The sequence below is a fragment of the Malania oleifera genome, chromosome 5, assembly GCF_029873635.1.
Source record: "Malania oleifera isolate guangnan ecotype guangnan chromosome 5, ASM2987363v1, whole genome shotgun sequence".
NCBI classification, from domain to species: domain Eukaryota; kingdom Viridiplantae; phylum Streptophyta; class Magnoliopsida; order Santalales; family Ximeniaceae; genus Malania; species Malania oleifera.
The window spans coordinates 10825862-10897950 of NC_080421.1; the positions used below are offsets into that span (position 1 = coordinate 10825862).

At 36.4% G+C, this 72089-nt stretch overlaps 3 protein-coding genes across 4 annotated transcripts in view; 1 reads left to right on the forward strand and 2 right to left on the reverse strand.

Annotated features, from left to right (window-relative positions):
- Positions 1-4945, reverse strand: part of LOC131155833 (proline-rich receptor-like protein kinase PERK4) — a 14695-nt gene extending 9750 nt beyond the window's left edge. The window contains exon 1 of the mRNA XM_058109279.1: positions 4823-4945. Coding sequence (XP_057965262.1) covers positions 4823-4945 — 123 coding nt within the window. The remainder of the gene's footprint in view (positions 1-4822) is intronic.
- A 17354-nt stretch (positions 4946-22299) lies between these two features.
- LOC131156751 (ras-related protein Rab7) lies at positions 22300-38342 on the forward strand. 2 transcript variants are annotated; one of them, XM_058110674.1, is made up of 7 exons: positions 22300-22627; positions 22956-22977; positions 24956-25055; positions 36083-36229; positions 36518-36598; positions 36717-36862; positions 38060-38342. In XM_058110674.1, the coding sequence occupies exons 2-7, from the start codon at positions 22970-22972 to the stop codon at positions 38124-38126; spliced, it is 549 nt and encodes a 182-aa protein (XP_057966657.1). In that variant the 5' UTR covers positions 22300-22627; positions 22956-22969; the 3' UTR covers positions 38127-38342. The 2 variants fall into 2 exon arrangements, with proteins under 2 accessions (XP_057966657.1, XP_057966655.1); XM_058110672.1 differs by having other exon boundaries at positions 22300-22623; positions 22951-22977.
- Positions 38343-39782: 1440 nt separating this feature from the next.
- LOC131156750 (SWI/SNF complex subunit SWI3D) lies at positions 39783-46885 on the reverse strand. The gene is made up of 7 exons (XM_058110671.1): positions 46222-46885; positions 45265-45788; positions 43468-44070; positions 42156-42322; positions 41489-42078; positions 40786-40973; positions 39783-40535 (listed from the first exon to the last, which is right to left on the reverse strand). The coding sequence occupies exons 1-7, from the start codon at positions 46730-46732 to the stop codon at positions 40158-40160; spliced, it is 2961 nt and encodes a 986-aa protein (XP_057966654.1). The 5' UTR covers positions 46733-46885; the 3' UTR covers positions 39783-40157.
- Between the last annotated feature and the right edge of the window lie 25204 nt (positions 46886-72089).

Below are 72089 nucleotides of genomic sequence, written 5' to 3' on the forward strand. Positions count from 1 at the left end.
ATTTTAACATTTCAAGAAATCCAGAGAGACGAGCTTAGAGAGCTCTGGGCAGGATTAGTGGTTTTGGGGATTGAAGTTAGTGCCAGTGAGACACTGTTGCTTTATTTGTGTATAGATATGTTTATGTTCCTTGGGTTATATAAGTGGTTTTGGGAGAGAGATACTTTTGTATTATGATGGTATTAGTACTCTGGTATATATTGTATATGGGATGTATGTATATTATGCTTCCGTTGTATTGTAATATAGCTTATGGAAAGTCGTACCCGATAACCCACTTGGGGTCAGGTGGTTTATATATGGTATCCGAATTTCATGCAAAAAATAAAAAGAACTAAATAATAAAATAGTAAAATTTTTAGGTCATCAAAATTTTGGTATCAGAGCCTAGGTTGTTAGGTTTTGCAGACTTCAATGGATAACAATAGGGCATGGGTAGATTAGGAAACTAGCATGTCATGATTGGAAGCTAGATAGAATCTTGGGTTTTGGTTTCGAAGCCTGGGAGTAGAAATCCATCGAAGATCTTCTGTAATTTTCCTGCGACGATGATTTTAGGAAAATTATGGCAAACCATTGATGATTTTTGTTTCTAAGCAGAGAGACCGAAACTTGAGACATTAGTTGGTTGGATAGGTTGGAATTTTGTGGTTTAGAGGTTTGGCCCTTAAGATGGATAAGTATATATCTATATATAAGAAGAGGATAGGTGAGGGATTTGGGGCCAAACCGTCGATGGTTTTGTGTGGCAGGTAAAAACCATCGACGGTTTTGCGTCTGAGTTGTGTATTGATGCTTACAATGAAGAGGTGAAATGCTTAATTGTTTTCTTAGTTATATAATAGTAACCTTCACAATAAGATAATGAAATCCTAAGATTGTTCTATTCTATTTTCATGATGGACCCTGGGAATAATAACGCGGGAGGTAGTGGTCATGTGGGGGCTTCCAGCTCAGGTGCCAGTGATTCAGATCAAGTCCTACGTAGCGTGGCTCAGCAGGTGATGACAGAGATAACACGAAGTTCTAGGGAGCAAGGTTGCCGCCAGTAGACCAGGGATGCACCATAGAGCAGTTCACTCGGATGAATCCTCCGACTTTTTCGGGGAGTGCCGATTCGATTATGATAGAAAATTGGATGCAAGAGATTGAAAAGATTCTGACAGTACTGCATTGCACTGATGAATAGAAAGTTCAGTATGTGACATTTAAACTAACAGGAGAGGCTGAGCGATGGTGGTCAGTAGTGAAAAACCTAGAGGAGCAGAGGCTATAAAAACCCCAAAAAGAGATATAAAAGATTAGTGGATTGATTTTCAAAAAAAAATAAAACATTAAAAAATTAAAAAATTAAAAAAAAATTAATTAATTAATCGAATTTAAAAGAAAAAGAAAAAAAATTAATTAAAATTTATTTTTATTTTATTAATAAAATATATTATTATTAATATTAATTAAATATATTATTATTATTATTATTATTATTATTATTATTATTATTATCCTCCTGAAGCTTTAGCAAGCTTCAGGAGATTCAAAGTTACTTTTTCTTCTTCTTCTTCTTCTTCTTTACTTTCTATTTTCTTTATTTTATTTCCTACAACCTGCAACCTGCAATCTCTCTCTCTCCCTCTCTCTTCGATTTCTTGACGGATTGTCGCCCGATCGAAAATCCAAAAACACCACTGGACTCCATTCGCCGCTGCCGTCATTTCTACCGGAGCGGATCGGTGGTAGGAGCGGCGTAAGCGTATTCCCTGGGGTAAGCCATTTTTCCCTTTTTCTTTAATTTCTTGCAAAATATAAGCCCAATTGACGAACGGACACCACCACGAGAATCTAGGGATGATTCTCTACAAGTCTAGTGGGATGGAATTCTCGTGGGGGTGTCGGGCCAAAACTCCAAATTTGGGGTGCGGCGATTATTAAGGGGTTTATTTTTAATTAATTAGCATTAATTTAGAAATGCTAAAATATTAAGCATCTAGGACTGAAGTAAGATTTCTGAAATTTAGGGCTCGGGTGAGTGCCGCGGGTGTAATTTTGGGATCCGTAGGCAAAATTTGAAAAATTAAGTAGGGATATTAAATAATAGTTTAAATATTAATTTGAGGTATATGGAGCCTAAGGAAGGCTAGATGGGTATTATTTTTAAGAAATAGATTAATTAATATGGAAAAAATGTAAATTGCAGGAATTAGATTTCGGGCGCCAAGGGCGTGAAATTTTGGGTCCTAAGGAATTTCTCAATAGTCAGGTAAGGGAATAAACTAAAGCAGTAATTTTCCATACAAATTATTATTGATTATGAGTAAATTTATTTTCAGAAAAGCATATGTTATATTGTGTATTACGAATGAAATGTACGATTGGGAAAATACTGCTATGATGATTAAAATGTATATGTATGTATGAGATGTAAGGAATTCACGATTTTAGAATATGAAGTATGACTTTTAACAGCATATGTGTGGCATGAGTATTATTTTATGTGAAATGTATTATGATGTGAAAGATTTTATGAACAAAGCATGATTTTAGGTATTATGAAAATATGAGTTATGTTGTGATGGTTTTGACGATTATGTGATAAATGATGTATTTTCAGTATATATATACCTGAAACAATTTTGGCGCGAGGCCATATATTTATGTTATTGGCACGAGACCGTATTTATGTTTTTGGCGCAAAGCCATATATTTATGTTATCGGCACGAGGCCGTATTTATGTTATTGGCGCGAGGCCATGTATTTATGTTATGGGCATGAGGCCGTATTTATGCTATCGACACGAGGCCGTATTTATATTATTGGCGCGAGACCATATTTACTATGATTTTGGCGCGAGGCCATATGTATGATTTCAGCACGAGACCGTATCTATGTTTTCGGCACGAGGCCGTAATGATGTTACGTATGATCATGTATTATATGTTTTCACAACCAGGATGTTAGTTTAGTTCAGACCAGGAGCTCGGTACCGTTGCTATGGGTTAATTTTGGCACGAGGCCTTATTAGTGCTACCGTCCCACGAGGGGATGGGAGATGGATAGTCGATGTGGCTTTCAGTAGAGTGTGGACGTCCACCTGGCAGTCCGGACCAGGGTGTGGCGAGCTCATTGTACTTATAGACATATTTGATTCGACAGTGGTCGGCCAGCCATTGTCGGGTCCCGCTTTCGGGCTGCACAACCCATCATGGGGGGTAATACATGACACCAGCTAACTAGTCATCCTGGGTTTGTTTTTAGTACTATAGTTATAATAGATGATTTTATGTATGTTATGATTTATTAACAGTTGTGAAAATATATGTTTACCCAGTACGATATGATGATGTTTATAGAATTATGAAATGTACTGTGTACGTATAAATGCATTAAATATTCATGTTGCCACACAGCTGTACTTAATTTATTTTCCCTTACTGAGAAGTGTCTCACCCCCAAAATTAATTAATTTTTCAGGAGCCCCTGAGAGACCGACGGGTTAGGGCCGCCGTTAAGCTAGTGAGATTACCCTGTGAGAAGGGTATGATTTTGTAATAGGGTCAGAGTTATTTTGTGTTTAACCCTAGAGATATTTTGATGTATGTGAGAATGTATAGAATGCTCTGGTATTATGTTTTATGATTGGATGTTTGAGATTTGATTTTTACTGCTGCTAGGTTTTCCGCTGTATTTGACAGGTGTCCCCGCTAACCACGGGTTCGGGTTGACCATTTTATTTATTATGTGATATTTTATGTTAAGAAATTGAGGGACGTTACATTTGGTATCAGAGCCTAGGATACTAGGTTCTGTAGAATCTAGAGTGCAGCAGTAATAATACCAGAGTATAGGATAAAAGGATTTGAGGTCTGGTTTTGTAGTCTAGATGCAGGACTTTCGTGGTGGTTTGTATGATTTTCCTAGGGTGACTATTTCAGGAAATTCATTGTAAACTATCGTCGGGTTGGGTATCTAGGTTGCAGGATTGAATCTTGAATTAAGATCAAGAGTGACGAGTTAATTAGGAAAATATACCATATGAGTTGAGTGATATATATAGAGAATGAGGTTTTGAGTTAAGTTACATGTTTTTCAGGATGGACCTTGGTGGCAATAGTGCCCATGCTAGTGGGAGCGAGGGTGCTGGACCCTCAGGCACTGCGGGTAGTGTTTCAGATGCAGTCTTATACAGTGTAGCACAGCAGGTTATGGTAGAAATTGCCAGGAGTTCGAGGGAGCAGGGTGGTCCGTCTGTAGGCCACGGTTGTACGATCGAGAAGTTCATAAAGATGAATCCTCCAGCTTTCTCAGGGGGAACGGATCCTGCAGTCGCTGAGAATTGGGTGTAGGAGATGGAGAAAATATTTGCAGTGCTGCAGTGTTCAGAGGAGCAGAAGGTGCTGTTTGCCACCTATAGACTGATTGGAGAGGCCGAGAGGTGGTGGTCGGCGATGAGAGTATTAGAGCAGCAGAGGACTATACCTGTAGAGATGACTTGGGAGCGATTTAGAGAGATATTCTTCGACAGGTATTTTCCAGCCTCTTCTAGGGAGGCTAAGATTACGGAGTTCCTGAATCTGAAGTAAGGACAGCTGTCAGTAAAGCAGTACGCAGCGAGGTTCATCGAGCTATCTCGCTTCGCCTCGTACATTATTCCAGATGAGGCAAAGAAGGTACGACAGTTTGAAAGAGGCTTGAGGAGAGAAATTTATGAGCAGGTATCGATTCTGAAGTTGTAGGATTTTACTGAACTAGTGGATAGAGCCACTATAGCAGAGATTAGAGAGCAATTGGAGGCTGAGGAGCAGAGGCAGAAGAAGAGATCCATACCTTCTGGTTTCCAGCAGGGAGTTGGCCGTGCCGCGTGGAAGAGAGGTGGCTATTATAAGAACCAGAGACAGAAGACCGGGAATCATGGTTTCCAGGGTATGCAGCCATCTCCAGCTTGCCCATATTGCGGGAAGAGACACCTGGGAGAGTGTCGTGCTGGGCGAGGTGTCTGCTATAGGTGCGAGGAGTCAGGACATATGATGAGGGAGTGTCCGACACAGAGACCTGCACCAGGAGGTTACCAGGCACCACGAGGAGGCCAGCAGAGGAATACGGCCCCAGCCAGAGTTTTCGCTTTGACGCCGGGAGATGCTGAGACAGCAGGAGATGTGGTGACAGGTACTGTTCCAATACTGTCATTTAAAGCTACTGTATTGTTTGATTCTGGGGCGACGCAATCATTTATCGTTGGGATTATGTTAAATTGTGTGGGTTTGAGCCTCAGCAGTTAGAAATTAGTTTGTCTGTTGCTACGCCAACTGGGACCATAGGGGTATGTAGGAAGGTACTCGTGTCTAGTGGATATTCAAGGGAGGTATTTGTTAGCTAATCTGGTGGTTTTAGACATGCATGGGTTTGAGGTAATATTGGGCATGGATTGGCTAGCTGCTCACTATGCTAGCATTGATTGCCATCAGAGATTGGTAGTGTTTAGACCTCCAGAGGGATAGGAGTACAGATTCGTGGGATCTCGTGTGCGCACCCCACCTCAGTTATTATTTGCTATTCAGGCGTGTAGATTGCTACCAGAAGGTTGTCAGGGATATTTAGCCTATGTGAAGGCTGTATCAGAAGGGGAACTGAGGGTGGAGGATATTCCAGTGGCGAGGGATTTTCCTGATGTATTTCCCGATGATTTGCCGAGACTACCTCCTGATCGTGAGGTAGAGTTTGTTATTGATCTGGTTCCGGGGATAGCGCCGATTTCGAAGGCGCTATATAAAATGGCACCGACAGAGCTGAAAGAATTGAAAGAGCAGTTGCAGGAGCTATTAGATAAGGGGTTCATTCGGCCCAGTATGTCACCCTGGGGAGCACCGGTTTTGTTTGTGAGGAAGAAGGATGGCTCGATGAGATTGTGCATCGACTATCGAGAAATAAATAAAGTAACTATCAAGAATAAATACCCGCTCCCGCGTATTGATGATTTGTTTGACCAATTACAAGGGACACAGATCTTTTCAAAGATAGATTTACGCTCCGGGTACCATCAGGTGAAAGTCAAGGCAGAAGATGTTCCGAAGACGGCATTCAGAACACGGTATGGTCACTATGAATTTCTAGTTATGCCGTTTGGGTTGACGAATGCTCCTGCAGTGTTTATGGATCGGTTTGTGGTAGTATTTATTGATGATATACTGGTGTATTCGAAGAGTCCAGAGGAGCATGAGGAGCATCTGAGTATAGTGTTGCAGGTGTTGCGAGAGAAGAAGCTATATGCGAAGCTCAAGAAGTGTGAGTTTTGGCTGGAACAGGTTACCTTCCTTGGACACGTTATATCCAAGGGTGGTATTTCTGTTGATCCGAGTAAAATTGAGGCAATAGTTGACTGGGTACAACCAAAGAACGTGTATGAGATCAGGAGTTTCCTGGGATTGGATGGTACTACTGCAGGTTTGTTGAGGGCTTTTCTCGATTGTCAGGCCCGTTGACTAGATTGACCAGGAAAGGAGCGAAGTTTGAGTGGTCTGATGAATGTGAACAGAGCTTTCAGGAGTTAAAGCAGCGACTCATCACTGTGCCTGTGTTGACGATTCCTTCAGGAGAAGAGGGGTTCGTAATTTACAGTGATGCGTCCCATAAAAGGCTCGGATACGTGTTGATGCAGCGGGGGAGAGTGATAGCCTATGCCTCACGACAGTTGAAAGAATATGAGAAGAACTACCCTACCCACTATCTGGAGTTGGCGGCGGTTATTTACGCGCTGAAGATTTGGAGGCACTATCTATATGGGGGTAGGTGTGAGATATTTACTGACCATAAGAGTTTAAAGTATTTCTTCACGCAGAAGGAATTGAATATGAGGCAGAGGAGATGGTTGGAGCTAATAAAGGATTACGACTGCACTATTAGCTACCACCCGGGAAAGGCTAATGTGGTTGCTGATGCTTTGAGTCGGAAATCAGTGGAATCATCTGTATCTGTAGTGGAGATTCAGCATCCGATTCAGATGGATCTGGAGAGGCTCGGTGTGGAGCTGGTAGAGGGCGATCACCAGGCGTTCATTGCTGACTTGGTTTTGCAGCCGACTCTACAGGAGAGGATTAAAGCAGCTCAGAGGAATGATGCAGAACTAGTAGAGCTTATGGGAAAGGCACAGGATTGTTAGGAACCAGAGTTCAGCATTTCAGATGATGGAGCCCTGAGGTTCCATACCAGGTTATATGTTCCTGCCGATCCTGAGATCAAGAAAGTCATTCTGGAGGAGGCACATCGATCCCTATATACTGTACATCCGGGTAGCACTAAAATGTACAGGGATCTCCGAAAGTCCTTCTGGTGGAGCAACATGAAGAGGGAGATAGCTCAGTTTGTGGGTCAGTGTTTGACGTGCCAGCAAGTGAAGGCTGAGCATCAGAGACCAGCGGGATCGTTGCAGCACTCCACATTCCTGAGTGGAAGTGGGAGCATATAGCGATGGATTTCGTCTCAGGATTACCGCCAGCATTACATGGACAGGACGCTATTTGGGTAGTGGTGGATCGATTGACGAAGACTGCCCACTTTTTGCCGATTAGAGTTAGCTACTCCATGGATAGATTGGCTGAGTTATACATCCAGGAGATAGTTAGACTCCACGACGTCCCAATGTCCATAGTTTCAGATAGAGACCCACGGTTTACATCTCGTTTTTAGAAGAGTCTGCAAGGGGCCATGGGTTCTCAGTTGTCGTTCAACACAGCTTTTCATCCTCAGACAGATGGACAAACAGAGAGGACGATACAGATTTTGGAGGATATGCTGCGAGCATGTGTGCTGGATTTTAGAGGTCGTTGGATGCAGTATTTGCCACTGGTTGAGTTTGCGTATAATAACAGCTACCAGGCCAGCATTGGGATGGCACCGTATGAGGCACTGTATGGCAGGAGGTGCCAATCCCCATTGTACTGGGATAAGGTTGGTGAGAGACAGGTATTGGGGCCAGAGCTGATACAGCAGACTTAGGATAAAGTCAGACTTATCAGAGACAGGATCAGGACAGCGCAGAGCCGGCAAAAAAGTTATACTGATACTCGTCGACGAGAATTGGAGTTTGACATAGGAGATCACGTGTTCCTGAAGGTGGCACCGCTGAAGGGCGTTATGAGGTTTGGGAGGAAGGGTAAGCTGAGCCCTAGGTATATTGGACCATTCGAGATTCTTGAGAGGGTAGGTCCAGTTGCCTATCGTTTGGCATTACCACCGGTCCTATCTAGGATCCATGACGTATTCCACGTTTCTATGCTGAGGAAATACGTCCCAGACCCCTCCCATGTGATTAGATATGAAGCACTGGAGTTGGGCGATACTTTAGCTTATGAGGAAGTGTCAGTGTAGATTCTTGACTGGAAGGAACAGGAGTTACGAACGAAGAAGATTCCACTGGTAAAAGTTATGTGGCGCAACCATGCCATTGAGGAGGCATCTTGGGAACTAGAGGATCAGATGCGCCAGAGATATCCACACTTATTTAGTGGAGTTTAGAGTTGAGCCAGTCATGTGAATGGAATAGTATTGTAGTTTTTATTTATATAGTGTAACGTAAGATAGATAGAGTTTTTAGTTTTGAAATGTAAATGGTTTTGGGAAAATTTTGAATAGTTGTGATCTCCCAGAGCCCTCGTTGTAACCACGGTATTCCTCAGCCATAAGTGAGAGTAATCAATAAAAATTGAAAGTATTTCACTAAGGAAAATAGGGGAATGACAAATTTTGAAAACGAAATTTTTATAAGGAGGGGAGAATGTAAAAACCCCAAAAAATAGAGATATAAAAAAAAAATAGTGAATTGATTTCCAAAAAATAAAAAATAAAAAAAAAATTAATTAATTAACTAATTAATTAATCGGATTTAAAAGAAAAGGAAAAAAAATTAATTAATTTTTTTATTTTTTTAATAAAATATATTATTATTAATATTAATTAAATATATATTTATTATTATTATTATTATTATTAACATTATTACATCCTGAAGCTAGAAGCTTCAGGATTACTTCTTCTTCTTCTTCTTCTTCTTTACTTTTCTTCTCTTTTCTTTTTGCTGCAGCGCAGCTCCCTCTGCAATCTCTCTCTCTCTCTCCTCACGTTCTCTCTCCCTCTCTCCTCGATTTCGTGACAGATTTGCGCTCGATCGAAAATCCGAAGATACCATTAGACTCCATTCGCCGCTGCCGTCATTTCTACCAGAGCGGATCGGTGGTAGGAGCGGCGTAAGCGTATTCCCTGGGGTAAGCCATTTCCCCCTTTTTCTTTAATTTCTTGCAAAATATAAGCCCAATTGATGAACGGACACTACCACAAGAATTTAGGGATAATTCTCTACAAGTCTAGTGGGACGGAATTCTCGTGGGGGTGTCGGGCCAAAACCCCAAATTTGGGGTGCAGCGATTATTAAGGGGCTTATTTTTAATTAATTAGCATTAATTTAGAAATATTAAAATATTAAGCATCTAGGACTGAAGTAAGATTTCTGAAATTTAGGGCCCGGGTGAGTGCCGCGGGTCTAATTTTGGGACCCGCGGGAAAAACTTAGAAAATTAAGTGGGGATGTTAAATAATAGTTTAAATATTAATTTGAGGTATATGGAGCCTAGGGAAAGCTAGATGAGTATTATTTTGGAGAAATAAATTAATTAATCTAGGGAAAATGTAAATTGCAGGAATTAAATTTCGAGCGCCAAGGGCGTGAAATTTTGGGTCCTAAGGAATTTCTCAGTAGTCAGGTAAGGGAATAAACTAAAGCAGTAATTTTCCATACAAATTATTATTAATTATGAGTAAATTTATTTTCAGAAAAGCATATGTTATATTGTGTATTACGAATGAAATGTACGATTGGGAAAATACTGCTATGATGATTAAAATGTATATGTATATATGAGATGCAAGTAATTCACGATTTTAGAATATGAAGTATGACTTTTCACAGCATATGTGTGGCATGAATATTATTTTGTGTGAAATGTATTATGATGTGAAAGATTTTATGAACAAAGCATGATTTCAGGTATTATGAAAATATGAGTTATGTTGTGATGGTTTTGACGATTATGTGATAAATGATGTATTTTCAGTATATATATACTTGAAACAATTTTGGCGCGAGGCCATATATTTATGTTATCGGCACGAGGCTGTAGTTATGTTTTTGGCGCGAGGCCATATATTTATGTTATCGGCACGAGGTCGTATTTATGTTATTGGCGCAAGGCCATGTATTTATGTTATCGGCACGAGGCCGTATTTATGTTATTGGCGCGAGGCCACGTATTTATGTTTTCGGCACGAGGCCGTAATTACTATATTTTCGGCACGAGGCCGTAATGATGTTATATATATGATCATGTATTATATGTTTTCACAATCAGGATGTTAGTTTAGTTCAGACCAGGAGCTCGGTACCGTAGCTATGGGTTAATTTTGGCACGAGGCCTTATTAGTGCTACTGTCCCACGAGGGGATGGGAGATGGATAGTCGATGTGGCTTTCAGTAGAGTGTGGACGTCCACCTGGCAGTCCGGACCAGGGTGTGGTGGGCTCATCGTACTTGCAGACATATTTGATTCGGCAGTGGTCGGCCAACCATTGTCAGGTCCCGCCTTCAGGCTGCATAACCCGTCATGGGGGGTAATACATGACACCAACTAGCTAGTCATCCTGTGTTTGTTTTCAGTACTACAGTTATAACAAATGATTTTATGTATGATATGAATTATTGACAGATGTGAAAATATATGTTTACCCAGTACGATATGATGATGTTTATGGAATTATGAAATGTACTATATACGTATAAATGCATTAAATATTCATGTTGCCATACAGCTGTATTTAGTTTATTTTCCCTTACTGAGAAGTGTCTCACCTCCGAACATTAACTGATTTTCAGGAAATCTAGTGAGACCGGCGGCCTAGAGCCGCCGTTAAGTGATTGGAGCTTCCCTATTAGAATGGTAAGTATTGAACTAGGATCGAGAGTTTTTGTTATTTAATCCTAGTGTTATTTTGACTTTTGGAGGTTGTATATCATAACAGTATTTTGATGTTATAGAAAGCTCTGGTATTATGTTTTATGATTGGATGTTTGAGATTTTATGTTTACTGCTGCTAGGTTTTCTGCTGTATTTGACAGGTGTCTCCGCTACCCACGGGTTCGGGTTGACCATTTTTATTTATTATATGACATTTTATGTTAAGAAATTGAGGGACGTTACAACGTGGGCTTGAAGTGTTACTTTAGTGACGTCTGTGTACCTAATACCTTCTTAACGAATCCTCAGTTAATGAATCAGCAAGATTCTCATAAGATTTTATATAACTCATATTAATAATGCCACTACTCAAACATGATCTCACATTACCATGTTTTCTTTTTATATATCTAGATTTACTATTATAATAACAGTTATTTACTCTACCAATTGCAGCAGTACTAACACAGTTAATTAGGATAGGTGACATTGGTTTTTCTCAAAGTGGAATTTCATACAACACATTTCTCAACCTATTTGCTTCCTCACTAGTTGATGGTAAAGCAACAAGCTTAGATTCCATAGTTTAGTTAGCAATTTTCATTTGTTTTTTAGATTTCCAGCAAATTATACCACCACCTAAAGTAAAAATATAACCAGTGCTAGAGAGAAAATCACCTGACAAAGTATTTCAATCGGAATCACAAAAACCTTCAAGTACCAGGATACTTAGTAAAAAACAAGTCATACTTTTTGGTACCAACTATATATTTCATTACATGTTCAAGAACATTCCAATGTCTGCTATGGCTTGCTTGAAAATCTAGTAAGTATTCTACTGCATATGCAGTGTTAGGTCTAGTTATATCAGTTGCATATCTCAGACTACCAATAATGCTATTATATTTATTTTGATTAACCACTTCATTTTCATTCTCAAAAGAAAACAAGTGATTACAAAAATTAAAAGGAAAAGAAACATGCTTGCGCTTATCATAGCCATATTTATTCATAATTTTTTTAATGTAATCCAATTGATCAAGAAATATACTATCACAAGTTCTTGTAATTTTCATGCCTAAAATAACATTAGCGTCTCTTAAATCTCTCATCTCAAAATATTTTTTTTTAGCATAGTTTTGGGTTCATTAAAAGGAGTATACACCTTGAACCAAGATTTATTATAACAGACATGCCTGAAATTTGCAAATTTGAGCAATATGCCCACTTTTGCCACAAACAAAACAAACATTGTTGTTTTGCTTGTTTTGATTATAAGGGGGTCCTCGGTTCCAATTCTTTTGATTAAGGTTGCTCTTATTCATTTTGTGATGTCTACCATTAATTTTCATATTTATCCTCTTAGGCCTTAATTGAATGTTTTTAGGAAAAAAACCAGCAGGCAAAGTAATATATTCAGAAGCAATTAAATTTACCTTTGTGGTATCACCATTGTTGGTATTACCATTTTCTTGCAGAATTGCATCTTCCTCTCATGCCTCCTTGGTATTATACTTATCCTGCAAAACCTTCGATCCATTTTTCCTTTGCGGAGGTGTAAGTAGTATCATAATAATAAGAAAAATGAGCTCTAGATAATTTAGAATGTAATATCGGCATTTATACTCATTTTTTCGTATTGTTACAATTTTATGTGGTGATCGACCAACTCATCTTCATTTATGTTTTTGGTATCAATTTTTCCGAATCCTTCTCGGTGAGAACATTAGCAACTTTGAGGAGACTAAAGTAAAAGAGTACCTTGCCTTTTCATCTCTTAAAATGGGCTCCTTTAAATCGAAAAAAGATTTTTGAGATCTCCAACATTTTCATTTAGTTTCTTAACTGTAGGCTCCATATTTTAATTCTCCTTAAAAATTGTTAGGAAATTTAATCTTAAAAAATAAATAAATAAACTTAAACATAAATAAAAATACAAAAATAAACACGATTCACAAATAAACTGAGGCATGGATGTCTCGCTCTCTTTAAGGAGAGTCAAGCCCTCTGCGGTTTATGGCTTAGCACACAAACCAGTGTAGCAAAACTCTTCTAGACTTGATTTCTCCATAATATAATAGTCTGATTTGAATCGTATGACTCTCTCCAATTATGCACGAACGGAAGAGTCCAAAGCTTCATAAAAAAAAATACCTTTCTTTGCTTGTCAAACTTTATTAGACTTGAAAGAAGGATGACATGATGAGAATGATGTGAAGAAATTGGTGTATGGTGTCAATGCCTAAAAAAAAAGATTATTTATTCGAGATGTGGCTCATATTTGAGTGGAACTCATGTACCGGGGAAAGCATAGTGATGCAAAGAACAAGAAGGCTAGTTGCAAGATCAAACCATTGATATATTGCTCTCGACATCAAATCATCAATGGTTTCAGTCTGTAGTGGGAACACTCTTGGCATCAAACCGTCAGCAGTTTGCTGAAATCGTCGACGATTTCATTTGGTGTAAGTCACAAATTTGAATCGAAGATCAATAAATTGGGACATTTTGGAGGATTTTCCTCCAGGGGATCGCTACATAAGTGTTTTAGTTATAGTATATGTCTTCTGCACGCATATAGTTAATACTAAATCAATATTTGTAACCGTTGTTTGATGAGTTTGGTGACAAGCTTCACAAGCGATAGTGAAAAATAGCCACTTGCTCTCATGGACATAGGCAAATTGCCAAACGACATAAAATTTTGTGTTGTGTTTGATTTATTACTTTCCTTTTATTGTGGTTGATTGTTAATTTCAGTATTGTTCAACGTTAAGTGATTGCATTACTTGTTTCAGATTGTTTCGAGTTTGCGTGTGTTTTCCACATTCCAGCCTGAAAAACAATTACGAGAATCCATTAGAAAGGTAATAGCCTAAGCATCGACTAGTACTATCATATTATAACTCAATTCCTTAACTTCATATCCCCAATATTAACATACTCCATTAATTTGACATTATCATTCAAACTCGAATTCCGCCCTTCTACTAGGAAACAAAACCGTCAATGGATTATCGTGATTTTCTGAACCTTTCGACTGATCCAGAAAAACACAGAAGTCTATCAATGAATTTCCGTCTCCAGATATACAAAGTAAAATCCAAGGTCTTATCCGTGTCCTATACTCTAGTATATTCTAGACTACAGAACTAGCAACTCCTAAGTCCTGAACATATCCATAACCAAACAGCATGCATCAACTGTAATGACCCGATTCTTTATACAGACCAGTACCCTTAACTCAAATACAAAATACCTGTACCTGTTCAAGATATATAGACAACCCGCCTTAACAGGGACATACGGGTGTAAACCATACATAATTACAATGTAAATGTTGCGGAAAAACATATACATTCAATGAGATTTCTGCTAGACTTATACCAGAGCTTACTATTACATCCTCAAGTACATAAATCTAGACATAGAATATAACCTGTTATTACAACCCTCCAAGAAGGAACTTCATCTAAGTTTAATACATGATTTGAAAGCTAATGCTTACGTAAGCTAAACCAAAAACAATCCCCCAAGTCCCTCTAGCTACGAGGACTGATGACCTGATGGACCTGAAAACAAATGTTGTATAATGGGGTGAGACACTTCTCAGTAAGGAAGAAAGTGTTACAATAGTGTGTGACTGCATATATACATATTTTCATAAAAAAATTCAATATGTATGGAACATTTCTTATAATACTGTAAGATATAGGCTTTTTCTGCACATTCAAGTATTTAAATCATGCAAATGAATATTAGAACAACTACCAGCTTGGTATGACAAGTTTGCCTGTTTACCCTCGTGGCACAGGTTGTGCACCGATACCTCTGACAATGTCCTGTTCGTATAGACAATGCCGAGCATCTACTATAGTCCGACCACCCCTTGGTTTATTTTTTTACTAGCAATTACAAACTCCTCGTAGTCCGACTATCTTAAGTACCCACATTGATCCCTCATGTGTGGTTGCACTATACTGCTAGCATTGGAACCGTGCTTATAATAGTTTAGAGTATTTTTAAACCCCATCACTGAAGTTTTATTTAACTTATTTTGGTGGCAAGTTGTGGTTCCAGTATTATATATACAATTTATAACAGAATATAGTAACCTGTGCAATTCCAGTATTTTCACAAATTCAGATAATCACATCGGTATAAACCGGCACATATCCTCTCAGTTTACCCTTTTCACATATACAGCTCAGTGTATAACTGGCCTCTGTTTTCCATATTTTCAGTATAATAAGTTGGAATTCCGTTCCCATAATCCATATCAATAATATCAAATGTTCCCAAGTTCATTTTCGTCCATAGGTCACACTAATTTAAACAAAAATCCGCTATATTGTACATAATATAATAAACACCATTGAAATGAAAATAAGGGATTCAGGCATCTCCTACATACATAATAATACAAATAAAGAAGTTTTGAAACATTTGGAGACCATATGCCAAAATCCATATTTTTACCAAAAACCGAAAAATCATAAAAACCGACATTCCTACTCGGTGAAATTTAGTAAATAAACAATTAAATCATACATATAAGCATAAACTAACTTTTTAGCGGCTTAATTTTCCAAAAATGCCGTTGTAATCAAATTCCCCTTACCTTAAACTTGAAACGAAATTACGTACGAAAACGATCCAAACCGACAACCCGGGATCCTCAAAACCTAAAAACCACAGAACATAACCTTACTATAATTTCGACTACTATCCAAATATTCAATTGAAATTGAAATTATATCCTTAGCTCAATTTTTGGGAAAATTCGAACATCTTCAAAACAACGATCTGATCCGTTAAAGTTGTAGAACTTCCTCCTCTGATCCACGCAGGAACCTCCGTTTTTAGAAACGGACGTCGAACGACGAAGAATCTTAGAAAGAGAGAGAAGATTTTTGCTGGTTTAGAGAGAGAGAGAGAGAGCTTTGGGAGAAACTTAACTTCTAAGCAACCAAAATGGATATTTATAGGGTCTTTAACCGAGTCAAACTCGTCGACGAGGAGGCATCTTCGTTGATGAATCCGCCACAGAGCTCGTCGAAGAAGTCATTCCCTCATCGCCGAGCCCAATTCTGGATATTTCTCTGACCCACTCGATATCTGCTCGTCGACGAGGCTCTAAATTTTATCGATGAGGCTCTGAAGGACTTCGTCGACGAACGTGACCCCTTCATCGACGAACCCAGCTTATACGAGTTTGGGTCTCTACAGTAATACATGACATCAGCTAGCTATCCATCCTGAGTATACTTCAGTATTATCAGTTATAGCAGATGATTTTATAATAACAGAAAATCAGTATGATTTAATATGTTTATGATCATGTATCTATTGTTCAGTTATTACATTATACCAAATTTTACCAAGCTTGTATCATGTACTGTTTATTTATTATAATACGAAAATATTCATGTTGCCACACAACTATAATTAGTTTATTTCCCTTACTAAGAGATGTCTCACCCAAGCTTAAAATATTTTAGGAAACCCAGACAGACAAGCAGACGAAGCTCTGCTCCATTAGAGGCAGTATTTACTACCCTACTAAGAGGGTGAGTTTTGGAACTGGGATCAACTGGTTTTTGGTGTATGATTCTAATTTTGTCTTCTGGGGTTGTGAGGATTGTATATATACATTACATACATAGTAAGGTTTTTATAAACTCTGGTACTGTATATTATGAATGGAATTTATTTTTACTGCTGCTTAGGCGTCCGCTATGTATGGCAGGTGTGTCCCCGTTACCCAAGGGTGCTGGTTGACTTCACTATGTCTTTAGTTAATGGTATCAGAGTATTTAATGTGATTAATTATGTAGTGAATTAAGCAGGTCGTTACAAAAGGGATAAAAGTTAGCAAGGAATCTCTATGCATTGCTGGGTAATACAGTTGTAGGTAGAGCTGCAGTTGAAAGTTCAGAGTCATATAATACCATTTTGTGTAAAACAACCACACACAAATGGAGGGTATTTTTAACTACATTGTTTTGGATGTTTGAGGACTAGTGAGGGTAGCATCACGGGTTGGACATGGATACTTTATGAGTTTATTATGAAAGGTCTGGGCGTGCCTCATGCGACACAAGTTGGAGATGTTTACTAGGTTTAACTTGTGGCTGGGGTGAAATACCAGACTGGGAGAGAGAGTTCCTTAAGTCAGACATTGGAGCTGAGTATGCTAGTGTTCAAGGAGTTTTGTGAGCATGGCATATTGTATGCAGGACTTGCAAGGAACTTCTTGGTAAAATCAACGAGTATGACATGTTTCTCGATTAATCGATTGCCAAGGGTATTACTAGATGGGAGAGTTACAAGAGAGGCTTGGACAAGTTGTGCAGTAGACTTCTCTAGCTTGAGAGAGGTTGGAGGTCCAGCCATGCACGTTTCTAGTGAGGTGAGATTTAAACTTAGTGCAATGTCCGGACGGTACATCTTTCTGTGGTATAAAAAAGATAAGTTCAAGCTGTGTGATCCAATGGCAAACAAGGTGGCGATCGGTGGAGACATTGTTTTTTATATTAAAGCCATGATGCAGCGTACTCAGGTAAATGAAGAGAAACAGGTGTCAAAATGCTACCGCAACAACGAGCATGTTATGCAAGTGGAGTTGGAGACTCGAGGCAGAAGTGTAGGGAGCTCTAACTTAGAAAACCTGTACTATCACAGTATAAACTGGAGCAGAAATGAGATTATGATACAGGTGGAGCTGCAGACTTAGGGCAGAGATGACATTGTTCATATTGCAGAGAGTTCTAGCTCGGGAGACTAGCAGGATCACAATGGGTCTAGATGCACTATTAGGCCACCGCTCAGGTATGAGTTTAATGACCTAATGTCTTATTTATTCATCACTACCAGCAAGGTTCCTAGTATTTTTCAAGATACGGTGCACAGTAAAGGGAAAAATAGATGGACGAGTGCTACGGTAGAGGAGATGGAGTTACTATATAAGAATCAGGTGTGGGAGTTGGTGGAGCTTCTAGAGGGGAAGAGGGTGATAAGAAGCAAGGGGGTAATTATTTTGTTGTTTTATGTGAATGACATGCAAATTGTTGGGAAGATTCCAACTGAGGTTAGTTAGTTGGAGACTCTGTTGAGAAAGGAATTTGACATAAAGGTTTTGGGTGCGGCCAAAAGGATTCTTGGGTTGGAGATTCGCAAGTATAAAGCTACAGGGAGATTAGGGTTATCTTAGTGTAGCTTTGTGATCATAACCATAGGGAGATGGTGGGTATCTCAGGGTGTGTGACACCCCAAACCTGGTGAGGTCCAAGGTGCGATTTTCCATAAATAATTTAATGTAACCAGCGGTAGTAATTTAAAATCTCAAATATTATACACTAGAGCACTAAACAACCGTATTTACATGGGTATCTCCAATACAATATTTACATAATGTGAAATATAAAAACATCTTTAACTAGTATTATATAAACATTTATTCAAAACTACATTCTCTAATCCCACCCAGATGTTTGCTAAGCCTGATTTCCAGTATGTCCTAAAATATGAAATAATTATTGGGGTGAGACAACACTTAGTAAGTAAAGACTATATTATTACCAGTGTGTGGTTAAGATGAGCTTTATAGTGTACAAATTAATTTAATAATTTACCTATTAAAAACTGCATTTGAATAACTGTAAATCATTTTTATCTAAATAGATGTATGCATATAACTATATATACTTTCCTTTATATCTTTCTTTCACATCATCATTTAGCCCTACTAATTGAGACTTTGTTCACATATACTCGTATACTTTCCTTTACTGAAAATCATCATGTAGGACTTTTAAATATGACCATGTATAAATATATAAATATATCTATACTTTTCCTTTAAATCATTATTTAGGTCTAATAAACGACTCTGATCACATAAATATATAAATATATATAAAAAACTCATTTTGACCTATGTATGTCATGTTTACTCCTATGACTGGGTTGTGCATTCCGAAGACTAGACTTAGTTGGTTGGCCGACCAGACAAAATCAAATATCATGTCTGTAAGTGTGATTTTCCTATCACATACTGATCCGTAACTAAGTGTGCGCTTAGGACAAATCCACTGTCGTCCACCAACACTTACACAACAGTGTGATTGCACTCATATTCATCTGTAGCTACAGTACCGAACATCCATAACATTCGAGCCATCAGGGTTCTTTACATACAATTATAATTTATACAATAAAAACAGTGTCATAGAAATCCCAATATTTCTAAATATAAAATCTCATTATTATTCATTATAAATCATATAATAATCATAACATCGTAAAAATCTCATAATTGCTCATTTATGCAATAAGATAAGCCAATCCCACATGATTTGCGTACTAATCATTATTATAATTTAATAAATTACCTAAGAAAATTCATAATATTTCGTAACAAAAATATTCTTAGGTATATTTAAATAAAAAACAGGTATGATCATATCGACGTATTTTGATTAACTTAGATATATTTAAATAAAAAGCGGATATAATCAAATTCACGTAGTTTAATTTAATTCAAGTACATATTTAAATAAAACATATATAATTAAATTCATGTACTTAATTTGAAATAAGTATTTTATGAAAAATCTGACATAATCTAACCCACTTACCTTGATCCGTTCCTCTAACGCGAATAAATAATGAATTCCTCAAATGAGTTTGGAAATAGTGGGGGAGTAAGAATTTTAAGTATACCAAAAATTCTTCGTTTACCATTAAATCTTTTTCCTCACTTTTTCCTTCAATTTTTTCCTTGAAATTTCTTATGATAATGAAATTAAGATCTGATCCTATTTATAAGGAAATTGGAAAAAGGGTAAAATTGTAATTGAGATTACTTAAGGAGTAAAATACGTGTGTGCATGCATGTGAGGGTGGGACAGAATGCTTTGTTGTGCATGAAGAAAAGAAGAAGTTGAGAATTGAATTTGAATTCAATTGTGTGTTAGAAGCATATATATATACTTCTTTTCTTCATGCACGACAAATTATTTAATTAATATTATTATTTATTTATTAATATTAATATTAATATTAATATTATATTATTATTTATTTTAATTAATTAATTAATATTTTATATTTTCCTTGAATTATCACAGGGTGGTTAACTAGTGGCGAATCAATGTAAATTATCTACCGCTTAGTACCTAAGGACAAACAGTGATGTTCAGGACATGTCAAAGATTTCCTATGCCAGTGCAATGGGGGTGCTTTGGTGGGTAATAGAGTGATCCGTCAGTTGTGAGATTCGTGGATGCAGACTAAACAGGGGACTTGGATGACAGGAAGCCTACAACAAGGTATGTTGTGGGAATGCCTAATTGTTGGAAGTCTAGGGTTTAGTCTCAAGTTGCATTTTCAACAATTGAGTTGAAGTTCTTAACAGTGGTTGAGGCTGCCAAGGTAGTATTGTGGTTTAAAAGATCATTCAAGGAACTGAGTATTTAGTTAGGTGGAGTTCTTGTTACCATGAACAAGTTCAAGTATTGCTTGGACTTAGTTTACATCTTCAGGTGTTAGATGAGAGGTGGTCCCAATCTACTGGTCCGGGTGGAGCAGCGGGGTTATGCTTTTGGATTTCTTCTTAGTGGTAAATATTCGCCAAGATGGAGATTGTTGGATATGTGACTCATATTTGAGTGGAACGCATGTATTGGGAAAAGCATAGTGATGCAAAGAGTAAGGAGGCTAGTTGTAGGATCAAATCGTCGACGGATTCGTTCGGCGCAAGTCACAGAATTTGAATTTGAGATCAATAGATTAAGAGATTTTGGAGGATTTTCCTCCGGAGAATCGCTACATAAGTGTTTTAGTTATAGTATATGTCTTCTGTACGCATAGGGTTAGTATTTAATCAATATTTGTAACCCTTGTTTGATAAGCTTGGTGACAAGCTTCACAAGTGATAGTGAAAAACAACCGCTTGCTCCCATGAACATAGGCAAATTGTTGAATCACGTAAATTCTTGTATTGTGTTTGATTTATTACTTTCCTTTATTCATTGTGGTTGATTGTTAATTTCCATAGTGTTTATCGTTGAGTGCTTGCATTACTTGTTTCAGATTATTTCGAGTTTGCGTGTGTTTTCTGCTGTGCATTTGCATCAACAATTGGTATCAAAGCTCCAATCACACAAGACTATTTATAAGCACAAAATGATTATTGAGTGCCATTCAAACGTTTTTGTGATTTAGCTCATATTTTAAGCCAAATTAAACGGTTAGTAATTTGACTATTCTACTCAAATTAAGAAAGCATTCCACTCCTATCCACCTTATTTATGTAAGATGAAGAAAGAGAATTCTCCAAATTCATTTTGATTTAAAAAAAAATAAATCTAAAACAAACGTAATACCAAATCTCATAATTAAGTTAAAACCTTTTAACATCAACTATTTTTTTAGTACAATTATTTTTAAAATAAGAATAAAACTATGAACAATCCCATGACATGAACCAATGAGTTTCCTTGGCTAGTAAATTGTAAAGTATTATATTATGAATTGTGATAATAAGTTTAGAGTGACTTTATTTTTTATACTTTTAGAAAAATTTAAAATGATAATAGAGTTATACTATCATGTTAATGTCAATTAGTTAATTCAAACAAACTAATGAATCTGTCGACCAGGGATTAAGTTGTTTGGTACGCTTACTGGTCTATTTTTCAAACATATTTTACTTAATTCTTTGATTTTTTAATAAATTGATGTCATTCTTCTAAGTTCTAATTGAACTTAACGCAATTGAATAAAAAAGACAAAATTGTCATTTTATTAAGGGTAATTTTTTTTTTTTTCGTGTATTTGGTTGTTCGACTAATGGTTAACTAATAGAATATTCAATAAAATTAAATGCCAGAGACGTTTTTGGGTAGTTTTAAAAATTCAAGGAATAAAGTGTCATCTCTGAAATTATAGAGGGATCCTCCCTTTCATATATTTTGTCTAAATATCAAATTTATTCTTTTTTATTTATCTTTATTTTTTTAAAATGTCCCTATAATTATATATAACTATCCCAAGACGCCCTTATGATTATGTAATATTTATGCTTATAATTACACAAATTATCTCAAGATACCTGTAATTATTTATAATAATCTTAAAATATACTTATATATTTTTTAAAAAATATTTATAATAAATATAAAATTAGAAATTAAATATTCTAAACTGTTAATTATTTTATTTTTATTTTTAAAAATAAAGCGTCGTCGAGCACGTACAGTGCGTGCTCACGAGATTTTACCTTATTTTTAAAATTAAAAAGATATTACTGTTGAAGGGATTCAAGTGAAACAAAAAGTTAGAACTACGAATTCAGCGTAGACGACAGGTCACCACAGCTTTCCAATTCACTGGAAAAAGTTGGGACTCGAGACACAAACAAAACGGAAGACGAAACAAGACTACAACTCTCCCAACACTGCGAAATTGCTTCGACTACCAAACACAACCACCTCTCTCTCTCTCTCTCTCTCTCTCTCTCTCTCTCTCTCTCTGCAAATCGGAGTCGAGATTCGAACACAGCATCCGTGCGATGCCTTCCCGAAGAAGAACGCTTCTGAAAGTCATAATCCTCGGCGACAGCGGGTTAGTATGCCATCTCCCTATCTTCGGAGCTTCAATTCAGATGAATCTAGGGTTTTAAGCACTGTAGACGGGTTTTTCTAGGTCTCTCTGCGTGCAGGTGATTCATCTGAAACCCTAAAAGTTGATAATGTGCCGGTTGGTGTGTTTTTTTCTAGATTTCTTTATTTATTGGTGATCATTGATCAAATTGCGGAGTAGTTATATACGCATGGTTATGTTTATGTCGATCTTATTAATTTTTCCCTGCTTCGAGTTCAGCGCTTTGGTTTGCGTAGCAATTTGAATTCTTGAATATATGCGTTTTTATTGGTTTATTTTTGGTTGCAGGGTAGGGAAGACTTCTTTAATGAATCAGTATCCTTTAGTGCTTGTATATCATGTTTAGTTGCAAGCAAAATTGTGAAATGGAACATCGTGTTGGTCATTATATAACTTTAATTAGCAATAATTGAAGAATGTGCTGAAGCTCTTACTTCTCTCTTTGGTGGTTGTTGGGGTGTGGGGCCGTGCTGTTTCCACTGTTATTATGAATCGAAATATCGAAGAAATTTCTATTAGGCTGCCAGGCTGGTGTTCTTAGCTATTTACGAGATGTTTTTTAAGAGCTTGTTTAGTTGTGGAAAATAATCTAAAATTTTTATTTCAAATTTTAAAGAATTTTATAAATGACAAATGTGATGATGTTTCCTAGTTTTATAACATTCCCATGTGAAACTGGGAAGGGTAGAAATTTTAAAAACAATTTAACACAATTTTTAAAAAAGAAAAGGAAAAAATGTCCTGAAGGTCTGTTTAGTTGCAGAACACAATTTTCATCTTCCATTTTAACAAGTTCTCCATTGAATTATAACAATTTTTCAACGTTTGTGTTGAAGACTTGAAAAATTGGAAAACAATGTGACATTTTTATAATTATTTGGAACACTGAAAATGGAAAATAAAAATGATTTTTCACTGCTAAACAGATCCTTAATTTTCCTGAAGCTAGATGGAGTCATACCTGCATTTAATGGTAAAGAGTTTCCAGTGGAAATGAGAATTTTTTTAGAAGTTATCTATTATTACTTTCAAAGTCTTTCTTTTTCAATCTCATAAAATCCACTAATCCTAGTTCATTCCTCTTATATAAAGCTGTTTGGAAAGCAAAGATTCCTTTTAAAGTCCTAGTCTTCATTTGGACCTTAGGGATCGTTTGGAATCACTTATAGAAAACTAATGTTCTGTAAAGAGTATTTATCTTAAAAGTACTTGTCTAAACGTAGTTGAGATTATTATAAGTACTTTTTCATAAAAATACTTTTTAAATTTTTTAAAATATCTTATTTTTCTTAAAAAAAAATTTAATTTTTGGGAAGCACTTTTTAAGATAAGTACTTATTTAAGTGTAAACTAAACACTATTGTTGACACAAGTACTTATAGAAAGTACTTTTCTCAAAAAGTACTTATCTTTTAAGACGTTCTAGACGAGGGCAATTCTTAACAAGATCAACACAAATGACATGCTACAAAAAGGGAGGCCTTACAAAGCCCTTAGTCCAGATATTTGTGTGTTGTGCAATGAGTCTATTGACTTATTGAGATTATTGGTCATTTGTTCGTTCATTGTAAGGTGGCAAGATGCATGTGGAACAATTTGTTTTCATACTTTGGTGAGTATTGGATGGCTCCAGCTACAATTCAGGATTTTGTGGAAGTTTAAGGATTCTGAGAAGGAGAGACAGGATATTTTGGGACTCTGCTGTTTGTACAATCTTGTGGTCACTTTGGTTGGAAAGGGGAATGCTAGATTGCTTTGGGAGGAGGTTGTTTTTCTTGTTTCTTTTTAGGCTCATTCTTTTGGGGTTTTTGAGGGTCTTCTGTTCTCTGACATACAAAGGGTTTGGAAAGTAGTTTTGATGTAATTTCTTAGTTTTTTCTCCTTTTTTTTTTTTGGTTTTTTTCCTTTCGCCCTTTTTTTTTTTTTTTTGGGGGGGGGGAGTGGGGATTTCTTATCCTCATTTTAATGTAGTTTTGTTTTATTTTTCATAGATTTGTTTTATTATCAATTTTTTTTTTTTATCGCCTTCAAAAAATGAAGGAAGGTCAAATCTACATTTAAACAAAATACTTCATTGTGCTTTGAATATAGTACTCCTGGAACTGATGACAAGTATGGGCCGCAAAGCTTAGTTTTTACCTGTGGTTTTCCAGCATCTAATGGAGCATTCAGGAAATTTATGTTTATTGTTATTAATGAAAGTATGACCAGTAATACTGCAGATGATGCAATTAGGCTATGAAAAACCACTTCTCTGTGCTTGGTTTTGTTTGCCTTGATATGATGCTTTTAGATATGTGAATAAAAAGTTCAGCAACCAGTACAAAGCAACTATTGGAGCTGATTTTTTGACAAAGGAAGTACAATTCGAAGATAGGCTCTTCACTTTACAGGTTAGTGATAAGATTGAATTTCTTGATTTGACTTCGGCAATCTTGCAATTATTTGAGAATCTTGCGCACTCAGATGTATGCATGTCAGCATGCATGTGCGCGCAAGCCCATGTTTTGAAATAAATCGTGCTTGGATCGGTTTTTATTTTTTATTTTTTATAATTTTTTCATTTGTCTTGTCTCTGGGCTAGAAGTATTTATCGATGCTCTCTTGGTTTGATGTTCCACCTTAGTTGTCTTTTTCCTTATGGTGTTGAAAATTGCAACTGTATTGGCAAAGATTGAGGGATTTAGTTGATCCACCTACCACATTTTTTGCTAGTCTTAATTGTTAAGTATTAGATGCCAACTCTGATGGCTATCTTGATTTGATGGTGAGCCCATATGATCAATTGACTTCAATTGATTTCCAACTACTGACATCCCTATTTCAATGAAATTTTATAAACATTGATTGGATAAAACCTGGAAACTATATCTACAATTTGTCACTGATCATCACTAGTATAATTATTTAAGTTTTGAGTATAAAATATATAATCTTGTGAAGTCTTAGGAAATGAATATGTGAATTTTTACACAATTTCTTTGGGTTTTGTGTGGTTTCTTATGTCATAGTTGTAAACTTGAGAATCGTAGTCTCGATTTTTTTCTATTCCTTTTTCTGCGTATGTGTCATATCTTGTACTGTAAGAAACATATCAGCATATTAATTAAAAAAGAAAAGCTAGTAGCATATTGAGAACACCCCTATGGCCCTATGTGACAATGATGAAGTTAAAACTAAAATATGACAACTTCTCATTCATAATAAGAATTGACGATTCACATTGCTGCATACATGTACGGGGAAAAAATCATCCCTCACTTTATATGTACCAAATGGCAATTAGCATGTACAAGACATACTTTTGCGTGCTATGGATAGGGCTGCAAACAAGCTAAGCCAAGCTGAGCTTTACCATGCTCAAGCTTGTTCATTATGTTTTAATTGAGCTTGAGCTCGAGTCGAGCTTAGATTGAGCTTTAATATACTTGCTTAAGTTTGTTTATTATGTAAATGAATGAGCTCATGAGTCAAGCAACCGAGATACCTACTAAGGGGGCGGTTAGTAAAATTAAGTGTTAAGTGCTAAACATTGAATTCAAATTTGATTTTGTGAATTAGTTCTGAATAAAATTTGAATCAATCACTGAATCTAAATATGAACTATCGTAATGTTTGATATCTAATATCTGAATATGTGTTGTTTTTCAACACATAAACTAAAGTTTTTAATTTTTAACATAAATAATATTTTCTTGCCATATATTTAATTAATAATTATAAATAAAAATAATAAAATTTATTGTTGTACAAAAATAAAATTTAATATTTTAAATGTAATCACTTGGGTATTGAGTTTTTTTTATTTTCATTTTTTATGAGGAATACAAATGGAAAAGAGACCTCTAAATCTGAGTCAAGAGTTGCCCCCAAACGCTCTGATGTCTGATTCATTCACGTATTTAGTGAATCGGTTGAGATGTAACCTTTATTCAGAGGTTCATTAGATTAAAAAAATGCCCCCTAACTGCTTGGTTCTTTTAGAGCCTCTCATTTTGAAAGACGAGGTTTTGTTAGGCAAAAACATGAAAAGTGGCTCTTACTAATACTGCCTTAGAGTTTTCCCCCCCACCAAGGTAGTCTATTGGCCTTGTACATTAGTTTTATCACTAAGTTCAAGTTATGGAGTTTGAGCTAAACAATCTTATGCACAAACAGCCCCGACATTTAAGCCGACTATGTTCTATCAAGCCTAATTCAACCTTATTGAACTAGCTCATAAATAATTCTGATTCAAGCCTATTAAATGATCCCAAACCGAGTTTATAATCGAGCTGCTCATGAGTTGAAACGAGTAAAGCCCATTCTTATTCAAGCTTGGCTTGTTTATTAAATAAGCCGCAAAATTGGGCTTGGGAATAGCCTGTTTATATAATGAACGAGCTTGAACAAGATCTTATGGAGCCAAGCTTCTGAATTGCTTGTGAGCGGCTTGGTTTGTTTGCAGCTCTAGCAATGGACAACATATGTGCTTGTATTGCTTTTGGAGTTGTTATATACTTTTAAAAATATGAGCATATAATCTCTCAAGCCTTTATGCAAAATAATGCAGTGCAATAGGTGTATGTCAAAACAGAAGAGCAAAAAAAAAAAAAAAAAAAATCATATCCAAATCCCAATTAATCATTTCCAATATATATGTCAAAATCATCCTTATTGTTCACTTCATTCACCTCATGATCAGAGAATTCTCCCTCTTCATCTTCAACATTAACAATTTCATTAGTTTCATCTTCTTCAATTACCTTCTTCTTCCCTTCCATTGTTCTACACAACTCTCTCTCTCTCTCTCTTTCTCCACGCAAGTCTCTTGGTCCTACAAGAAGACACCAAAATATCATTACTATGTTACTACTAATTCTATAATACTGATTAAGTAGTGAATTACTAAATTAGGCAGCGGGCATTAAGTGATTGCCGAATAGATAACAATAAAAGATTAATAGATTAGTTTACCTCAATCAAGGCTTGCCTCAAGATGACACTCACCCAAAGCACCTTGTGGCAGTGTAAGGTACCAACTTCCGAAAGGTCAATGCATTGTACATCGAGGCTTATGCATTGGTACACAAGGCACGCTGTTTGCACCTTTTTAGTTAAGGCTTACACATTTTTGGTGTGTGAATGGCTAGAAAATTATTACCATGTGTTTATATGAAGGAATGCTCTAATATGAGTTTGATCTCAAACACTTGAGCCTTAACCTTTCTAAAATAATTGTCTCTTGCATCTTAGATCATGAAAATAATTTGAACTTTGTACTTTTATGACCATGGTTTTAGAACCTAGACTAGTTCCTTGGTGAAGCCAATGGGTTGGTTGGAGTCATTAGATCAGTGGGTTGGACCTGTGGTGTCAGTGTTTTTGTGCGGCTCTGTCACAAAAACAGATAGTCATAATCACCTATTAGTAAATTAAAATTATAAACAGCTAAAATAATAGTTATGAATACTTTTGCACTACTTTTTGTATTATTTTAAAATATTTTTGATCCATTATTATTACTAATGTTATTATTGTTATTAAGGTCAAACAATATTTAAAAGCATCATTTGATTCAATTAGAAAAAATTTTTTTGGAGTAAAAGGATAATAAAGTTGTATGTATTTATGCATGTGTATATGTGTTTTTGTGTGGAGTAGGCTGCTGATATATGTTACTGGCTCAGTAAATCGAATAGGAGTTGAAGCTAGATCGATAGTAAGTTTTGATCCCAGTGAAGGGCAAACTGACCTTTGATATAGCTTCAACTCTGGTCTAGGTTTTAAAATCATGGTTATAACATACTCTTTGCATGGTTTACATTGTTTACTTAATGAATTCAAGTTGGTATTCTTAGAATGGTCAACAAGTAGTTTACAAATTATGTTTGATATTTTAAATTTTATTTGTAATTTTCTTAATATTTCTTTATTTTTAAAAATATGCATGGGTTGACTTATTGTTCTCTTTTTTTTTTGGGCATCTTTTTTTCCTCCTGGATTTTAATAAAGTTTATTTTTCCATAAAATAATGATTGAAATTATTTTTAAAAATTTTGTAACAATGAGTAGTGTATCTTTTTCTCTTGCTTTTAATAAAGTTTCTTTTTCCATAAAAAAAATGATTGAAATTATTTTTTAAAAAAAATTGTAACTATGAGTAGTTTTAACTTTTTAAGTGGTTACAAATGTTTGTGGCTGGTTTTAAACAGTTAATGTGAGATTTTAAATATTTTATTTTTGGATTACCCCACATATCCTTCATTTGAATATCCTATTTTGGGTGGTTATATGTGAATGTTGAAGGGCTCTTTTTTTAGAATATCGCCTCATAAGGGTTGAAATACCTCTCTCAGGCCTTCACATTTCAAAACATTGCCTTCTTCAAAGTCTTAAAAATTTTGACTTCGACTAAAATTTTGAGGCTCCAGTGGTATGGAGATTTAGATAGAAAATTTGATGCCATTGTCAATTTCAATTTTTGATTTTATTGTGGAAACTAGCAGTAGAAGTGTAGAACATGGAGTTCTTTTATGCAATTTTAGAAATTATCAATAGACATAAAATGCAACATTTACAACTAAAACATTATAAATGAACTAAATCAAGGGCATTGATGTGGTGTATTAAACAAATTTAGCTGAAATTTTGAGATTTCAAATATAGAGTGATAGGTATGTGGTGTATGAGGTGCAATCAATGTAATATAATAATCATATTAAAAATATTCCATATAAATGAAATTCATAAATCAGTTAAATGTTAGTAAGTGTGAATACAAATAATTTAGACATCAATAGTCAAATAAATTGTTGTAGCTAATATCCAAGTTCAAATTTTCATGTAATTTCAAGAGCTTGAAAGCTATTCATATCCTTCTTGTAATAATATTTTGTTTCAAAAGAAAAAAGTAGATAATTTAAGACAGATTTTAATTTGGGGTCTGGATCTCAAATTTGAATTTTAATGAAATTTCATTTTATAGTTAAAATTTCGACAAATTTCACTGAAAATTTGAGATTTCAAATATTGGGTATAGGCATGTTGTTTATAAGGTTCAACAAGTGTAATATAACTACCATATTAAACATACACAATTAGTATAAATGAAATTCATAAATCATTTTAACATTATTTATTATATGAATAATTGAATACATATAATTTAGGCATAAATAGTAGAATGAAATGTTGTATCTAATATCCAAGTTTAATTTGCATATAATTGAAAAGTTTGAAAGCTATTTCATATGCTTTTTGTAATAATATTTAGTTTCAATAAAAAAAGAAGAAGATAAACTAAGAGAAATTTTAATTTAGCTTTGAATCATAAATTTGAATTTCATTCTATGGTTCATATTTCAAAAAATTTCCCTAAAATTTCAAGATTTCATTACCAAGTGATTTGTGGAAATTTCACTGGGAATTTTGCAAAATGGAAATTGACTGCCATTGAGATTTCAAGAGTGGGAAAAAGTGGAAATTCCGATAGAAACTACAACAATTTTGTGGAAATTTAAGATCACGTATTTTCTTACTAGGATTTTCTTCATCAACCTCGGAGCATTCTTGGATTTCACTCCAAGAAGTGTCTCCTAAAAGGCATGCGTCTCTTAACATGATTGAAATTCTTTTTTCAATTTGCTCATTGCCTACATCCATTGCTTCATAAATGTATTTTATTTGTGGCTTAGCATCTCCATCCACAAATCTTAACACTTTCATTAGGGAAAGCACCCCATTCACGCAAAATGCGATTGATTTCCAAATTTCAGAATCTTATAACATAACTGCTTCTACCTTTTAAGGCATTGTTCTTCTTTGATTATGGACTCCTATGCCATTCTATTGAAACAAGCGTAGTCCTTACCCCAGTTTTTTTGGGTCCAAGATGGACCTCAAAATAAGATACGCTGTGGCAAATCAAATCATCACTGGTCAAGACAATTCTTGGTTTGTACATTTCCTTATCAAGCTAAGCATGGCAATGGTTGTATACTTTGATTCAAGAGGATTAAAACAGATGATTTGCTACAGATAAGGAGAAGTCAAATGTTTGTATGATTTGCTGCGAGTCAAACTAGACTAATGTGCATTATTTTCTTCATTGCTGGGTGGCGACATATCTTTGGAATGCTCTATTTTCTTATTTTGGCAATGCGTGTGTGGCCCCACAAAATGTGTATGACTTTTTTTTTGGGGGTGAGATTTGGGGTTTTGGGAGGCCTGGAAGAGGAAGTGCTTTATGGACTTGTGCAGTGAATGCCATCTTTTGGACTCTATGGTTTGAGAGGAACGTGAGAATATTGAAGGATCAGAAAACTTTTCCATTTTTGCTTTAAGGTCATTACTTTTCTCGCTTTTTTTTTTTGGCACTCTTTCCGGGTTTTGGTGGGTTCTCGTGTCCGATCTCCAAAGGGCTTGGAAGTTGGCGCTATTGTAATTATTTGTTTTTTTTTGTTTTTTTTTTTTTGCGTGGAGGATGCCTTGTCCTCCATCTCTTGTAACTTTTTAATCTTGAATGGATTTTTGTTATCTGAAAAAGTATATACTGTGACCCTCCTTGTTTTGATATGGTGTTCTTATATGGGGAACTCACCTAGATCTTGTGCTATCAAGTCAACACAATGGGTAGAACACGGGGACCAAAATAGAGATTTCCTTTTTGCATCAACTTCTTTCCCATGGCAGCATAAGTTGAAGCACTATCCATGACAACTTAAACTACATTTTCTTTTCCTTTCTCGTAAACCATAGAGCCAACAAACTCAAAACAACTCTTGAGCATTCTTTGAAATTGAAGTGTGTGGATTTAAGAAGTGCCTCTTGGGAAAATAACCAATAAGTTAGTGAACAACCCTTCCCATCATCCACCATCCAGCTTCATGTGCAGCATCATGCAACTGCCCTTTTTCCATTCTACACTAAACTTTTCTAGTGATGCTTCATGTTTTCTACGTTTTCTAATTGTTTTCTTAAGATGTGACCCTTGATTCATAATTAGGTAGTAACTTGAGCCTGTTCTACATTCACCAACTGAATCCATCTTCTTTCAAGGGCTTTTCAGTAAATTGAATGAAAAAAGCATGAGTATACGAGAATATACGTATATTCAATTCATGATACTGCACCATGGTTTTAAATCGCGGTAGCGGGTAGCGTAACGTAACGGTAACAGGTGTAACGGGAAGCGGGAGTAGCGGGTGTTACATAACGGGAAGCGGGTGTAACGGCCGTGAATTTTTTTGAAGCACGCACAACCTTGTGCATATTAGCGTACTTGCGTGTTTTAAGCTTTTGGCCATTCTTAGAAAGGGTTTTAGTGTATTTTGGACCCTTTAGTTCGAGTAACTAAGTTATTTGGTAAGGGCAACAAGTTTACATTTTTTTAAACCATCATTGATAGAAAATTACGTGTGTGTGCGTATTTATACTTCTCATTGTTCTTATCTGTGATAAATTCTTATGTGTGCTAAATGAATTAACAAAATAAAATACATTATACACTCCATTAATCTATTAGACACATAAGACATACGAATAATATAAATATAAAATAGTTAGAAAAGAAAAAAGGTTGAAGTTGAAAAATAAAGAACATAAATATCACATTACTAATATTATTAAAAAAAAAAATTCCTAATAAGTTAGTATTTTGAAATTGTTAATTAATGCATCTATTGTCAGTATTTAAAGAAAAAGTAAATTTTGTATCATTGTCATCCTCATTATAATTTTTCCCCCTCTTGCCATTTGGTATATTAAGAATGATATATGAAAGAGAGAGAAAAAGTGAGAAGAAAAAATAAAAAATAAAATTTTTTTTGGTGTAACAGTTCTGTAGCGGTTACGTAACGGCCGTAGCGGCCTTTACGTAACGGTTGCGGTCCGTAACGGCCGCTACGGCCGTGATTTTTCTTCCCACCGATTTCGCGGTGTGTAACGGTATCGGTAACCCAAAAAACCTTTACGTAACAGCGTTACGTAACGGTCGCGGCCTTTATTTAAAACCATGTACTGCACCATCGCAGGCAAGGTAGCTTGTTTCTTCCTTGTAAGATGGAGAAAAGAATCCGTTGTCCCCTCTTCTATCTATTCCCCCTTATGCTTCCACTTCCATGTTGAGTATCCACATCCTTGAAGCACTAATGTTGCCCCCTTCAAAATCCTTCTTTGTCAAGGCATCTAATAGCCACTTTCACCTTATTGTGGCATTTTTTACATAGAGCTATGTCCTTGTAGGTTTTAGCCAAGTGGTGTTTGATTCTTATTACACTGCCCCAATGCTGTTTTCCACAGTATTTGTGCATGAACTTTAGCTTTTCACTCTGACCCCCCCCCCCCCCAACCATCTTCAACATATGTACAATGATCCATGTGGAGTCAACTCTTTTCTTTTCCTTCCATCTCTCAACCTTTCTCCAATTAAAAAAAAATAAGGAAAAAAACACCAAGAATCAAGGAGCTTCGCACATCACTAAACACCAAGTGTGACAGGCCGAACACTACACACTTTGTGAAAGGCTGTGTGGCACTTGTTATAGCACACTAGCTTAACTAGCCAATTGAAAGTATACTGCGGTTTCACCACATGAACACTTTTTTCACAACCATGGAATGCAAATGAAGTGGAAGCAATAAGCAAAACAAGAATTCAAATGAGTCACACTATAAACTGTAAAGCAATGCAATTCATTATTTACTGTGGGCAACTTGTGTTTAGTGAGGGAGGCAAGTAAGCTAAGCACGTTTACAAAAGCTTGTGAGTTTTACAATGATTGATGAATACTCACCCTCTCCTAAAGAGTTTCTATGCTATTCTCACTCTCACTAGGAAACATCAAAGTGATTGAGGAGCTATACTCACTATTTTAACTAGGGCATTATCTTACTCAAGGGTAAAGCCTACACTACTATTTACGTGATGTTTACTCATCCCATGCTCACAAGACAAGCTGTCATAAGCAAACATAATGCCCTCAACACGCTTGGCTTCTGAAACTAGGTCACGTGCTTGCACAAACTCTAACAAATCCCCAATATCAAAGGGTCCCAAAAGTAGCCACAAAAAAACACACTCAATAGATTCTATTCAAACAAGCCCTCTTTTGTAAAGTTGGAAAAGAAGAATCTTCTAGGTTAGGAGACTTAAAAGTTTAATTTTGATAGAGAACAGAGAAAAATGGGTTAGATACTAAAAAATAAGATAAATATTTAAAATGGCCTATAGATATGTTATCAGTGTAATTGCCCAGTCACAGCCCTGGTATTGTGCTATATGGGACAAGCTGTGGGATGTAAGAATGCATCGGTAGGGGAGCGTCCTGCCTTAGAGAGACGCCACGCCACTATTCTTGAACAACTTGGAGCCGGGGCCTTTTTTTGGTTTCCGAAAGTCCGCAAAAAAATTATCGCTAATTGCCCAACCAGGCAACCATATGCTTCGACCGCATTGAATGCCAGCCAATTCTTTGATGGGTGGATTTGGTCAGGGAGATGCAAAAATAGCACTTCAAGATCCAAAATACTTAATAGCATGGCGATACATTTATACAAACACATGCAATGGAGCCGTAGACAGTCAAGAGAAATCCAATCCATGAAATAATTTGTGAGCCCTTCCTTGGGTGGATTCCCCCTTTTGCTCCTCAGCATACACGGGGTATTAGCAGCTGTTTCCAGCTGTTGTTCCCCTCCCACGATATCTTTTGATTTTTCCTTCTGTATGCTACGTACTGTAGGGGTACGTATTTGCATGTATTTATCGCATATCATACCATACTAACAGCACTGATCTATTTGTTTTCTTCTCTGAGTGTTAGGTCTGGTTGCTCAAATTATGCTCTCTTATTCCAGTGTTATATTCAGTGCTTCTTTTAGGAACTCTTGTCCTTTTTCGGGTATAAAAGTTTCACTTTGTGAGTTTTGCAACAAGGTCATGAATCATCTTGGAACTTTAATTAGAAAAAAAAATTGGAGTTTATACAAGCATGATGTTGAAGTTCAGTTTACATTGAATTTTGTATTGAACATTTTGGATGCTCGACTCAGTTTTTATTTTTATTTTTTATTTTGAAAAGAATATTTGGCCACCTTAAAGAATTCGCAAACATAAATGAAAGAACCTAAAAGGTTTGGTTATTTTGCTGTTCTAGCTATTTTGAAAAAAATATTAATATCATATTTTTAAAAAATTTCATGAAATTGAAGTTGCATGAAATGATTGAAGAGTTAATAGACATTTTGACTGAAATTAAAAATATTATTTTAAAATTTTGATGAAATTGGAAGTTAAATTAAATGGTTGAAGAGTTTATAGAAATCAAAAAGATATTGCATTTGCATTTTGATTGTGGTATGTGAGCATGGGAGCATGTGTTTTGTTTTGATGAAGGCAGGACTGCTCCATAATTAGATTCAAAGCTTGGTTATATGAGAGCCTTGTTAATTTATTGTATCAAAGATGCATAGACATCTCTGTTCGTGCCCAATTATGTGTGTTAAAGAATCATATAAAACAGAGCAATGATTATACTAATTATTTGGTGCAAAGTTTTAAAATCCTTGTAAGAGATTATACTAAGTCCTTAGTACAAGGTTTTGAAGTCCTCGTTTGGTTCCTTATTCAAATGAATCTAGAATTTTTTGTAAGTATTCAAATGGATCTAGCATTTGAAACGCCGACCTAGTAGAGCACTTGTGAGGAGTGAATTAGTAATTGTTTTTGGCATAAAAAGGGGTAGGGGTAGGGGTAGGCCAAAAATAACTTGGAATGAGGTAGTAAGGAAGGATTTAATAGCCCTTAATCTAATAGAAGAAAATGCTCTAGATTGGATGAATTGGCAGGAAAGGGTTCATGTAGCCGATCCCACGTAGTGAGAATTAAGGCTTCTTGTTGTGCTTGTTGTATCCAAAAATGTTTTGGACCAATTCCTAGTAGTCTCTGAGGCTGACTTATTTAGTTTTCATTGATGACACTTGTATTTAGGGTCCTCCTATGGTGGGCCTTGCACATCCAAGCCTGTGCCACATGTGGAGTTAAGTAGCCTGAGCAATGATGCTTGAAATGTGCGGCTGGTTGCTAATTATCTGCTACACCTTCGACTGGGAATATATATCACTATATGACTTCAATTTTTCTGTTAGATTTTCTTGTTTGTGTCTATCTATTATTGTTATTAATTATCACTATTTGATTGTTTTAATAGATTTTTTAATATAGGAAATCCTTTTGCATGCTTCTATTGTTTGTTTTGCTTAATTGAACAGGATTTATTTATTTGTGCATCTTTATTTTGTACCTTTCTACATATAAGTTTGTATGCATGGTTCTGATCGTTAAAATCGTTTTTGGTTTTTTATTTGTAAAACTACATTCTGGGTGCTTAAATGAGTTGATATGCCCTAAGTTCTAATGTATTTACTCTTGTATTGGCAGATCTGGGATACAGCTGGTCAGGAAAGGTTTCAAAGCCTAGGTGTTGCTTTCTACCGTGGTGCTGATTGCTGTGTTCTTGTTTATGATGTTAATGCGATGAAGTCATTTGACAATCTAAACAATTGGAGGGAAGAGTTTCTTATTCAGGTAGTCCTTGCTTCATTTTGGAACAATTCCTTTCTGGGAAAAATGAGGCCGCTTTACATTATTTTTACTGGGAATTATATGTGCCTGATATGGTATTTTTCCTTGATGGCTGTTGGGAAGTTGGTGCTGTAGTTTCTTTCCTTTTTTTTTTTTTTCACGAGATTCTTAATTTTTTGGTTCTGGTTCTCTTTTTTTTTTTTTTTAAATAAAAATTTATATAATGGGATATTGTCATAATTTTTCTTGTGTTTCTTTCCCTTTTTTTAATCCTATGGTATTTTTTAACAGGCAAGTCCTTCAGATCCAGAAAATTTTCCCTTTGTTGTTCTAGGAAACAAGGTTGATGTGGATGGGGGAAACAGCAGAGTGGTATGTTTCTTTGTGCATGCCTACCATAATTATAATATTTAAAATGATATATAATTATATTTTGTTTTTTTAATGAAAAAATGGTGCCTTTTAAAAAAAAAAAAAAAAAATACTCCAGGTTTCAGAGAAAAAAGCTCGGGCTTGGTGCGCTTCAAAGGGAAATATTCCATACTTTGAAACATCTGCCAAGGAGGGTATCAATGTGGAAGAAGCTTTCCAGTGCATAGCAAAGAATGCTCTCAAGAGTGGGGAGGAGGAAGAGATGTAAGTTAAAAAGATATCCATCTCACACATAACATAATTGAACCTAGACGTCACACACATATGTACATGTTGCTGCATGCATGGGTGCATCATCTTCTACACACACACACACACACACACACACACACACATGATCTACTATTCTTGAGTGGTTTGTGAGAAAGCTTACAAAAACTATGATGGATCAATTAATGATTCAGAGAGGTTGTTTATCTTAGCATTGAAATATGCATGAATTTACCTGAGTTTGGTGAATTTATAATTTATTGATGGTATATTTTTTGAAATTTTTTATTTTATTTTGTTCAATTATGAATACCGAGTGTGTTGGTTAACTGTTCTCATTAGCAGATCTTAACGTGAACCCCCTCACGTCAACACCATTACAAGGAAGAAAACCCCTAGCCAGCTCACTGACTGCACAAAGCCTCAGCATCCATTTCCGTTGGACCAACCAGGAACAAACAAAACACTCTGAATCGCTTCCTTTCCAGCAGTCCTACCCAACCTTTATTTCAAGAACTTTACATCTTTCATTGATTGAAAGTCGCCATCCATTATGTGAAATTACAAAAATCAGACGCTTCAGAATCCTGTCCCAACCTTCCAAAAGGCTGATGATGGTCCATCCAGGGCCACTTTGCCGCTTTCAAAGAGATCCTCACCCACCAATGATAAAAAAGGAAATCGCCCATCCCCACTTTATCTAGCAATGCCGTCCCTGCACGCATGATGGTTGGATTTCACCGTCAATTTTCTTACCAGTACCTCTTCAATGTCTTTGGGAATATGAATTTTGGATTTTGAATTTGGATTTGAGTGAATTTAAACAAATTCAAAACAATTTCATATTACATTTTAACAAATTCAAATTTGAGGCCTCTTCCAAATATAAAGTTTATGTATTTTTTCCAACATGGTGTAAACCTTTTCTATTTTTTTTGATTGCTTGTTATTTTATGGTGTTGGCCTATTTAGAATAAACAAAACATAATTGCACCTTTTTAAAAATATCAGATAATTTTGTAAGTCATTTTTCAAGTACAGCATGTTTGGTTTTTAATGCAAGTTGCTTTATGGAACTCTTGTAGTTGAATATTTTTTGTTTTGTTTTTTTAATCCATTGTTGATGATGTGCTAACCCCAATTTCTTTCCCTGTGCATTTTTTTTTTTTTAATTTTTAAAATGGGTTGAAGATACCTGCCAGACACCATTGACGTTGGAAGCAGCAGCCAACAGACGTCGAGTGGATGCGCGTGCTGAATACAACTCCTCCATAGCTTTTCAGAGCAATAAGATGTTCAAACGTACTCCAAAAAGTCTTTTCCTGCATTTGTATTTGTTTGTATTGTGGCTGAGACTACTGTACATTAGTGTGTGGAAAACGAACTGGTTATTCATTGATGTAGGACCCCCCGTTACAATGTTTGGATTATAGCTGACTATTGAATTCATGATTTTTTTTTTCAAAAAAAGAAATTCAGTTTTTTCGTTGCAGGAAGTTATTTAACTCTTGATGACTGACATCATGAGAGACGAAGAGTGTAAGAGTACAGAAAAGGTGTTGGGTCCCTTTAATTGTTATGCTGGCGTTGCATGTTTTTAATTCCATATTATCTTTCTCCATTTGCCAGACTTATGCTTTGAATCCAGCAGCTTGCATGGACCGAGAGCTGTCCAAATGTACAAAAGGAGAATCTTGAAATTTATTTATTCGGAAATCAGCATTTCAATTCTGCATGAATAAATGTAGGAATAGCTTGAAACCCTTTTGAAGAGTGGAATTAAAATCGTCTTCTTACTTCATATTTGGTTTATTATGGAATTAAAATTTGAGTGAAGAACCTCAAGAAATTAAGCAATAAATTTAATTTTATTTCTTCTGTTTTCATTCCATTATTATGTATCAAATGTGCAGTTACTTCTCACCAAGCAGCTTTGATGTTTTAATAATGCCATACAAACAGGGCGGCTTATAAGCTCAAACACTGCAATCTCTTCTTCTGAATTGTGTTACTTCTCACCAAGCAGCTTTGATATAAACATGAACAGGACGGCTTTAAGCTCAAACTGCTCTGGCAAAGTAACCATTGACCTTTCAAACACAGCAACATCTTCTTTTGGATTGTTCACTCAAAAAAACATAAAAAATAGAAATTCGGACAAAGAAAACTCAAAAATATACAAAAACAAAATATATGGGTGAACACAACCTGTTCACAACATTTCCTAGTCAATAGCCAGGGAGGCAACTTCCAATCCAGCTCCGCAAATATATAATCCAGCCATTACCATAAACTCCCACAACAACCTTATAATTTCCGTGCATTCCAAATAAAAATGGTCAAATGAGACTGCAACATGTATGTACATAAAAATCTACCTAAACTAATTTAGGCAAAAGCAGCTTTGTTAAATTCACATAAATGAGCCATTCCAACATCAGTTACAGTACTCCCATTATCTCTATAAATGCAACATGATGCTTCGTGCGGTTGATGTACTAGCACATTAGCAGCTCATGCGGCTACAACATAAAGAAAGACCTTAGCCCAACATTCACATAAAAATAATTGCTTGATGCCTAAAAATGATCGACATCAGCAAAATTCCCAACTGTACGCTACTCATTTTGACCATTCCCCAAATTGCAGATCAAACTATACCTAGCAAAGAATGGATGCCAACTAATATTCACTATTCTTTCTTCCATTGAGACAAGATATCGTGGCTGCATTTGCAAAAAGCAGGTATTAGGTCTTCAAAAGTGGACCTCTCAGCATTTAAACTCTCCTACGCCAGTATCGACACACAAGTTCAGGCCCATTATGAGTGCATGAGTAATAAAATTGATATTTTTGAATTGCATATTTCCCTCATTTTTTTTCTTTTGGAGAGAGAGAACTGGCAACGTCCAAATTAGTGACCAATAAGGTGTCATTTCATAACTCCAAAGATTTAATACATTGTGATTATGCTAGGTGTAGATGCAATCGGAAACAAGATCCGACTTGGTTCAATGCATAAGACTAAACTGACTTCAGACCAAAGAGGCATACTAAGCTTGCAACAAGTCTATCATATGAAAGTGCAGTGCAACTAGACCACAAGTCAAATGTACATGCCTAACTCAGGTGAATTAGGGGCAGCTGTGTTCAAAATCATCGTTGGGCATGCATATTTGTGTGCATATGCATATAGACAACAACAAAAAGCAAGAACTCACAGGGTAAAATTGGTTGTAAATGGCTGCTGTTTGAAATGAATTGATTCACATGTTCCCATGTACGAAGGTTACTTCATTCCAACTGATGAAAGTTTGTCTTGACCAGAAGGCCGAATTGGACTTCCGCCACCTGTAGTAGATACAAAGGGGTTTGATGTAGGAAAAGTGGGTGCCATCATGGGTCTTCCAATTGGTGGTCTAAAAGGATTGGTCATGCTCATTGGGGGCCTAGGCACCAAGTTTGCATAGTTCATTGCAATTCTGTTGGTTGGTAATGGCTGCGGCATTGCTCTGGATGAGGAAGCTGGTAAGCCAAGACGGCTTGCAATTATCTGTGCTCGTTCTTGGAAAAGCTTTTGCCTCGATCTGTCCAGTTGTTCCCTACCCCTTGCTATTGCACTTTCCATCTCACTGAAGAAAGACAACTTGGTCTCCAATTTGTGCAACTGCAATGAATGGAAAACTACGGGTTGTTATTTATTAAACAGTATCTTCTTCTTTTTAGTCCATCTCTTCAGCTAGTGTAGGATGTACTGCAAATGATAATATGCAATGCGAGATCTAGATTTTACCATGTTATTGTAATAATACTAGCTAATCTTTCTTTCTTTAATATTTTTTTCAAAGTTTCCTAAAAGGTCAGACCTCCACAACCAACAAAAACGACAATGAGATTGCTTGATAAAAAAAAATTACCTGCTTCTCAATTAAAGATGCAGTGAGCTGCCGAATATTGTCTTCTTCTCTGCTTGCGAGAAGTTTTGCCTTCACTGCTGCAGCTGAGAGTGTAGTAATAGCAGCACGCTTCAGTCTATCAATATTATGCTCTTTGGTCTTTGTACAATCACGGTTCTCATTTTTACAGTCTTTTGTTTCATCCTCCCCTGGCAAAAATGAAGAAAAGGAATTATCAGAAAACAGAAGATATTCTGCCACGCCAACTTGTCTCTATAAAATGGAGCAACCCAATTTTATAACAACAAATACTGCAATTATCATCAGCATTTTTCCTCTGCAAATCAATTTTATAGCATACATTTCAATAATTCAGGAACGAGCAATGTGTCCAAAATTACTCCCAGAAATCTTAACCCTCTGTAATTCTAATGTAAACATAAGCAAACCTTTTAATAACATGTGCTAGTTCTTTCCCTCACCCTTTCGCCACTCATGTTCATTCTTTGAGTTGAAAAAAGAAACTGAAAAGGATTACCCAAGCTCTTGCCTAATGAATACCCCTGCTCTACATTTTCTTGATTAACTATCAAGATCTGAAATATTCTCTATACTAGAAAATTTCAAATACAGCCATAAACAGCAGAATTCTCAATATTTCTTTTGGTACAAATATTTCTCCAAATATGAAATGGACAGTTCAGAAAAAAAAAAAAAAACAAACCTGAATTTGCTCCATTTTTAACAACTGAAACATCTGTAGTAACTTGCTGCTCGGTCTCTTTCTTTTCCAATGGGGGAGAATCATCTTTTGCTCCATTTTCAACCACTGAATTTGAGGTAACCTCCTGCTGGGTCTCTGTCTTTTCCAAGGGAAGAGAATCAGACACCATATCTATGTCCTTTGGTGCCTCTCCATGCTGCGAGGGCTCCTTTATTGAACCTTCTCCACATTGAGGAGGCTCCTTTATTGGATCTTTATCACCTGACTCTTTCATGGGACTTCCAGGAAGTTCTGTTTTAGACGTTAAATCTTTCAGAGAACTAGGTGGGTGGTCCCCCTGTAAATTGGACTGGTTTGATTCATTCTGAATGGCTGGTTCAACCTTTTTTAGAGTGACCACATGTGGTTCCTCCGCAGGCAACTTGTCTGCACACTCTCCATTGGGTTCCTGTCCTTCTGGAGCAGAATCCTCAATTTTCTTGCTGTTGTCATCATTCAACAAATTTTTATGGTCCAAATCTAATATTGTCTTTTCCTGTTGCTGGTTTTCATCTTTCTGAACATCTTTATCAACTGTTTCAGCAACAGCTCTGCAAATCTTTTATCAAAATCAGATACAATTCTCACAACTATTTGCTAATTTATGCTTTAATACAAGGTCACAAACCTCTCTGAGCCAGTCAGTTCTTTCTTGTCATCTGGTGGATCTTCCAGAAGAAAACAATGTCTTGCAGCCAGCTGCATTGATGGAGAGTTGCCAGATAACGATTTTAAGGAACAACGTGCTGATGCAGTAGCAAGATCAGGTTCCACCAACCGTACGAGGAATGCTGCCTGCAGAAAAGAAAACAGCATTTACACATCAAGAGTGCAAACAAATTTGGCACCAGGTAAAGGACGAAGCACAGGCACTACAGTAGTTTCAAATGACCTTTCTCTCTATGATTTCTCAAGAAGCAAGACAAAAAGTGGAAAGGGAAAGGGGGTCCAAGGTGCACATAATGTAAATTCTAATTCGTACTTCTATTTTGATTACACTGTCGCCCTTCTTAGCTGTCTGAAAAAGCCAATACTACCTTCTCTTTCACATTACAAAGCTCAATTTGCATGATGCTTAAATTGCACGATGTTGAAATTGCATGAAGTTATCCACTTGAAACATGACTTGGAAACTCACATGGAAGTTTAAAATAAGAATTTATCCAGGTGTGCTCAGATTAAACATCACTTAGCAGTGAAATCATTTCATCTAGCCCTTAGATGCCTGTTTAGCAATGTTTTCAGAGGCAAAGGCGTAAGAATATGCATTTTAACCCGTAAGAGGCAAGGTGTAAGCCTTAAGGCATTGAGGCATAAGCACTTTGAGAATTTTATTTCTAGGTAAAACTATGTAAAAAAATTACATATAACTTTAGAATAAATAAAAATTACAGATAAAATGGTAAAAAAATTTCATAGAATTTGTAAACTACATTGAAAAAAAAAAAAAAAAAAAACTTGATTTCATTAAGTAAACCATGCGAGAGATAGGTAAAACATTGCAAATTTCAAATTATTTTCAAGATCTAAGATGCAACTCTCAATTATTTTGGGAGGATCTAAAGAGTTTTGGAGACTACTCATACTATGACATTCCTTTCACATAAACATGTACTTAACCATTTTCGAGCCAATTCTAACTTGAGATTCAGATTTCAGACACTCAAAATGCGTATGCCTCAATTTAAAAATGCACAGGGGAGGCCTTTTGTACCAATGCTTAAGTTTCAGAGTGTAATGTGCTGGCCTTTCTGGGGTTTGGTATTTTAGATTGAGCTCAAGGCATTTAAGCATGCCTTGTCTTCAGGCTAGCCTCAATGCAAGCCTTGGTTTAAAACATTGATGTCTAGCAAATTGACACAAACTCATTCATCATCGGATGCAAAAAATTATGTTGCAATAGGAGGATGACTTTTCCAAACAGTCATAACCCAGCTTACCAATGCCATAACAGGGTTTCCCACTTCGGCAAATGAAATTTGGCCTTCAGGTGAAGGAAAAGAACCAACAGCTTCAAATGCTTCCTTGAGTGCCCTCAATGCACAGTTTTCACCAGTCACCTTTTCACTGGAGTCCCTTTCACCAGACTCCTGCCCAGATTCGAGTTCACCAGAATTTTCTAGCTTTGAAATTTCCATTGGGGTAGAAGGCTGGACCTCACTGGCATCAGTCTTATTATCTGTTGTTTCAGGGGTATCTTTAGGAGCAGATGATTCATTATTAGCAGTGACTGGATCTGCATTTTCTTGAACATTGGTATCAATTTCACCATTGTAATCCAAGAAAGTATCCTCGATTGGCATTTGAACAAAGTGCAATATACATTGAGCCTTCGTTTTTGTGGCAACATGCTCAGCAATCTCATTCCAATTTTCTTTATAAAGTTCCAATGCTTCAAGAAGTAGGAGGGTCTCCTGATCTGTCCATTTCCCACTGCTCAATCCAGGAACCTCAGCAGGCTCCATGAGTATGAAATCTGACGGGGACATGCCAGAGTCAAGTTTCCCATTATTGAAGCATTCAGAGCATAAATCGAAATCTGCCTGGAAAACAATAACATAATTAGCACAGATAATGCCAACAAGAGATACACTAAATAAAATTAATTCACGTCACAAGATCCATGCCCAGTTCTTCATCTATGATGAACAGATACTTCACCTAAAATTCTTGGGACAAACAATCTTGCTGCTGCAAAGTGGACAAACTTCCACAAATTTTTCATATCAGTGCAGTTGAGTACAATTGCAGCTCAGGTGCTCTTGTCGTCAACTTTTTAGGATTCTAATACATGCATAAGATGGTTTCCATGGGATGTTATGATTTCAGATATCATCTTATGAACCTCCCACCAACCGTAAGTTTAATCCCAAGTCTGACAGGTCTGACCAAAACAGCATCACTTCTCACAAAGTATAAATTTGTCCTACTCACATAGAAGGTATACCCTTCCAGGATATTAACGAACACTGAGATTACCAGAACAGTAATATTCAGTTACAGAATGTGCCATAGCTGTCGAATGTATACATTCCATTCCATTTATTTTATTTCAGAAATATAATAAATCTTAATTTAGTGCCCACAATGGGGGATTCTATTTTTCAAAAACATTTTTTTTTGGATAATAAGGAGCATAGCTGTAAATTAACCAGTTATTTCAGAAGCACTGGTCCCACCATAATTCCTCCAAACTCCAGGTAATGGCCAAGGATTCAAGCCCTGACAAAAAATATTATTCTCAATGCACTTGCCAAAAAACAATCCGTCAGGGCCCATTTGGAGCTTGGAAAACATGAAGGGAAGGGAAGGGAAGGAAAGGAAAGGGAAATATGTAAGAATCCACTTTTTCTTGTTTGGTTATTGAAAAAAATGATAAACAAAATTTTTATTTACATGTCAATAACCTTGGTGCTTCATATTTTTCAATCATATTTGAATAAATTTTCATTCTTAATAGTATTAACGATGCATACAAAATACAATGGATTGATTTCTTTCTTATTTTCTTTTTCTTTCCTTCTCTCTCACAAACAGAACCTCAATGAGAAGTATTAAGATTCATATGTCTGAACTGTTAAAAATAAAGAACAATTTAATAGAACAAAACCAAGTCTATATTAAATGGTGCTGATTGAGATCCAAGACACCATAAAAAATTTCAGCAGTTGGTTCCTATCTTTTAGCAAATTAAGAAGTCCAATAACCAAACAAAAAATTCTTAGAAAAGAACCAACCTGCTTCTGGCAATGGTATCGCTTCCGAGAGCAATCAGCAGAGCAAGAGTTGCAATGGTACTCCACTGCTGGACCCTCAGGTCTAACCAACTCTTCAGCAGCGACAGACTCTGGAAACAATCCTGATGGCACAACTGGGGTCACACTAGTCCTTGAAACTACAGGCAGACACGGTTGCACCGTTTCAAAGCGATACAACTGTTCAATCGAAGAACCCATATCTTCTATCCCATTTTCAGGAGGTTTGCCTGTTGCAGTTTCAGCAGGTGGAAATGGGTGAAAATTAATCAGACCCCAGTGGTCCAAAAACTCCATCACCTCTTGCCTTGCATCTGACTCTCCAACTGAGAGCTCGGCTAGATCTTTTTGTTCAATTGGTGTGTTTGGATTTGCATGAAATTTCTTCATAATCCAATTGCGTATCTCCATGTACATATCAGCAGTTCGGTTTTCTGACTTTTTGTTAAAGAATGAAGGCAGTGTGCGCTCCTCCAAAGGATGAACTTTGGTCCATGAAAACCAACCTAGAGAGAGTGCGTTTTACTTAGCAAAACGAAATATTTTATGCATCTTCAAAAAGATTGCATTCACTAGGACAAAAAGAGCATAAACGATTTTTGCATCCTTAACTCTAGAATCTTACAGCGTCGATTAAAAGGCACTGAAAGTACTTTTTTTTAAGGAAATAAAAATTGCATTCACTACACCTCTGAAAAGCATCAAAAGTGTTTCCAAGATGCTACCGAACAGGACCTAAAATTTGAGTGAGTGTGTGTAAGTGCGAGAGGGAGAGAGAGAGAGAGATAGAGCTTGAATTGCAAACTTAGGATTTCTCTCTGCATCTCGAAAACAAAAAACCTAAATATTTCGCGGCGGAGCCCTAATTCGAATCAAAGAAAAAAAGCAAAAAAACAAAAAAAAAAAACAAGGGTTTCATAAGAGAAAATTTCAACTCACCACAAGTAATTGGCGCCACATGAGCATTGGCATCGCGAGATCTAATAGCTTCAAACTCCGCATCAACAACACTCTCCAAAGCCTGCCAATTCTGGCTCGCCATCTTCGCCTCCTCCGCAGCTGCCATCACCGCTCTGGCCGAATCCTCCAGCGAGCCCGCCAGCTGCCCGACAACCAGCGAACCGCTGCCCCCTCCAGCCGCACCAGAGCCAGCCGACGCCGCCGCGGCGAGATTGCTCGGAGGCTGGCGAGCTCTGGTGCAGGGCCCATTGTGGATCGAAGGCGGCATAATCGGCGGCTTCTCGCGAGCCTGTCTCTTCGAAGGCGTTGACGCAGCGCTCGATGCATTGCCGCTGTTGTTAGACTTTCTCTTCTGGCCTCCCGCACGCCGCCGCGACGAACCGGGCTCAGCAGTAGCCGCTCCTTCGGCGAGCCTACTTGCTGCGCCGTTGGCACCGCCGGTGGCCAAATTCGCCGGTAGCGCTCCGCCCTCTCGACGCTTCTCCTCCATCGCTTCTCTTCTTCTTCGAGGGTTTGGCTTCACTGAGATCGTCGTCTCTGACGAATAGATGCACTAAACTGTACATACACCATTTTTTTCTGTAGCTTTGCTCGACCCTCTCTGTTACTTAACCAAAAATATAAATAAATAAATTACATGAATAATTGTAAATTTTATAAAATCATAAAATAAGCATTGCTGGGATTGTCTGCTCCGGCAGTGCAGATGACACTGACAAATAGGATTCACTTCAACCGTTCGATATCGTGACTTTTTTTTTGGGCCTGGACGCTGAACGGTGTGATGGCGTTGACTATGCCGAGGAACCGGCTGCTGGGGTTTGCAGGAAGAGGCAAAACGCAAAACGCAAAACGCATAATGCAAAACCAATAGAAAATAAAAATTAAATTTAAAATTAAGAGGTATTTTATTATTATTTTAAACCAATATAAGGCAAAAATTAAATATTAAAATGAAAACTAAAAAATTGAATAACTACCAACTTGTTCAGCTAACGTTTATATAACTAACATAAATTACAAACCTAATACCAAAAATGCTCATTTTAGCCTACGGATCAACTAATGTTAAATAATAAAAATGAAAAAACAATACTAATGTAACAAATTTTAAAAAATAGAAAAAATATTTAAAAATATAAAAATAAAAAGGAATTAGTCATTATTATTTTACTTAATTATTATATTTTAAAATACTAGGATAATCTTAATCAACAAACAATGGTAAAAGTATGTTTGGAATGTTTTTATCATTTATTCCAATTTTTTTTTTTAAATTATGAATATTTTTAATTTCAAATATATTTTATATCAAATTATCAATTTATTGTTACTTTTATTGTCACGTCTCGAACCTGCGGATGTGCCATAGGTGTGAACATAGTAACCTAAGCTGTCTCCGTATTAATTAAAACATACATGATACTACACTAAATGAGGATCCGACCCCGTGGAGTACACGTATACACATTTACATTCACATTCATACTCATCAAATACGCAACGAAAATATTATTTCTATACATACATCATACCATACCAGAGTCTATACATAACTGGAAATATATATCCTAAAATACAATACATACTCCGGGTGTCTACAAAACTCAACACTGACAACCCGGTTACAAAACTCGTACCTACACAGGTACTAAACGTAGTTAACCGACACCCACGCTTCCAGATGTTAGGATGCTAGTTTCGGTTATCTGAAGGATTTGAAAAATATTTGTATATTCGGGGTGAGACACCTTTCAGTAAGGAAGAAAGTATGTTATATCAGTGTGTGACATACAAGTGTTATTTTAACAAAAAACGTAACACGATACAGTTCCAGTATTTTCACAATTCAGTTCCAGTACATATAATACCAAATATTCGGTCAGTGTTGTCACACTCAAGCACACGATACCCTGCGATAACCGAAGCCTCACAACGATATCGTTGCTAGTACGGCGTCCACTCACACCCATCGATGACCAACCGAAACAAACATATGATATTTCACACCCTTGGATATAGAGTCGGATACTCTTCCCCATAGTAATTAGCCGAGACATGACATCAACGTACGATAATTAGCTGCCCCTAGCTAATTCAGCGTACGGTAGTTAGCCACTCCTAGATGATTTACAAAACCTGAAATAATGTTGGAACTCATGTTCCTATACTCATCAATGTATGGTAATTAGCCACCCCAAACTGTTTTACAAAACCCTGGAACATTTTACATACAACATTTCATTCCACACTTATTTGAGTATACAACAAATCATATTGTTTTCAGATCGAGAAATACAGTTTAATACAAATACATGTACGATCATCTCAATGCTACATTTTTATACAACATACAGTTTTTTCAACAAAAATAGAGATGATACCCGAAACCCTCCAATTTTCCCAAAAACTGTAACCTAAAAACCTCGCATTTTCACCCTGATAGATTGTTCAAAATAAGTAGTCAAAACATACATACAATCGTATACTATAGGTTTATCGATCTCGATTTAAAAAATAACTGATATAAACAGAATTCCCTTACCTTTTCTCGAATACCAAAATACGAACTTTACGGCTCCAAAACTACGAACCGAGTCCACAAAACCTAAACATCCAAGCACTATAATTCGCTACAATTCTTACTACTACATATATACTGAAATGAAACTGAAATCAGACTCTTACCTCGGTTTTGGGTCAAAACCCGAAAATTCTCGAAACAAATTTTCGATCTACTATAAATGTAGAACTTCTCCTCTTGATCCACGTGGTAACGTCGAATCGTTGATTCCGGTAACAGACGGCCCGAAATCCTAGAGAGAGAGAGAGAGAGAGAGAGAGAGAGAGAGAGAGAGAGAGAGTTTCCAAGTTCTAGAGAGAGAGAGAGGTTTTAGCTTTCTTAACCATGAAGCAAATGAAATAAGATATTTATAAACCTTTGACCTGGCTAGCCTCGTCGACGAGATGACGTCCTTGTCGACAGGCCGCAGAAGGAAGTTCCTCGACGCCAAGGTGGCCTCGTCGATGAGCCTGAGATTTCAGGATTTCCCAAAATCTCTTAGCATCTCCTCGTCGATGAGTCGCTGAATCTCGTCGCCGAGCTAAACAAGAGGCTTCGTTGACGAGCAAAGACGCCTCGTCAACGAGCCCTATAGATTTTTCCTTTCAAACTTCCCTTCTCTTTTCCTCATTTATTTAATACACTTATCTCAGGTCGGGTTTATTTTGATTAAAAATCATAATATTAAATGAAAATTCAAATATTAAACTATAGTGGCAAGTGACAAATGAAAATTATTAAAATTAAGTTTTAAGATTTTGTTATAACTATTGAAAACTGTTGGCCCGGATAAGCGTCTAGAGGGGGGTGAATAGACATTTTTCGCGGATATGCAAATTTTCTACAAACACAATAAATCTTGCCAAGAACAAAAGTATTATATCACAACATAAAAATATAACAAATGGCAAGAGAGAAGAGAGAAGAGAAGCTTAACACAACGATGTTAACGTGGTTCGACACCCCGCCTACATCCATGCCTTGAGACCAACTCAAGGATTCCCCAAATCCACTATATGATCCTCCTTCCGGCAGAGAAGCCTATACAAATAGATGCTCACAAAGAGCTCTTACAATGATACTCACCTAGAGGTACCTTACAATGACTTACAAAGAGCCTTACAATACAAGTAGTTGAAGAGAGGTAGATACAATCTTAAAGGCTACTCTTGAGCTGAATATCACAATGTAATCCTCACACTATATCCTCTTTTTTAATGAAGTGTAAACAAAGCAAAGCAAGAGGGCAAGTGGTTGCACAATGAAACCCTAAAGTAAATGCACAATGAATGATTTCAACAACTAATGAGTTTCACTACTTTGAAGTTAATGCAAGAGACCTATTTTAAACACCAAAGGGGCGAGCTGGACGCTGGAGAGCCGTTGGACATTTATTGATATGAGACAAGGTGAGAACTAGCCGTTCTGGCACATTAAATGAGGTCTGCAGCTCAATATTTGTGGACGAGGTCTCACCTTCGTTGACGATCTCTTCAGTTAATTCATAGACGAAGCCCTATGTTCATTGATGAGTTACTGGGTCTGAATTTAGGTAGGTTTCGGTTTCTTTTCGTCGACGAGTGCCCTGTGTACGTAGACAAAATGTGCACAGACTTCGTCATCGAATCACCCGTATTCGTCGACGAAGGTGCTCTGAACTTTTAGGTACTCTCGATATATTTTCGTCGACGAGGGTCTGTATTGTTCTCGTCGACGAAGCCTTGTGTTCGTCAACAAGGCCCCTTTCACTATTTTAGAAAATATTCTTTAACTAGGTTATGTTTGAAGTAAAAAGGTCCTTATTTTGAGAAGTGATCTCTGATCTACTTTAAGATGTCTTAGGTTTAACAAAACATGTTTGAGGGTTTTTAGACATTTTATGCAGTTTATTTGAGTAGTTATATGTGTGTGGAACTGTGCTTGTGTTCTAGTGATATGTATGTGATATGCCTATTTCTTCCTTATTTTTTTGAGCCACACCATACACAAAGGATTATAAAACATTCTCTCTAGCTCTCACACTCAACTTAGAACATGTGCTTTCTATGTAGAGTCCATGAGTGCTTTGGTTTGAGTGGTCGAGTTCTGGTCATGTCACATGTTGCTTTTGGTTGGTTTGAAGTTTACTTGTTTTGGAGCCGTTCTGTGCAACTGAACGGAACTAGAGAAAAAGTTTAGTAACCTTAAAGAACTGCTAATGAGTTATTGTCATCAAAATACAGTTGGAATGAAAAACCCTTAACCATTTGGTCTAACAAAAATTGTTAACAAGAGTTGAAAATCAACAATGTAAATAGACATGCTGTCACTGTGATAGGAAAAAACAAAAAATAAAAAATAAAAAAAATAATAAATTATTTAGTAAAAAGAATGGTTAAAATAATGTGATTAAATAGTAGAACATAATTAAGCAAATGATCCTTTTAGTCATATTTGTAAAAAATATTTATTGATTTTTAAAATTTACTTTTAAATTACTAAATCATATATATAATAATACTAATTGCACTTTTAGGACATTGAGGTTATGTTCACTTGCACTTGAGATTACTTAAGACTAACAATTGGTGGATTGCTAATTTGCTCAGTTAATCACTGAATCAAAAGTGTATGAGAAATGGGATGGAGGATTATTTCCTCTTTTGTGAAACTTCAACTTCCCATTGCATGACTTTCTTTCTATTAGCAACTTGAGAGTCCTCCTATGATATTAATGAATGTATGATCCATTTGTCACATGTCTAACATTTAAAATATAGGCACACGGACATGTGGAGAGGGAGGTTCATTGTATAATTTCCCCAACTTGAGAATGAGTAATTGGAAAAATTTTAAGATATTAAAGAAAGTTTAGGACGTAAATTGTAATTCTTGAGCATTCTTTCTTTATAGAGTTTTAAATGCAATTATGCAAAGCTTTAGATAAGTGAGAATGATTTTGGAAAAGTTAGATTCATATATGCAATGCATGTTTTATTATTATAATATAATTTTTTTCCTTCGAGTTTAGATTTAATGCTTTGAGAAATTAGTATTTTTAGAAGTTAGGGTATTGTGCTATACTTTCAAATAGTAGGTTAAATATTTTTTTTTTGTTTAAAAAAAATATATTTATAGATTTGTTTATCACCAATACCATAAATGAGATTCTCCATGGAGTGTCTTTTTTCAAAAGTACCAAATTAATTTCTATAATTACCGATAATTATTCTAAATTACTCTATAGCTACTCATGATTATGCCAAAATACCCTTATAATTATGTAGTAACTCATAATGATCTCAAAATATCTCTAACTGTATTTTTAAAATATAATTAAAATAGAGAATATAATTATGTCAATATATCCCTACAACTAATAATAATCCCAATAACTATATTGTTTAACTCTAGGCTATTTTTTATAATATTTTTACAATTTTTTAAAAATAAAGAGCCGTGGAGCATGCACGTAGTATTAAGGAGTTGAAAGATGATAACATAACACATGAAGTCATTGTAATTTCACATAAACTCAACAAAAAAACCTTATGCAAACTATTAATGAACATCATAATAAGGGAAGAGAAAAAGGAAATTGATTAGTTGGATAAAAAAGAATTGTTAAGGAAAGGAAAAAAAACTAATACGGTGACAAAAATTAATAAGGGAAAGGAAGAGGGACTCGATAAGGTCGGATACATGGCAACCAATGAAAGAGGGAATGGGAGGGAATGAGGAAAATGATGATGATGCACAATCAAAGCCAAGAGAAATGAGTTTAATAATTGGTAAATAGTTGTTAATGTGAAACTTTATCCAAGTTAGTTAATTTAAGCCCGTAAAAAAAATAAAAGGTCGACATGAATGAAGTGGAAAAGAAATGTGAAGAAAGAGCCTTGTAGGTGATGAGAGTGAAGGTCCTATAGGGTATTACTCTTACTAGGATGATTTATTTGACATTTACAAACTATCAATTATTGATAGTGATGATAAAGACATAACAACACAAATTTGAAACTCAGTCTTTAGTTGTAAGATCAAATTAGATAGGATTCGAGATTGTGATGAGGTAAAGGTGAGAAACACAAATTTATGAGTTAGTATTTTCAAGTCACATGCAAATCATTTTGGCACCTTCTTCATCATTATAAAAGAAAGTTGTACCATTCAAAAAACACTCTTTTAAGTTAGAAACATGTAATCTTATGTGCTGCAATGATAGTTGCCCTAATGGTGCAATTGATATGCATCAATTTAAGTAGCCTAATGATTGAATTAGAAAATAAAATCAATAATCAAGATTTAAATAATTTGTTGGCCAAAATGCATGACTCTATTAAACAAAAAATAAAAATAAAAATAAAACATGCATTTTTCTGCTTCTTTCACCCTTAAGAGTTGGCAATTGAAAAAGTAAAAGCATATGAAAAATTGAAAGAAAATGAAAGGCAAAAAAGGAAAGAAAAGAAAATGGATGGAAATGAATGCCTTTCCTCATGATAAGATCAATCATTTTAAAAGTAACAATTAAGAGGAAATGGACAGGGGGGAAAAACTTGGCTATTAATTTAAGAACAAATTTCCTTCCTTTTAATTTTAAAAAATAAGCCCACTTTCTTTACCTTCTCTTTTCCTTGCTAATATTATTTTTTTTCTCTTTCATTTTGTTGCAACGTCGTGAAAAAGGGCATGAAATGGCGAGAAAAAATAATATTAAAGGTTCAATGGAGTTGCCACTAACCTGTTATTTTTTTTAGGTGTGATTAGTTCACCTAATTACTATTTGTTGATTGATCTTTAGACTAATCCTAAGACCAAGAAACCAGTAGTCTTGGTTTGTATTTACCAGAGTTGGGATCGAAAGTTTAGTTATGCGAGGGGAATGAACTAGCACCTCCTAGACACTCATTCTACGAATAATACCTAATTAACCGTGAATTATCCCTAAATTAAATCTAATGGTTTTAATTAAATCCTTTTAAAAAATAAATAAATATTAAAACTTTTAAAGAAAATGTAAAATAAGGTATGACTTAGGAATGCCCAATAAAACCTCCAAAGGAGGGGATCTTATTAGATGTTGGAATTGGTGTGAGCCCAAGACGGGGTGATTTGAGTTTTAAAACATTTTTCGCTAATTTAAACAATTACGCCGATTTACCACAGTTCATATCCCATTCAATATTTAACACGTGTACGTACAACGAATAAGTTATCAGTGAGTGCATGCATATACGTGTGTTGCATATCTCATTTAAATTAGTTCTGTGTGCATGTAAGATGGTTATAACGAAACATAAACAAGTATATACATATTGAAATTTAAGTGCAGGAATTTAAATAAGATAGAGAGAGAATGACACACATATTTGTTAACGAGGTTTCGCAAATAATGCCTACGTCCCCGCCTTGAGCATACCCCTCAAGGATTCCACTAAACCTGCTCACTTAATCAGACGGAGTAGAAGCCGTTTACATCCTCTCCTTACGGGGCAAGAAAAACCTCATCTCAATTACTAGCCTGAGCCGAATTAGTCTCATTTATAGGGCTGAGACTCCCAAGTTCAATTTCCGAGCTGAACTGAACCGGTCTCACTTACGGGACTGAGACTCCCCAGTTCAATTCCAGGCTAAATCCAATCGTTACAATAAAAATATTTTTGTACACATAAAAAAGCTTCTAAATATAAGCATAGATGCATACATTAAACTCATAAAAATACACATTCCAATGATTTGAAATAATGCTTAGGGAGTAAGCGTGCTTATCTAAATAATTTGCACAAATAAAATATGTGGATATAAAAATGATTATTATGTTCTCCAACAAAGATTTTTTTTCAAATAAAAGTATTTGGAGAATCTGGAGTTTATGTTCAAGGGAATATTTGTGCAATAAATAATTTTCTCCAAAAAAATATTTATCAAAGAAATAATCTGAGAGAAAACCAAAGCTATACTCTCAAGAAGATGATTTTCAAAGATGAATAATATGTGAGAGTATAAGCATGTATATATAACAATAAATGCCCAAAATGAATATGCTCTCTTCCAAAATGATAGAGCTAGTGGTAAAGCTGGCTTGTAGGCGACTAAACTCGCTCTCTCAAGTATCTTGAATGGGCCAATAAACCTAGGACTCAGCTTACCCTTCTTCCCAAACCTTATAGTTCCTCTCAACGATGTTACTCTAAAAAATACCTGATCTCCCACATCAAACTCCAACTTCCGGCGGCAAGTATCTGCATAGCTTTCTGTCGAATTTGAGCTGCACTGATTCTATCTCTAATGAGTCAGACTTTATCATACGTCTATTGCACCAATTCTGGTCCCAAAACTCGCTTCTCACCCATTTCATCCTAGTATAATGGAGAACGACACCTCCTACCATATAATGCCTCGTAATGTGTCATCCCGATGCTGACCTAGTAACTATTATTATATGTAAATTCAACCAACGACGTATACTGGGTACAACTACCCCCAGAATCTAGCACATAGGCTCGTAGCATATCCTCAAGTATCTGAATCTTCCTCTCTGTTTGCCCATCAATTTGAGGATGAAATGTCATACTGAATAATAACTGAGACCCCAAAGCCTCTTGTAAGCTCTTTTAGAATCGCAATGTAAATTGTGGGTCTCGGTCTGAAACTATAGATACTGGCATACCATGTGGTCGAATTAACTCCTGAATGTATAACTCTTCTAGTCTGTTCATAGGGTAGTTGACTTTAATAGGAAGAAAATGAGTAGTCTTCGTCAATCGATCAACAATCACCCAAATAGCATTCTGTTCATACTCATCGGTCTCTGGTGCTCAGCCTTTACCTACTGGCACGTCAAACACTACTCCACAAACTCAGCTATCTCCCTCTTTATGCCGTTCCACCAGAATGACTCTCGGAGGTCCCAACACATTTTAGTGCCTCCAGGATGCACTGTGTAAAGGGATCTATATGCCTCCTTTAGGATAGCCCTCCTAATCTCAGCATCTATAGGTACGTATAGCCTGGTACGAAACCTTAGAACTCCATCATCTGAAATACCGAACTCCTCCCCCATGTTCGTCCTGCACTTTATCTATCAGCTCTACCAATTCTGTGTCATTCCTTTGAGCAACTTTAATCCTCTCTTGCAAGGTAGGTTGTAACACTAGGTTGATAATAAATGCCTGGTGATCATCCTCTACTAGCTCCACACTGAGCCTCTCCAAATCCTAGGGCCCAACTTACCTTTCTTCCCAAACCTCATAGTTCCTCTCAACAGTGCTACTCTAAAAAGTCCTTGATCTCCCACATCAAACTCCAACTTCCGATGGCGAGTATCTGCATAGCTTTTTTGTCTACTCTGAGCTGCACTGATTCTATCTCTAATGAGTCGAAATTTATCATACGTCTGCTGCACCAATTCTGGTCCCAGAACTCGCCTCTCACCCATTTCATTCAAATATAATGGAGAACGGCACCTCTTACCATATAATGCCTCGTAAGGTGCCATCCCGATGCTGACCTAGTAACTATTATTATATGCGAATTCAACCAGCGACATATATTGGGTCCAACTACCCCCAAAATCCAGTACATATGCTCGTAGCATATCCTCAAGTATCTGAATCATCCTTTCTGTCTGCCCATTAGTCTTAGGATGAAATGCCGCACTGAATAATAACTGAGACCCCAAAGCCTCTTGCAAGCTCTTTTAGAATCACAATGTAAATCGTGGGTCTTGGTCTAAAACTATAGATACTGGCACACCATATGGTCGAACTAACTCCTGAATGTATAACTCTTCTAGTCTGTTTATAGGGTAGTTGACTTTAATAGGGAGAAAATGAGTAGTCTTCGTCAATCGATCAACGACCACCCGAATAGCATTCTGTTTATACCCGCCGGTCTCTGGTGCTCAGCCTTTACCTATTGGCACGTCAAACACTACTCCACAAACTCAGCTATCTTCCTCTTTATGCCGCTCCACCAGAATGACTCTCGGAGGTCCCAACACATTTTAGTGCCTCCAAGATGCATTGTGTAAAGGGATCTGTGTGCCTCCTTTAGGATAGCTCTCCTAATCTCAGCATCTACAGGTATGCACAGGCTGGTATGGAACATCAGAACTCCATCATCTGAAATACTTAACTCCTCCCCCATGTCCGTCCTGCACTTTACTTATCAACTCTACCAATTCTGTGTCATTACTTTGAGCAACTTTAATCTATCCTCTCCTGCAAGGTAGGCTGTAACACTAGGTTGGTAATAAATGCCTGGTGATCATCCTCTACTAGCTCCACACCGAGCCTCTCCAAATCCCTCTGAATCAGATGCTGAATCTCCACTGCTGACAATCTTGTTCCCACTGATTTTCGACTTAGAGCATTAGCCACCACGTTTGCCTTCCCTGGGTGGTAGCTGATAGTACAATCACAATCTTTAATAAACTCCAAGCATCTTCTTTGCCTCATATTCAATTCTTTTTGGGTGAAAAAATATTTCAAACTTTTATAGTCAGTGAAGATCTCACATCTCCTACCATAAAGGTAATGCATTCAAATCTTTAGTGCATATACCACGACAGCTAATTCTAAATCATGTACTGGGTAGTTCTTTTCATACACCTTAAGCTACTGAGAAGCGTAAGTAATAACCCTTACATGCTACATCAACACACACCTAAGTCCCTTCTGGGACGTGTCACTGTATATAACAAATTTATCCTCTCCCGATGGAATAGATAATATCGGTGTAATGACCAGTCACTACTTTAACTCCTGGAAGCTCTGCTTACAATCGTCAGTTCATTCAAATCTCACATTTTTCCTCATGAGTCGTGTCAATGGACCCGATAATCTGGAAAATTCATCCACAAAACGGCGGTAGTATCCTGCCAAACCTAGGAAACTTCTAATCTTCTGAATTTTTTTCGGTCTTACCCAATTCACCACCACTTCTATCTTGCTCGGGTCTACTAAAATACCATCCCTAGAGATTACATGCCCGAGAAAAGTAGCCTCCCTCAGCCAAAATTCACACTTTCTGGATTTAGCATATAACTTCTTTTTCCTTAATACCAGCAATACCAACCTCAAATAATCCTTGTGCCCTCAAAACTCTTCGAGTAGACCAATATATCATCAATAAATACCATAACAAAGTGGTCCAAGTATTGATAAAACTCGATTCATTAGGTCCATAAATACTGTAGAGACCTGGATAATTTTCATAATTTAATAATTAAAGAAGGAGAGAAAAATAATTGAAATTGGGAAAATTAAACATGGTATTGTCGATGAACATAGGGGGTTCATCGATGAGCACACATGAGGGTCTTGTCAACAGGGACGTGTCTCGTCGACGAGAGGATACCGAGAGGCTATTTTTCAGGTTTGAATTTCGTCAACGAGGAGTGGGCATTCGTCGACGAACTTCCTTCTTGACCTCGTCGACGAAGTGATGTGGCTTGTCGATGAAGGCCAGTGTATAAATAGCCTAAACTTGATTTTTCAGCTGGAATCCTCGCACAAATCACTCTCTCTCTCTCTCTCTCTCTCTCTCTCTCTCTCTCTCTCTCTCTCTCTTTAGTTCATCCCCTCCCTCTTCTCTCTAAGTTCGGGCCAGATTCTCGTCGGTTCGATAATTCAAGGCCACCACGACGCTCCTAGGAAAGTTCTCTTCAAGTCTTCTAGAGCGGATTGTTGTTGGGGCTGACTTGAATTTCATCCCAATTTTAAGATAAGACATTTTATTTAGTATTTGCCTTTCCCATAGTTATAGCAAATGTAGTACATCGAAAAATAGTGATATTTTATTCTAGGAGATGTGATTTTTAGGGTGTTAAGTGGGGAACCCTGCAGGTGTGGGATCAGATATAGAAAAAAAGGCTTTTTAGTAACTAGGTAAGAGAAATATGCTATGCTAGGAAATTTTAGCAAAGATACTAGAAATTTTATGTGTATTTATATTTATACTAGTTTATTATCCAGTTTTACATATTATGAGTTTTAATATTTGTGTGGCCTAAGTGGAAGTTTACCAGATATAGAATTTATATAGTTTTTCCCAGTATATCATGTTTTACAGTATATACAGATATAAACAAATATTTATCAAACAAGTATTATAGTTTTTACAGAGATCAGTATATTACAGTAATTATAGAATACCATGTTTCCTAAAATCATAACACTCAGATTTACAGATTATACAGACAAATATACAGTTATTACAGTCAGTTACTACAGATATGTGATCCAGATATCATAGTATATATAGTTCAGATTTACAGTGTTACGATTATTTTAGAAACATGATGAAAACAGTAGAGTAATTATAGTAGTAGTAGTATATATATAGAGTATCGGATCCTTGATGAAATATTACAGATAGATACAGATAATAGAGCACGGTACCGTTGCTATTTACAGATCAGAGTGCAACCACATATCTCAGATAGTATGTGGGTACCATCAACCATGCTCGGAGAGCTTGCAGACTCCCCAGAACCCTAGATTGAGGGGGCCCGACTTGATGAGGTAGTTTTCCAGTTTTGTGCTTAGGAGTGGATGCAGTTTGGTTGGACTGAGGAAGAGTAGAGTACAATGACTTACCTGGTAGGCCAACTTGAGTTAAGTCCCACCTACGGGACGCACAACCTTGTCATGAGGGGTCAAATCATGACATACAAATTTTCAAGGAAAAACATAGTTATGTATATGTATATAGATTTCAAGTGTTTGGTAAATATAGTATGATATTAGAAGTATGAAAAGTAGAAAATTAGATGATACAATTATATTTTAAACTACGATGAATATACGATATACTTTGTACATATTTACCATTTTATACAATTTCAGATGTTATTATAATTGTTATGCAACTTGGTCACCACACACTAATAAATAGCATATTTCCACTTACTGAGCGTCGTCTCACCCCATTACTTTAACATTTTTCAGGTGAGCCAGCTAGGCGAGCATATCAGGCTCGCAGATAGAGTGACCCTTTATTTGCCCTGCCTATAGGGTAAGTGGGTTTAGAGCATGGTGTTTTTGGATAGGTGGTACGGATGAGAGATGTAAAAATGTAACTATGAGTTGGGAAACACTGAATTCTGGTATTGTATGTTTATATATGGTTGTATGATTTATGTTTTCTGCTGCATAGGTGTGTCTATTATGTATAGGAATACCTCAGTGCCCTCTGAGGCCTGAGATACTATAGCTGGGGTATCAGAGTAATTTATCTATTTTTTTAAAAAAAATGGTGAAAAATTTTGAGTCGTTACAGTTTGGTATCAGAGCCTAGGTTGCTAGGTTCTATAAACTCTAGAGTACAACGAAAAACAATACCAGAATTTAGAAATGGAATCTTAAGAAGAGTGGATTAGGGTATCAATGAAATTGATGTTGGAAAATTAGGATGAGAATTTAGGGTTTTGTTCTACGGTTTGGGGATAGAATTTCAGGGTGGTTTTTGTGATTTTCCTGGGGTGACGATTTCAAGAAAACCCTAGTAAACTATCGATGATTCCTATTTTCATACAGTAGGGCTCGACCTTAAATTAGTGATGAGAGGTTGGGGGTATTCTAGTTAGTATAGTATTGTAGGATTCAGATACTTAAAATAATTTGATAATACTGCAGGATGGACCTAGAAGGTAGTAGCACGCACGCTAGTGGGGATGATGGAGCTGGGCCTTCTGGTGTAGGAGGCAGGGATTCAGATGCTGTGCTACGTAGTGTGGCTAAGCAAGTTATGGCTGAGATTGCTTGGAGCTCTAGGGAGCAGGAAGGTCCATCTCCAGCCTAAAGGTGTACGATAGAGAAATTTATGAAGATAAATCCATCAGCATTTTCAGGAGCGGCTGATCCTGCAGTTGCAGAGAATTGAGTACAGGAGATAAAGAAGATTTTGATGGTGCTTTACTGCATCGATAAGCAGAGGGTCCTTTATGCAATGTATAAGTTATTGGGGGAGGCCTAGAGATGGTTGACGACCACTAAATTATTGGAGGAGTAGAGAGTTATTCCAGTGTCGATGACCTGGGCTCGATTCAAGGACATATTCTTTGATGAATACTATCCTGCCTCGATCAGAGAGGCTAGGGTACAGGAGTTTCTGAGCTTGTCCTAGGGTTGGATGACGATCCAGCAATACGCGACAAAATTTATTGAATTATCGTGTTTCTGCCCTTATATTGTTCCAGATGAAGTTAAGAAGGCTAGGATGTTTGAGAGGAACTTGAAACGAGATATTTACAGGCAGGTGACAGTACCGAAGATACATGACTTCTCAGAGTTGGTTGATAGGGCCATAATAATAGAAGAGAGTTTGTCGAGAGAGACTGAGATACAAAACTAGAAGAAGAGGACCGCACTCTCAAGTTTTCAAGTGGAGTCCATCCGAGGCCCTTGGAGAGGAGGTAGATCTAGTGGGGGTCAGAGGCAGATGGTAGAGTACAGTGGATTTCAGGATGGACAGTCTCACACCACTTGCCCTAGGTGTGGACGGAGACATCTAGGTGAGTGCCGGCTGGGGGAGAATGTTTGTTACCATTGTGGGAGACCTGGTCATATGGCTCGTACATGTCAGATGTCGATGAATTATGCACCAGCTTCTAGACCAGTTCAGGGTGGTTATCAGGCACCCCGTGGAGGTCAGTAGAGGAACACTACGCTGACGAGGGTCTATGCATTGACGCCGGGTGATGCCGAGATGGCTGGAGACGTAGTCATAGGTACCCTTATTGCTTTACCATATAAAGTTATTGTTTTGTTTGATATAGGTGTCACCCATTTCTTCATATCGACAGGGTATGTCAGAGTAACTGGGGTAGAGACACAGCTATTGGATGTATAGTTGTCTATGGGTATGCTGACGGGATCTATGGTAAGATGTAGGAAGGTGCTTTGGAACTTTTCGATAAGCATTTAGCAGAAAGTACTACCAGCTGATCTCGTGGTCCTAGATATGCAGGGGTTTGATGTAATATTGGATATGGATTGGTTAGCAATTAATCACGCGAGCATAGATTGCTATAAAAAAGAAGTGATTTTTAGACCCCTGGGTGAGTAAGAATACATATTTGTGGGTTCACGTGTCCGTTCACCACCATAGCTTGTGTCAGCTATTTAAGTGAGGAGACTGTTACAAGGTGGTTGCCAAGGGTATGTTGCATATATAAAGGAATTGCCAAAAGAAGAACTGAAACAAGATGATATATCAGTAGTGCGTGAATTTCCAAATGTTTTTCCCGTAGGAATTGCCTGGCTTACCACCAGACCGAGAGATTGAATTTAATATAGGTCTGTTGCCAGGGTCAGCACTGGTATCTAAAGCACCATATCATATGACCCAGGTTGAACTGAAAGAATTGAAAGATTAGTTATAGGAGTTGCTGGATAAAGGATCTATCAAGCCCAATGTGTCGCCTTGGGGAGCACCAGTTCTATTCGTAAAGAAGAAAGATGGGACCATAAGGTTGTGTATAGATTATAGGGAGATAAACAAATTGGCAGTCAAGAATAAATATCCTCTCCCTTAGATTGATGATTTGTTTGATTAGCTCCTGATAGTAATGTATAGGAATCTGCGAGAGTATTTTTGGTGGAGTGGAATGAAAAGAGAAATTGCCAAATTTATACAGCAGTGTTTGACATGCTAGCAGGTTAAGGCTGAGCACCAGAGAACAACAAGACAGTTGCAGCTACTCTTTATTCTAGAGTGGAAATGGGATCACGTTTCTATGGATTTTATTACTAGGTTACCACCGATGCAACATGGGTTAAATGCTATTTGGGTGGTTGTTGATCGTCAGATGAAGACCACTCATTTCATCCTAATTAAAATCGGTTATTCTATGGACAAATTAGCAGAAATATATGTCCAGGAAATAGTTCGTGTCCATGGTGTACCAGTATCCATAGTTTCAGACCGAGATCCTTGGTTTACTTCACAATTTTGAAAAAGTTTTCAAGAGGCTATGGATACATAGCTAGCATTCAGCATTGCTTTCCACCCTCAAACGGATGGTCATACTGAAAGGACAATCCAGATATTGGAAGATATGCTTCGGGCATGCGTGTTAGATTTTGGGGGTAGCTGGACCTAGTTTGTGCCGCTAGTTGAGTTTGCTTATAATAATAGCTATCAAGCTAGCATTGACATGAAACCTTACAAGGCACTGTATGGTAGAAGGTGTCGTTCTCCTCTTTTTTGGGATGAAGTAGGCGAGAGGCGAGTTTTGGGTCCAAAGATAGTGCAGCAGGCGTATGATAAGGTCCAACTGATTAAAAAAAGAATCAGTACCGTGTAGAGTCGGCAGAAAAGCTACGCAGACACACGCTGCCGGGGATTAGAGTTTGATGTGGGGGATCAGGTATTCTTGAAGGTAGCTTCTCTGAGAGAGGTTATAAGATTTGGAAAGAAGGGCAAGTTGAACCCTAAGTTTGTTGGCCCTTTTGAGATACTAGAGAGAGTGAGGTCAGTTGCCTACAGACTAACTCTGCGACCAGCTTTGTCTAAAATACACAACGTATTCCATGTAGCTATACTGAGGAAATACGTCCCAGACCCATCTCACATAATTAGTTATGCAGAAGTAGAGTTTAAAGATTCATTAGTCTATAAGGAAGCACTAGTACAGATTTTAGATCGAAAGACACAAGAATTGTGCACTAAAGAAATCCAATTGGTGAAAGTTTTGTGGAGGAATCATGCAATAGAAGAAGTTTTGTTGGAACTTGAAGAAGAAATTAAAATGAAATACCCACACTTATTTAATGAATTATAGTGTTAGTCAGTATGATTAGTAAAATAAAGTTTGTTTAGTATAAAGTGATATTTATGTTGTACTTTAGGTTATAGGATAGGTAGCATTTTGGTTGTAGGAGAATTTTTATTTTTGAATATATTTGTAATCTCCCAGAACCTTAAATGTAACAACGGTATTCTTTCGCCATAAGTGAGGGTAATTAATAAAATAAGTAGACAATTTTCTTTAGAGAATAGTAGATGGTGTTCAACACGGATAGTAAATTTTGAGGACGAAATTTTATAAGGAGAGGAGAATGTAGAGACCCAGATAATTTTCATAATTTAATAATAAGAGAAGGAGAGAAAAAGAATTGAAATTGAGAAAATTAAACAGGGTCTCGTTGATGAACATAGGAGGTTCATCGATGAGCACACATGAGGGTCTCGTCGACGGGGACGTCTCTCATTGACGAGAGGATACCGAGAAACTATTTTTCAGGTCTGAATTTCGTCGACGAGGAGTGGGCATTCTTTGACGAACTTCCTTCTTGACTTCTTCGATGAAAGCTAGTGTATAAATTGCCTAAACTTGATTTTTCAGCTGGAATCCTCGCACAAATCACTCACTCTCTCTCTCTCTCTCTCTTTCTCTCTCTCTCTCTCTCTCTCTCTCTCTCTCTCTCTCATCAGTTCGTCCTATCCCTCTTCTCTCTAAGTTTTCGAGCCGGATTCTTGCCAGTTCAACGATTCGAGGCCACCACGATGCTCCTGGGAAAGTTCTCTTCAAGTCTGCTGGAGCGGATTGTTGGTGGGGCTGACTTGAATTCCATCTTAATTTCAGGGTAAGACATTTTATTTAGTATTTCTCTTTCCCATAGTTATAGCAAATGTAGTACATGGAAAAACATAAATGTTTTACTTTGGGAGATGTGGTTTTCAGGGTGTTGAGTGGGGAATCCTGCGGGTGTGGGACCAGATACAGAAAAAGGGGTTTTTCAGGAATTAGGTAAGTGAAATATGCTATGTCAGGAAATTTTAGCAAAAATACCAGAAATTTTATGTGTATTTATATTTATACCAGTTTATTATCTAGTTTTACAGATTATGAGTTTTAATATTTGTGTGGCCTAAGTGGAAGTTTACCAGATATAGAACTTGTGTAGTTTTTCCCAGTGTATCATGTTTTACAGTATATACAGATATAGACAGATATTTACCAGACAGATAAAAATATACTAAAGTTAATAACATAATTAATTAAATCGAAGTAAATCCTTCTGAGGGCTTACTGAATAAAGTGAGTGCCCTGATATATATCAGTTGTAGCCGAACCCGAGTTAATTGGGTAAGAATATAGACTGTATTAGAGTAGAGGGAAGCTACTTGTATGGGCGAGTAATCTTCCTTATTCTCGGGAACTTCGCTGGTAAACACGGGTTGCATGCAAATGAATGTGGTAATGGAATTAAAGCTTTTAAAAGCTTGTATTGTATATTTATATGATTATGAGTAGAAATGGTATATTTTCTCAAAAGATATTATCATTGAAATGATTATATGTTACGATATAATGAAACTCATATTACCACACACTATAAATAATTTATTCTGTCTTACTGAGATGTGTCTCACCCAATTATCTAAATATTTTAGGGAACCAAGAAAGACTAGGCGATAGAGCTCCGTGATAGAGGGGAGCTAGTACCCTGATAGACAGGGTGAATATTTTTGTAAGAACCCGACCCAAGAAATATGGATTAAATAAATAAGAAAAGAGAAGGGAAATTAAGAAGGTAAAAAATAGCGAGGCTCATTGACGAAGTTCCTTCTACAGTTCGACGACGAAATTCAGAGGTTCATCAACGAGAGGATGTTGAAAGATTTTTAGAATTCTGAAATCTCAGGCTCGTTGATGAGGCAACTCCATCGTTGACAAATACCCTTCTTTTGCTCGTCGACGAAGGCGCCGTATCGTCGATGAGGCTGGCCATGTCAACTAAGATATAAATATCTATTGCAGTTCTTAATGGAGAAGAAACTCAAAATCCTCTCTCTCTAGAACTCAAACCAACTCTCTCTCTCTCTCTCTAAGATTTCGGGCTATCTGTTACCCGAATCGACAATCCAACATTACTACATGGATCAGGGGAGGAATCTCTATGGTTATAGTGGATCAGATCTTCGTTTTGAGAATTTTTGGGTTTTGTCCTGAATTCGAGTTAAGGGTTTGATTTCTTTAAGAATGGAAATGTAATAAATAGCAAATTTCGAGGATGAAATTTTATAAGGAGGGGAGAATGTAGAGAGCCGAAAAATAAAATAATAAAAGAAATTGAGAAAAAGAGGTTTTTGGCTGGGAGAGGAGAATATCGGGGACGATTTTCTAGAGTGGATAGAAAACCATCGATGGTTATGGGGATTTACCGCGGAGCGGTAATAGGTAAATGGTAAAAAATGAGCCGATTAATAGAAAATTGACGGCGATTTTCAGAGTGCTAAAGAAAACTGTCAAGCTTGATAAGGAAGTCCTGCGAGTCATTTTCTTATAAGAAAACAAAATTATTTCTCTCTCTCCCCAAAAACCCTACAAACCCCTCTTCCTTCTCTCTTCGATTTCGACTCCGTTAAAGCCCAGATTGACGATCTGGAACCACCACCAGGTTTGTGGGAAGATTCTCTGCAACTTAGGCAGAGCATATTTTTAGTTTAGGGTTCTGGGACACCATCCCAAAATTAGGGTAAATGTGGTATTATAGAGTTTTAAAGTTAATTTGGAGTATATAGAGCTTAGGGAATATTAAATGTCAATATTGTGGAGGTTGTGTTGAATAATTTGGGGAAAAATGAATTTCATGCTTTTGAACAACGAACGCCGAGGAGCGTATGATTTAGGGTGATAGTGAACCTCTTAGTAAGTCAGGTAAAGGGAATAAATTATAATAGCCTTTTCTGAAAATTATTGGTTGAGAAATATGAGAAATGGAATATGATATTTTACCTGAAATTTATTATAACATGAATATCAGATGAAAGTTGTGTGGCATATGATTTAATATTGAAATATATTTGAAACTGGGTTAAAAGATTTACATTGATAATTATGAGATTGTGAAATGTGTATTGAAATATGAAATACTGAATGTGAAAAATGATGAAAAGTGATATGTATTGAAAAGTATCTTCTAAGAAATGATGAAATATGAAATGTGGAAATGTTTTATTGGAAAATGTTGAATAATGTGAAATGAGATACATATATGTTATTATGAGATGAAATGAATATTGAATTGATAAAATATTATTGAAATGATGAAATGAGTTGTGAATGCAAGAAATGAAAATACTGCAATGTGAAATCTACAATGTAAACTTTGAGATATGATTGCTAAAAATGTGAACATTGCAATGTTAATGCTGCAATGAGAATGATGAAATGTGAATACTGATATGAGAATATGAGAATGAGAATATTGCCAACGTGAATATTGCAATATGAATGTGAATATTGAAATGAGAATACTAGAAATGCGAAAAATTGCAATGTGAACATTGTAATTGTGAATACTAGAATGTGATTGAGAAATGTGAATGTTTATATGTGGAAATGAAAACCTTAATGGATGGATGGTGATATTGATCATGGTACTGTTGCTAGTGGTGATTAAGTGTAACCACACGGACTCTTGGAGCGTGTGGCGTGATAGTTCGAATAAGCTAGTGTGAAGGGTTGTATTGCCCCTTGAGTTCGGATCAGGGTATATGGCAGGTCGTTCATACTGTAGACGAGTATATGGTATGTTTATTTTGATCTAACCGAGTAGGCCAACTGCGGTTAGGTCCAGCCTCCGGATTGCACAATCCTGACCATGGGGAGAAGCATGACGTGGTATATGGAGATGACCTCGACCATAGGGTGAAGCATGGCATGGTGAAATATCCTCAGGGTAGCCATGAGTTATAGATGCGGATGTATTGATTGCTGAGGATACTCATGGGGTAAATAGTGAGATGTTGTTGGGAAATGAAAGAGCGTGAGTTAATAACATAAGAGCGTGAGTTAATAACATAATTAATTAAAGCGAAGTAAACTCTCCGCCTGAGAGCTTACTGAGAAAGGTGAGTTCCTTAATATTTATCAGTTGTAGCCGAACTCGAGTTAATTAGGTAAGAATACATACGGTATTAGGGCAGAGAGAAGCCATTTGTATGGGCAGGTAATCTTCCTTATTCTCGGGAACTTTGCTAGTAAACACAGGTTGCATGTGAATAAATGTGGTAATGGAATTAAAGCTTTTAAAAACTTATGTTGTATATTTATATGATTATGAGTAGAAATGGTATATTTTCTCAGACGATATTATCAATGAAATGATTATATGTTACGCTATAATGAAATTCATACTGCCACACACTGTAAATAATTTATTTCGTCTTACGGAGATGTATCTCACCAAATTATCTAAATATTTCAGGGAACCGAGAAAGACCAGAAGATAGAGCTCCGTGATATAGGGGAGCTGGTACCTTGATAGACAAGGTGAGTGTTTTGTTCTAGGGATATGTATTTTCCCCTAGTGCTTTGGTTGATTTTTAGGGATGAGTTAGATATGTATATATATGTTTATGAATGTTTCGTACTCTGGTTATTTGTATTCTGGATGGTATGTATATATATGGTCTTTTGCTGTTAGGTATGTATTTTTAGTTGATGGATTGATTACCCAGTACCCTTTTCGGGTCGGGTTATGTGTAACGGTATCATAAATGCTGATGTGGCCAATGTGTCATTTGAATATTGTTGGTTTATGTTTTATTGGAAAAAAAAAATGGTATGAAAAATCGAGGCGTCACAACTGGAGCTTTCTTTGGCAGCCTTAAGGGCTATTGATTTCTTATTTTTAGTGTTATTCTCATAATTTCTTTCGTTTATTGTCATCTCATATGTGAGAAGGGATCCAATTAACTCATCAAGAGATGTATTTTTTAGGTTTCGTCCTTCCGTGATCGCCGTGGCCTTAGGTTCCCATATTGGAGGAAGTCCTTTAAGGATTTTTTGAATCATTTCATATGTTGAGTAATTTTCCCCTAAAACATTTAAGGAGTTTATTATGCAAGTAAACTTAGTATACATGCTAGTGATAGTTTCATCCAGGTTCATCCTAAAGGCCTCATACTCGCTTGTGAGCATGTCGATTCTACTATCTCTAACATCGACTGTTCCTTTGTAGGTTACCTCTAACTTATCCCAAATTTCTTTGGCTGACTTATATGCCGTGACCCTATTAAACTCATTTACATCCAGAGCACAATATAATGCATTCATGGCACTTGAATTAACTTGTAGCATCTTAAAATCGTTATCAGCCATATCTTTTTCCTTTTTGGGTACTTCTTTACCATCAATTAATTTAGTGGGAATGTGGTCACCATGTGTGACAACTTTTCATACCTTTCAATCCATGGTTTGTAGATAGATTCTCATTCTTTGTTTCCAAAAAGTGTAGTATATATCACAGAAAATATGAGGTCTAGTTGAGAATTGACCCTCAACAAAAGGGGATACACCTAGGCGTGCCATAGAAATCTTTATATAGCTTCTAATTAAGATTTTCTATAACCTCGCTCTAATACTAATTGAAAAGTAAGATGTATTCCTGAGAAGGGGGTTGAATTGGGATTTTAATTTTTTTTACCTTATTTAATTAATTCTTTTTAAGTTTAGCAACCACACATACAAAGTTGATTTACAATCATAAGTTTAGCAGAAAATTAATTTAGTTTCAACCTTTATGAATGAATATACCAATTTGAATAATATCTCTTTCAGCAATTTAATTTAATCCAACCAAGATAACAAAAAACAAGATTCACAATAAGGAATGATTCCAGCAATGCTTCTAAGATTTAACAATTGAGTAACTCAAAGTCGAGTTTAAGTATGTAACTGATAAAAATCCTTGCATTAATAAATTTGATATCTCAATATGAAGCACAATTGAAATTTCCAACACTCTTCCAAAACTCAGAATTTAAATAAACTTTCAATTAATGAGTCTTGGGTGTTAATCAATTAACGTACTCCCTTATGGTATCCACAATAAGCATTGATCAACTAGCGTACTTCCTTTTTGGTTTCCACAATTCTAAAGTCAAATTAATTTTCAGTTTATTTAATATCCAATCCACGTAATTTACATAAGCAGAAAATTAAAATCCAACCACGTAGTTTATATGAGTATAAAATTAAATATGAGTAGGGAAGAGAGTGACACCACGAGTTTTACGAGGTTCAGCTATACCTGCAACAACCCTAATTTCTACAATTTTTTTTCCACGTAATAATTATACTTTGATACCATAAATCGTAGTTAAAATCAACCCGGACCCATAGGTACCGGAAATTTACCTGTATATACATATATGCCATCTAAGCAGTGAAAACTATAATATACTTAACTTATATACAATACCAAAGTTTCACTGTTTCTTATATATATATACCCCAAAAATCCATTTTGTCCCTGACTCGACTACTTACCCTGCAGCTAAGGTAATATCAACAAACTCCTTTATCATGGAGCTCGCTCCACTCATCTGTCGGGGTTTCTTGAAATATTTGAAATGCTGGAGTGCGACACCAATCAGTAAGTGAAATAAACTAATATCAGTGTGTCGCATCGTGAGTTGCATCATAATGTAAGCATATACTGCAAATAAGATAACTGTAATATATCTTAAGTTGTAACTGATAACACAAGGAAAACTATACTTTTAAACATAATCTTACTATATCATAATAAATTATCGTATCATTGAAATCATCTATAAAATCTGTATATTATTGGAATTATACCATAGATGTAAATCTGTATATCATGATTTCACCCCACATGATCCGGGTTATGCGGCCCGTAAGCTGGACTTAACGCTGACTGACTTACTAGATTAAGTCAAACTTGACAAAAATACGCATGATTGTCCACTCATCCTGGCCTGCCCATCCTACTACACCATCAAACCTTTAATGGGTCAGTAACATAGTGGGTATCCTACTACACCACCTACACTTCCGGGCTAATCGGCCTCCGACCCATACTTCCTGAATAGTGTGGTTGCACTATCGGCTATACACCAATCTAGTCTGCTCAGCCTACTTACCGTCAAACCTCTAAAGGAGTCGGAACACAGTGGGTATCCTACTACACCGATCTGATTAGCTAGCAACGGTATCACACTCTTAATATACGTAACCATACGAGTTCTGTTACTATATAACATTTCCATATTTCTGAAATAAAATCTTGCTTTTACATATTTTTGAATAAAAGCTATCCTATCATAATTTCTGAATAAATCATCATAATAAAATGATCACGACATCTGCCCCGATTGAACTGTCACGACATCTGCGCCGGCTGTATCATCATAACATACTGGATAATACCTTAATTTCTGTACTGCTTATCATCTTTTTAAAAATTACTGTAAAATCATACTTATTCCATGAAATAATAACATACTCTGACATATTGTTAATACATTAAATTTATACTCATGCCACACGAGTGAATTATACCATACTATAACATCTGTTTTCTCTATTCAACACCAGTATTCCTAAAAACTACATTAATTCCTAAATAAAATTTTGAAGCATATACTATGTAATAAATATTAAATTTTTCTGAAAATCCTAATTTAATCTATTCCCTTACCTGTTTCTTGTTAGGCTTGCTGACACTCTAAATCTACGCCCCACGGTGTTCGAAGCTCAAAACCTTGAAGTTATATTTTTACCAAATTAATCAGCTCAATCTTCAGAATAATAACATCCAATACATTTTATGGGTTCAGAAATCCCAAATAATCACATTAACCCTAAAATTACTTTCTTACCCTGATTTTGGGATGGTGCCCAAGGACTCCAAATCAACAATCCACTCCCGCTAAGTTGTAGATAATCTCCCCGAAATCATCGTAACAACTTTTGATCGTCAAAACAGGGAGAAACGAAGCCGAAACGGAGGAGAGAAGGAGGGAGGGCCGAATTCTAGAGAGAGAAATAGGTAAGATGACTGAAACCCTCGCAGAAATGTGATTTTTGCATATATATATATAGACGGTTGGCCACGTGACTTCGTCGACGAGACACATGTACTCGTCGACGAACCCCAGAAGGGTGTTCGTCGACGAAGATAATGAATTCGTTGACGAACCCTTAATGACCTAATTTTTCTGCTTTCGGTATCTTCTCGTTGACGAGACACGTGTTTTTCATCGACGAGATCTAGAATGACTTTTGTTAACGAGAACCCTATATTCGTCGACGAATGTCTGCTGATGCACCTTTTAAATAATCCCTTTTTCCTTCTTTTCTTTTCCTTTATTATTTTATTGCTATTATTTTCCGGGTCTCTATATTATCTCCTCCTTTTAAAAATTTCGCCTTTGAAATTTACTGACTATACATGTACCAACCTTTAAAGGAAAATTCGCTATACTTTTATTAATTACCCTTACTTATGGCGGAGGAATACCGTTGTTATACATA

Excerpts from the sequence above, each read along its gene's own strand:
- LOC131156751 (XM_058110672.1), top strand. The coding sequence starts at position 22,571 with ATGCCTTCCCGAAGAAGAACGCTTCTGAAAGTCATAATCCTCGGCGAC. Across the intron at positions 25,056-36,082 it reads ATAGGCTCTTCACTTTACAG|ATCTGGGATACAGCTGGTCA; the intron begins GTTAGTGATAAG and ends TTGTATTGGCAG. Across the intron at positions 36,599-36,716 it reads ATGGGGGAAACAGCAGAGTG|GTTTCAGAGAAAAAAGCTCG; the intron begins GTATGTTTCTTT and ends AAAATACTCCAG.
- LOC131156750 (XM_058110671.1), bottom strand. The coding sequence starts at position 46,732 with ATGGAGGAGAAGCGTCGAGAGGGCGGAGCGCTACCGGCGAATTTGGCC. Across the intron at positions 45,789-46,221 it reads TGTGGCGCCAATTACTTGTG|GTTGGTTTTCATGGACCAAA; the intron begins GTGAGTTGAAAT and ends CACTCTCTCTAG. Across the intron at positions 40,536-40,785 it reads CATCTTTAATTGAGAAGCAG|TTGCACAAATTGGAGACCAA; the intron begins GTAATTTTTTTT and ends CATTCATTGCAG.